Genomic DNA, 72,089 nt, shown 5'->3' on the forward strand with positions numbered 1-72,089 from the left:
CTGAGTACCCGACTGCAACGGACCCGAAGAAATCCTAGCTCAAAACCTTACCCATCTCCCTCACTTATGTGCGGATTACACTCATATGTGTGAACTATACTTCTTGACGTGCACTAGGGAAAGAAGAAGTGGTATCTACATTCCTTTGTGTTGGGAAATATACACTATATGAAAAAGGCGTACAGGTGTTGGCCTATATTAGTGGCGGGCACAATCTAGCGCATGCCACTGTTAAAAAATACCAGTGGCGGGCACGAAACGCCGCCTGCCACTGCTATTGTCTTACTGGTGGCGGTCGCAAAACCTGGCCTACCACTGATATTGTCTTCATATTAATAGTAGGATCTCATCGATCGTTTAATTTTCTAGAAATAGAAACCCTAAGTTCAAGCTTTTCTTCATTGGCTTTAATAGCACTTCTACGATATGTTTAGTAAAATCTTTATTATGATTATAGGCAACGGGTGAATTAATCATGGATTGCAACGAGGAAATACAATTAGTAATAGAACAATTATCATAATTAAAGTCCGTGAAATCCAAAATTGTGGGTGTAATCCTACCTAAAGTCTTGACCTCTCCAAACTCACTTTTATCAATTTTAGCAACAAGATTTTCACCCTCCAAAACAATTGGGACTCCTTATACCTAAAGTTGACTATTTTCTGGTCCCTTTATCATCATTTTTAACATGTTTAATATTTCTAAACAAAGATTCTATGGGTGACACACCTATAGTTTTAATATCCTCATCATTATTAGTAATATATTGTGATTCGGGTTTAGATGCCATGATGTTAACTCGATTAGTTTGCTTATCGGGATTTGCCCCAAAATATTTTTAGGTTGCACAAGTAGCAATTGCAAATTGACAACTTCTTTATTAATTTCATCGAGTTGTTTACTTATTGCCTTAAGAATAGAAGAATGTTCTCTAACCTCCTTCGTAAAGATTTCATTTTCTTCAAATTGAGCATGCATAAAAAAAATGTAGACTTCCCAATTTCTTACAATCTCTTATCACAAGAATTATCATATATTATTGACTTTATCAAGTGTAAAAGTAAATCTCGGAATATATATTAGGCATACATATATGGATCACAAAACAAAATAGCGTGTGCTATGACAAGATAGCACAGCTCTTAAAATCCGCTATAGCGAGCACGCTCTAGCGAACAATTGTACAATGAATTCATTTATTGAGACATTGCTCAAAGCGCTAGTGTGCTATTTCTTCAGTGATAAGGTTAGGAGGTGTACTCTATTTTGACACTGAGTATAGTTATCCTTTCGCCCGAGTACTTGGGCACCAGCGACACTTCAATCGTCTCATCCGCCTCCGCTCCGATTTTGCTCAGCACGTCAGCAATGTCCGTGCGATCCACCCTGCCACGGAATTTGTCATATGACGTGACGCTAGTCGCGTGGTGCTGGATGTGCTTGTTTACGATCTTTGCTAGGTACACCTCGTACTCGACCCGCTCTGTGTGGACGGGGTCGATGTTGGTGACCGCCAGCTTCTCCTTACTAGTAGAACGCCCGTGCGTTGCTACGGGCTATAATGCATACATAAATGAATCAACAAATGATTAAGGTCACCTCTAAGGTCGAAGCTTATTTCTCCCTCATACATTATGGCGTGTTTGAGGCTCCTCGAAATTCAACCATCTAGACAGTCGGAGATCCCCCAATCCAGATCATATGTGGGGAGAAATGTGATTGTCCGGACTATGGGACATGCTATATATCTCCAATACGCAGGCCGAACACAAAAACCTATCGCATGACACACCCTTCTCCTTTTTCTCCCGCACGGCTTCCGGCTGCAGCGGGATATTTCTCGCTAGCTGGAGCCCTTTCTTTTAGAAACGGGTGACGCCCACCTCACCTTTGTTGTGTGTTGCCCGTGCATTGCTAAAGGGGCATATATATTCTAGTATTCAACATTAATTTTGTCTAATATATATTTTTTAGGGACAACTACCTTTGAGCCCTTAGTTGTGTCACACCTGTTTGATTTGCCCCAAAATTCAAAAAACCCTCGTTTCTGTCCAGCTCGTTCCATCCTCTTATACTTTTGCCCTTTTACCATTTGACCGACACTTTGAAAATTTCATAACGAATTCATACTAACTCCAACAAATACAAATAAGATATCAAAATGTTCAGAACAACATCACCTATATGTGCATGTCATTTGCATTCATGAAAAAAGTGTTCAAAAGCCCCCATCTTAGTTTGACCTCATATGATCTCAGCATGAATAGTAAAATTTAGAAAATGATAAAAAATAAAAAAATCTGAATTTTTTTGTGGCAAACATTGACTAATAATTAAATAAACTAAATTCCTGACTTTGCAACAGGCTTCTACTGAAAATCTTACAAAGAATTGAGTGTTTGGGAGTTGTTCTAGGTACCTTGTGCTTGATTGAGGGTAGTGGTTGGTCGGCGGATGCAACAGCCTTTGGCCATCCATGTGTTGTCAGCTGTAGTTCGTAGATCCGTCATGTGTACCCTGTGCCTCATCCGTTAATCGTCAAAGATGAGAAGCTCGATTCCTTTATGAACCCCGTACAACTACTTGTATTACCTGATGCACATGCAGACAATAGCTCTTAGTTAGCACTGAATAAAATTGTTTGCATCAGGGATTCACCAAGTAGTTCGTTTCCCGGTGAGCGACACACAAGTACATCAGGTAGATGGATTATAGAGGTTAAAAGTGCATCGATGTGTTCTTGGGAAAGGGAAAAGAAGAGGGCTGCTATACCTTGGCAAGTGGGAGGCGAGATGATCCATACCGGCGAGGCGCACCATGTTCTTGAGTCCGAATAGGTACGGCGGTTTGGCTCCATCGTGGAGGCGGCTTGGACACGCCAGTGTAGGAGTCCTTGATGGCCTGGAGCTCCATCTCCCACGACGTCTCGGTACGATCGCTAGCGTCACTGCCGCTGGTGGGACGGCGTCGTGGGCGGAGTATGCAAGTGCAGCGGCAACCGGTGTTTGGCTAGGGAGATTTTGATCCCGTTCAATCGCTAGGTAGGACGTGCGCATGGATTGCTGGCAGAACATTGCATCAGGGGCCTTGAATAGGATGGCCGACCGTGGAGGAAAAATTGGATGACAGATCATAAGGTGTTGATTTTTCTGTGTACGTTAATCTGGCCGGCCTTTGGGGTAATTTAAGTTTGTTTAAGAGGAAGAGCTAGGAATCTGATTCCTTGTACGATGGATTTCATGTCCATACGTGTGATGGGCTTGTAAACGTGGCTTGGGCATTAGCATGTTCCTTAATCAGGGGCATAGTTACAAATGTTGACGCATCCAACATTTTAGGAAACTGATCCCTAATTTCTAGTAGGATATAATAAATCCTATAAATCACGTTTTATTTCTAGTAACAAACCGCTCCTCGGTTGTTTCAATGGAAGCATTATCTCTGGTAACAAATCGCTCCTCGGTTGTTTCAATGGAAGCATTATTTCTGGTAACAAATCGCTCCCCGGTTGTTTCAAAGGAAGCATTTTTCATGGATAGAAATCAGGAAGCATCAAATAGGTTCTCAAATACGTATTGAAAATATGCAAATGCCACTAATAATATTACCATAAGCTGTTAACAAATTCCATGTGGCGATCCTTCCATGTGGCATTTAGTTGCTTCATTGCCCTTTCATTGATGCTTTGATATGAAAAACACAAAATGACACATGCTTCCTTACATGTTTAATAAAGCTTCATGGCTCACCATTTGATGCTTCGGAACAAAAATGGTAACCGAAACTCTGTTCAATGGTGTAGAAGCATCTCGATTGGGTGGAAGTTGCATCATACATTACAGAAGCATTTTTCTTATGTGTAGGAAGAAAAATAGAGCAATGTTGGATACACCATTGATAGGTAATTGAATTGCAGGTAGAAAGTATACCAATAATTTTACATATACATTTTGACCGAAGAAAATTATGCTTCCAAAAGAGTGGAAATTTGTTTCCAACAACAATCACTTGTACTTCCAATGTGAACAAAATCTGAATCACGTGTGGCTACTACACATATGGTATCCTTCCACCCGGCCAAATGCAAGACCGCTGGAGCACAGCCGACGTAGCACGCATGAGAGCATCGCTACCACGCAGCCACATTGAAAAGGGACCTCATGAGTCTATAGCATGCAGCCCCAATTACATGCTTCAACGAGCAGAGCACGACCGTACCACTTCAAGCAGCAACTACAAAATGTCTGACGAGGAGTAGCAGAGGAAACGAAGGTCTGCACGCCGGCGAAATTACAGTGCCACACCGGCCAGATTGGGGATGCAACGCGACGAACGGATCACAAGGAGCGTTGTGGGGGCATGAAGCACACATGCACATGCTTAGCCATCAAGGCGACATGGTGTGTGCGTTCTTGCCGGAGGACTTGCTGGTCGAACGTAGATGCGGTGATGCGATAAGAGCGAGGTTGAAGCGAGGAGGATCCAGATGGCAGGTGTGGCAGAGAGGGTGGCGAGGTAGTTGATTAGGGTTTGATGGTGGATGTGAGGATGATTCGGAGGGGTTATATAGTACAGCCAGGCGTTGTTGGATGCATGGCTCCAAAACGATTGGTGAGATGCTAGTCTGACGAAAGCCATGTATCAGACGTCTCACAGGAATAGTTTTCCTTTATATTTATAGCCTTACCATACCTAGATTGATTTATTACCATATAATTACCATATTCGAAATTTCCTGAGTTATGACCTTACCGTACCTGGATTGATTTATTACTATAATAACCATATTTGAGATTTCTGAGTTTATAGCCTTACCATACATGGATTAATTGTGATTGATTACCATAAATACATTGGGTGTTGCCGGTTAGACGAGAAAAGAGGAAAACCGGTGAGAGGGTGGTGGTGGAAGGTGGGACGAAGAAAAACCAGACGAAAAAAAGCCAGACGAAAATAAACCGTGGAGACTATTCACCAACTCAGATTTCCTTCTCTTTCGCTGAACTCGGGAAATCCTTCCTGCATGTGACGCACGGCCTTAACTGCCATGCAATCTCCACGATTATCTTCCCTACATACACGTGATTGTTTCCTTCTGATTTGTTAACAGATTGGCTAGCACCATTATATGCCGGGAGCAAGAAAATCGCCCGAGATATCGCTCCGTTTTATTGAATTGATTGTGTCTGGTTACCTTAAGTTAATTGATTGCGTTTGGAAAGAATTGATTGTCATGCATGATTGCATTTGGAAAGAATTGATTGTCATGCATGAATCGGGGACGTAAGGGGAGAAACGGAACCTGACTGCGTGCGGTGAATGGGGTGGGGTAGAGGTGGGGATGGTGTGATGAAAAAACCGGTTGAAAAAAATCATGGTAGGTGGGACGAAAAAAAACCTGAAAGCGAGACTACCAACTGCTCCATTAGGAGTAGAGATACCCGAGGGGCCGCGGGCCCTTAGGCCTCGTCAAGTTGAACCGCAGGGGTTTGTCCAAGGTGAACGGGAACAAGATGGCCGGCGGGAGGGGTACCGGCAGCCTCCGCAGTCCTTCTTGAGCACGCAGTCGACGAAGCAGGCAGACACGTCATCGTCGTCGCCGGCGCTCAGGATGCACTTGCCAGCGCAAGCACAGTCCTGGGAGCAGATGCAGGGATTCGTGGCGCCGGGAACGTCAGATGTCTGCGCAATGCAGGCGTCCACGTCTTGCTCGGCCGCCACGACGAACGCAGTGGCCAGCATCATCATGCCAGCGATGGCTATTGTCTTCTTCGTGGGAGCACCGGAAGCCATAATGGATGCTATGCTATGCTATGATGTGCCCTCATAGCTCCAAACCCGGCGGGGTATTTATAGCGTGCAGATATGCATACATATGCCCGGTGTTACTCTCTTCTTCACAAGAAAAGGTGGGGCAGAAAAGAAAGAAATGGAAAACAGAAAAACAACATCGATCTTTCGCGACGACACTAAACCTGTTGGACACAAAACGAAAGGATTTGTTCTTAGCAAGCTTGAAAATGAAAGGGAAGGGGAGCCTTGGCGCAGTGGTAAAACTGCTGCCTTGTTACCATGAAGTCATGGGTTCAAGTCCTGGAAACAGCCTCTTATAGAAATGTAGGGAAAGGCTGCGTACTATAGACCCAAAGTGGTCGGACCCTCCCTGGACCCTGCGCAAGCGGGAGCTACATGCACCAGGTTGCCCTTTTAAGCTTGAAAATGAAAGGGTGACTCGTGATACACGACGGCTGGACCACCGATCACGTATTTTCTTGCCGTTTCTAACGCATCTACTTCCGGGATAAGACGTATCTACACCGTAAGATTCTAATAGAGTCGAAGGTCACCGAGCGGTCTGAAGATTGTCTCCTATCAGAATATAGATAGAAAGTGTTTCCCCATTTCTTATCCCTAGCAGATGTAGTATAAATATCGAACGACCAATGCATTCCCCATAATGAGCCGCCAACACGCCACTGTTATCACTCCCCTGCCAGAGCCAACTTGACCTTGCTGGTGATAACCAGGAAGTCTTCGTAAACGTGCACCTGAGGACCAGCGTCCCAGAGCCGCAATCGTCTTCATTGCAACCCTGAATCAATTTGAAACACTTGACACTGAACTTCATCGTCGTGCACGCACGTCGAGAAACGCTAACCTCGATGTCCCGAGGAAACGACAGGAATCTATGCTAGAGCTCAACCGACTCCATCATGAGGAACTTGAGGAGGATCGGATCCCGAAAGACCAACTCGAGGATAGCACCGCCATCCGCTCGAACGTCGGCCTTGCAAGAGAAAAAATACCTAACCTAATCTATTGTCCGGAGGCGAGGCAACGGTATCCCCCTCCCCGCCATCGGCCGCCTGAGCAGCAGAAAGAGCGGAGGTGGATCCATGGGCTCACTGCCAAATTTTCAAGGGGATGAGTGCCCTAGTTAGTCGCCACAATCACGAGAGGGAAAGAAAGACCTAACCAGGGAGGAAAACAGATGCCAACTTTTCAATGCAACTTCTATCATGCTAATTGAAACAAATAATGGGACTGACTATTTAACAGTCGCCTGGTTTTTCATTTAGTCTCATTCCATTTTGCCCAGGCAGCTGGGTTGGAATCCAATGATCGCCATTCATATTCTTCCTCCAGCCAACTCACCCCCCCCCCCCCCCCCCCCTCCTTGCCGCACCTACGGCGGCATTGTCTGCGCTGCCTCTCCGCTTCACCCTGTTGAGGTTGCCTCCTCCACTGAGCCGATACTGCCCAAGTGATGTTGCGGCCAGCTATATTGTCCCTGACTCGACCGCGGTCTTGGCGAGCCCTTGCTCAAGAAGTGGCAGTCGGCCACGGTGTCCACGTCTTAGGCTCGGGGTTACGACCGGAATGGATTGACACGACAAAAAATTGCAGGCAACTGCGTGTTAGCAAATAGACAATATAATAGCTCGACTAATGTATATTCCACTCCCCCACCCCCTCTCGATCTCGCATGGGCAAAATTATCTTCGCCCTCGCCACTTCACCCATGGCACCCATGTTGTTTCTTCGTTCCCCATCTCAGCTTTGTCGTTCCTCATCTGCATCTCAGTGTCACCACCATCGCCTTTCTCAAGATTTTATCATGTCAATATGAATCAACAAGATTTTTATGTTGCATATGTGTTGACGTGAAAACTGATCAAGGTAGGCTCAAAGACTGACATGTCCAAGGCCTAAATAATTAATGGTGGTAGACCTCTAGATGTTTTGCGAAGTTCTCGGTGGTTGCTTCTGAGAGTCATCAAATGTTCATGTATCTGATTTGATAAGTAAAGGAGAATTCTGAATAAAACTGTGGCCATCATAGACGAGAGAGTAATTTCCATTGTGGAGAGGACCTCGGAGCTACTCCCTCCGTCCCATAATATATATATAGGGTCGTGCTATTCGTCACCCTGGGGCCGAACGACACACTTGATCAGGTAATAAGAAACAAACGTCGGATGGTAAATTTACCTCACGCGTGACCCTGCCGAAAAGGAGAACCATAGAAAAAAAAATGCGAGGTAAATTTACCTCGCACGCGAAAGTGCCTTTCTGCTCCCGAGCTCATTTGAGCTCGGTGAACAGTAAAATTCAAAAAAAAATCAAAAAAAATTCAAAAAATTCCAAAAAAATTTCTCAAAGAAACATTGACAAAAGTTCTAAGTGTTTGTAAAAATTCATCATGAAATCACATTCCTGTAAGGCGTGGCAAAAAAAAAACAAATTCAGCCTCCAAAATGCTTTTGAAAGTAGCATTTTCAGAGTACCGATTTTGTTTTTTTTGCCACACCTTCTAGAAATATGATTTCATGACGAATTTTTGCAAGCACTTAAAACTTTTGTCAATGTTTCTACCAAAAAAATTGGAATTTTTTGATTTTTTTTGATTTTTTTTTTCGATTTTACTGTTCACCCGAGCTCATATGAGCTCGGGTGCAGAAACTCCACGTCCCCTCGCACGTCTCTATTGCTAAAACAATAGGGAGAAACCCCACTCTATGGATCCCGCAAAAGGAAAAAGTACTCCATGGATCGTGGGATGGCGGGAGGCTGGGTGGGCTCTGCTATTTTCCAAACTACCGTAGCTAGCCTCGCCCTGCTCTGCACGCACCCATGGCAGTTCCCCTTCTCCGCAGGACAGCGGAGCAGGTCACTGTCCCTGCGGCAGCGAACTGGCTCCGGTGGCTTTGCAGAAGGAGAATAGGTCCCTCTCGCCGGCTGGATCCAATTCAGCAGAAGTGGTGGCGCCAAGTCCGACCTCGACATCAGCGCCAGGGCATCGCTCGGTCGCGTCGACACGCTCCGTGAGCTCAAGGACTGCGTTTCTCTCCTCTCCCATGTTCATCTCCCTGATTGAAAGGATCCAGGAATCTCACCGACCACTGTTGAGTCATCATGGTCTAGGTATCATCGACCTCCTCTTCAAGTTTGTTCACTCCAGTCCTCTAATTCATGCGCCCATGAGCTGAAGCTCCGCCCTTTCCTCTCTCGAACATGGGCGCCTACATCCCTCTGGTAACTTTTCTACCTAATTTTGATACTGAATTTTTTTTGTGTCGTCAAGAGTGCATCAGAATTTTTGTGTTACGAGTTTGGCATTTAAACGGGGGTGGTAAGTTGTGATGGGGCAATTACTTTCAAGAAATCACTTGTGTGTGTTGTGATGAGAGCAGAAAAAAATTACTATGTTATGTGAAATTAAAATGCTTATGCTATGGTCTCATAGTATCAGAATTTGTACTGCCACATCTGCCACAACGATAGCATGGCAGCGACCTCAGCATCTAGACACTTGCAGTTTTTCTTCAGCTTGTAGTTTGGGTATTGGCTATATGTTAATTTGGTTGGCTAAGCTCTTCTACTGTTTACTGATTCTCAGGGAGATACCAATATCCAATTCGAAAGAAAGGTATTTGTCTCCAGTTAGTGTTGTTTCTTGATGTTGTTTCCTTAAGCACGACCCATTCTTTAGTTCAATATTTTTGTTGTAGCGATCCAGGTGATGCCTCACCATATAAGTAACTCTATACCTACTGTCATCAATGATGATGAACTCCATCAAAACATACTATTTTTTCCTCTGGAGAATTCCCTTTTGTGAATCAACTTTAGTTGTATAGCCTGATTGCCTTACTAAACTCATTGAAGTTTCCTTGCTGTTTTTTGCAAAGGTGTGGGATAAAGATTTTGTTGTAGAATATAGCTTTGTACCACAATACATGATGACCAAACCTCACTATAAATATGCTTGAATTGTTCAGAAAAGTTCTTGTTCTGTTACTCAGAGTCTTACCTGCAGCTAGAAGCTCTTCCAAACGTTATTATAATGTTAGTACTGAATGTAGATAGATTCTGGAGGTGCTACTAAAATTTCCTATTGGAGATGAAAGAAATTTTTCGAGATTTCTGTCTGTTCAGAATGCGTATTGTGACTTTCATATCATCTAGGTATGGATTTAAAATGCATATTGTGACTTTCCTATAATCTTTGTATTCCTTCCCCTGTTTTCAAAACTTTGGTTCCTTTTGTTCTGTAATATGAACTTAGTCTGGCACATTTAGCTGCTGGCACTGTGCTTGTACTTTGGTATATACATTTCTTGAATTGTTGCATCTAGTTTGTCGCGGCTGTTTGCACAGGACCCCTACGTGGTTACCTGGTTCCCCCAGTTTGTTGGCTCCACATTCGCTTGTTGAAGGTGTTGGCCTTTTTAATGTTTTGGGTTTGTCTTGTAAAACACGGGCAGTTTCTTTAATGGAAATCGACAAGGCATGCTTGTTGTTGTTTTCAAAAGGTGTGGATTTAAAGTAGGTATACCTCATGTTGGAGTTTAATTAAATACTTCATATAGTACTTGTATAGTTTCCTATCAATATCTTGAGCTGCTTTTGTGCCACCATTGATTTTCACAGAAAAATCAGGAAATTAGTTCATTAACTTTCAGGTACAAATTCTATCACCAAAGGCACCCCCAGGATGATAAGCTTCTCGTCTTCAACAAATGTATTGATGAATTGCCACAATTAATAATGCAAATTAGCGTCTGCTTCGGTTTTCTTGTTTCCTTTTGCAATCTGTAAAACACTCAAAAGAAAATTGTACATTTGACCACCTGCATCTAGTCCATAGATTGCTTGCACAATACAGAACGAAAGATCTTGCAGTTTCTGTACAGGTTAGGATAGAAAAGCATCAATACATTTGTTGACGACTAAAAGCATATCAATATATTGGATGGATGCTGAATTTTGTAGTTCAGAAACAGCCAACTCTCTCCCTGCAAAAGAAAATGAAGCAGCTCTCATATGAACATGTATTTAGATATTCCAGCTCTGTTATGCATGGATCTAACTACAAGCTTCATTTAGTTGGCAGGCCATTGTCTTCAGTTTGAGATTCATGATGATACTTTGTTCTATAAAAATAAAAAGAAATCTATGTGTATGGCTATTTGCCGTTTTTACAAATATTTCTTTTCCTGTCAACCTGAAATTTTGGTACTTAGTGTACTCCTTATTTCCGTGTTTTCTGGCTGCATTGTTCTGCTTGCTCAGAATACCATTTTATGTTCAGAATGTTGTCACTAAAAGAAATTTTAATGGAAGCACCACAGTTTCATTTCTTACTCTAGTTATCTATGTGTTGATTTCTTGTTTGATATTGTTGGGCGTTCATAGTATCAAAGCTTTAGATGTTTGACCCATCAGCTATGTGCTATAGGGCTTTCATCCAAGTTATCTAACTTAAGACGAGATATGCACCCTTTCATTGTAGCTTCTAACTGAATCAAGTAATTCTATACGAACTAACAGAGTGCAGGGAGTTCTACTGATGGAGCAGCAGCAAGGAGTGTGCTGGAGGAAGCATGTGGTGCGGTGTTGTCGCAATGCTGGGACGCTCATGGCACCTACGAGGACGAGCACAACCACAACCACGTGTAGCCGCTCGACCTGTCGATGCTTGCCACAAGTTCAGAAGCCTGGCTAAAGCTGTCAGTGCCAATAGAAGACCTCTGCTTTTCTATGCCATGGATCGAACATGTCATTTAGCAGGTCTTTGCTTTTTTAGTCTGACAAAATATATAAATGCAAGTGAATTTTGTAACAAGAAGGCAATGATTTCACTGTGTGATGTATAGTGGATACCTGATTGGGGTGCGGTGCATTAACCTTTTGAGTTATTCCATCGAAAAAATCTCTCCTCTGAGTGCTTGTCAAATTTCCTTGTAGAAGTATCACTGGAAGGTTGTTCTTCTAATTTGTGTACATTTTCAACAGATTGTGATAGGCATGCCAATCACAGTCAACTTGAGTGTATCTTACAAAAATCATGTTGATTTCCTTGTTTTGGATTCCTACTCTCCATTCTCTTGTGGTGTTTTGTACAACAGTTGTTTACCAGATCATGAAGTCATGTGTTCAACTCATTAGCTCTATACCACACAAAGATTCCTAAGCATTCCGGTCAAGACATAAAAGTTTCTGGAATTGTGCATTCCACCACATAAGAACTACTCGAAAAGCACTTGGATTTTGTGACATAACTAGACCACAGTGAACAAAGACGATGTGAGTTCATCACACATAAATCATAAATCAATAAATTCAATAGGCTGCTAGACAAAGTAGCATCTAAACAAATCTATATCTATAGACAAAACTATCTTTCTGTAGTAGAACAGCCTCACGTCAATCTTGAGTACGGCACTGGTCTGGCCAAAACGCAGACATTTGGATTTCCGATTAGAGGTTGCAAAATCCCCATCTGCATGACCCTACAATTTCCGCCAAGATGCACTTCCAGTTAGCCTTCTGAACATCCTCATCTGGATGACAATGTAGTTTCAACAACGATTCGATTACTGAAAAAGTTTTCCAGAGCTTGGAAACTTGTTACATGTACACACACCTCTGCAGCTCGATCTGTCATGTTTCTGTCCTGATGCATTAGAAAATGTAAGAAAGGAAAACTGTACGCTGAAAAGAGGAACATTAGTTTGAAATGTACACTCCATAATCCATCAACAACATATTACAAGGAACTAAATAAATATGACAAGGAACTAAATGATCGCTTGTCCATGGCAGTGGTAGAGAAACCCCAAGGAAGAAGAAATTAATCTTATTTTAATACATAGCTCTACAAGAATGGTTTTTTTTGTGGGGGGAGAAAGAACGGGTTAAGGATGAGCAAAATCAACACTTCACAGAAAATAAAATCTGAAGCAAAACCCAAGAAAAAAATTACTTGCTGGAAAAAGTAAATATTAAATATGCAATCCCTAATCAAAAGTAAAAATTGGACAAATAGGAGTCTTGTTTAAGTAATAGATGGTTGACGTATGTCTTACTGCACCACCCACATCTTCGGTTGCTGGTTCAGCAGGCAGCTCATTAATTTTGTACTCCTTTAGGAGTAGATTGCAATTCGTGCTCTACAAACTTATTTTAGGAGCTAATATGCATTTTTAGGATGATGTTGAACAAATAATAGGTAATGTCGGGCTTTTATATTGCTCAACAACATCGCAGGCCATAGTTAGGTCGCGCTTAATTGCAGTAGCAACTTTTACTTTCAGTGCAGTTGTACAATGCTCACACAGCTGCCCGCGATCAGACCTGTAACATTGATGGCACAATGCACAAAGTCAGGTGTAAATACAGACGTGGTAAACAAATATAGAAAAACAAAGGATTATACCAGGACTGCAGTGAACAACAAAACCAAGAAACTAAGGCCTGCATGAGAACGCCACATTAACATTTTTAAATCAGAAACAACTCAAACCCATTGCAGTATGAAAAAAACTAGGATATCTCTTCACCAGAATAAAATTAGCCTTTCATGTACTGTACTAAAAACCTGTTCGCCATTTGGACGTGTTTAGCAACATTGAGTATGGATTTTAAAATTGGAAAATAGATCATAATTTTAAATTGTAAAGCAAGTATATGAATAATACCGAAGCGGGGGGGGGGGGGGGGGCACAGTTTATCATTTTGTGAATCAAATGAGAGTTGATGCATCCGTTCTTCACTAGATGGTGAAGCGTTAGTAATTTTGATTTCGAGGAGTTTCAAACAAGAAATGAAAACACAGATAATTGGAGTAATAAATAAAATTTCCGGGGTGTGCACTAAAAATTCCATTAGTCACAGCATTCGATAAAGAAAATGATATTCTGAGCCCAGCCAGAAAACAAGACAGTAAGGAGTATACTAATTAAGTACCAAAATTCCATCTTGAAAAGAAAAGTATTCCCCAAGGTAAGATTTCATTGTATTGAACAAGTAGTATAATCACGAGATCACACTGGAGACAAAATCTTTCAGTTGTCATTAAAAAATCTGAGAGGTATAGGCACATGCAAAAGAAGTACAATTTCTTGAAGCTCAACCTCCAAAAAATGTTCTAAATACACGTTCATATGGGAGCTAAACTACTTCATTTTGTTTTGCAGGCAGAGAGTTATCTACATCAAAACTACAAAGTTCAGCATTAAATTAATTGACAAGCTTCTAGTCAGCGATGAATTGATAAGCTTCGACTGCATAATCAACATGAATGGTAAATTTATCTCTGGACCAACTAAACCGAGATGTTAGAACAACATGATAATGAAGGAGGAAGCATGATCTACTTCAAACTATCACTTGTAATAGTATCTTACGATGGTATATGATGATGCTAATACACTCTTTGGTACATTTGCAGGGCGCTTTTTGGAACATGTGGATTCAATGATGATGCAAGGGATGCCACAATGACCATATACGCTAAAACATGAAAAAAAATCTTAACGGTGATTGGCGATCTCTGCTACCTGAGAATGCTGACAGTAAGAGATTCCTGAAATCTAGCAGTGATTTTTACATCATCTAATTGGATCTAGCACCTTTCTTTGAAATTATGACAGAGGAAACCAGCCGAATAAACTGAAGAAACTTGTGTGTACGGTGGTGCAGGCGCCAAGTCAAATGAAACCAATTGCCACAAGATCATCGCCTTCAAATAGAGAGGAGAAAACCTAACAACGATTAGATAGTCAGTACACTATTTTTGCATCGTTCACCTTGTCAAGACTTACAATGAGATTTCAGTTCAAATAGCAACATATAAATTTGGGGTTTGGACAAAATAAGTACAATTTCAGGTCATCAAGCCCGGTCACACACAAGCCATTGAAGCAATTTGTATTGAACTCACCAGCGCATAACGGAGCAAGCAGCAGTGGTGGAGAAGAGCACAAAGTGGTCATGGTCGAACCAGTGCTGCCGTGAACATCACCTGAACAGTCGCCGTGACCAGCCGACCATATCGGAGACAAGATTCTACTATCTGCACGTCTACTACGAACCAGATTAGGAATTGAAGCAACTGAAAATTATTGAAGCAGGCAAAGATGGCTAGATGGCCGCTGATTGTGGTGGCCTCCCGCTTGCCGGTCAAGTCCTTAGCCTGGAGCCCCTTCAACTCCACCACCGGGAGAACCTAGATCCATAGGCTGGTAGTCAAATCGGGACTTCAAGGGGTGCAGGAGCAAGCAGATCGGGAGCACCCAGATGCACGGATATCAACTTGGAAAGAACATCACAAAGGAAACGAAGCTAATCGGAATTTTGGAACGGAAATCACTAAAATTGGACTTGCTCACCTCCTCCCGTGCACTCATGCCAACCAAACTTCAATCCAAACAGCGGCAAGGTTGTCATGTAGTAGCCCAATGCAGCGCTGCCGCGATCACCTGCCACAACTCCGGTAGGATCACCAGCCCCAGCTCCGTGCATGGCGCGGCCCAAGACCTATGCAGATGCCGCACACCACGCCGCCCCAATTGACCAGCGACCACCCAACGCCGAGACCAGACCGCCCCTCTAGCATATGCCAAACATGGCTTCACTCCGGGCCAAATCGCCACCGAGCACCAGGCCGCCGTTCGCCGTCAATACAATCGAAACCGTATGCAGCAGATCGGAAAAAGACGGGGAGGTGGGCAAAAGACGAGGAGGTTTTTTTAGCAAAAAATGAGGGGAAGAGGGCAGGGCATCGAGTCAAGTCATCAAACGTAAAAAAAAAAAAAACGACACCGTCGTAATCTTACGGCGAGGGGACGTGGGCTTTTGCCTCGATCAAACGAATGGTGGCTCGGTCGGGATGAAGAATTACTTATTCTTCACCCTGGGTTACTAATAGACTTTCTATATATATATATATATATATATATATATATATATATATATTATGGGACATAGGGAGTAGTTTACTAGGGGAATGGAAATCAGGTTGTCGCCTGGCGCTTGGAACTGGTCGGAACTAGCTAGGGTTCTATTGCGGTAGCCGCACGAGAGTTCACGTCATGGAAGGTGATAGAACTATCTAGATGTGTGGTTTTTGTCCCTGCACATATTTTGGTTTAACCTTCATGTATCAACGCTTCTTTTCTTTTCTTTTTCTGCGGGATATATATGTATCAACGCTTCGTACCAAGTAAATTCAGATTTGGTTGCGCGTGGCTGGGATTTTATTGCTTTTGGTCTGGATTAAAGATTACAGAGGTACTAGTTAGCATGCACGTGCAGTGCACGTCTCAAACATTTATGAGTTCACAGGGTATATTACTGAAACAAGTCCTGCAAAAACAAATCTCTATATAATTTGCTGAGCCAAACCAACCCCCCTTCATGCAAAAATAGTGCTACCTCGTACAGAATGGAGACTGCAACCAACAACTATAGAGTCCAATTCATCCAACTAATGGAAAAATGCTCCTCAAGAATTAATGAAAAACTTGGCTCAAGGAGATAGGAGCCCCCACTTTCTTTTCTGTTTTTCATCCAATATTTTTTTTTTGCCTCGGCCACATGTTAGCTCCACTTACCTTCCCTGCCCCGTCACCAAGGCAGACAATAAACATAGTATATCATACAAGAATGCAGACATCTCTATAAACAAAAAAAACTATATATTTCTTTACTTTTTCTCCCTTTTTCTGTATTTCTTCATAATTCTTTCACTTTCTTTGTGGAGCGTGGAGGGCTGGACTTCACGCCGTTGGCGCATGGAGGTTGGAGGTGTGGTACGGGCCGCCGATCTGGCGGATCCGTGGCATGGTTGGTTCTTCATCTGCGACTAAAAGATAAGTTGGTATGTTATATTGCCTACAAAGTGTGTGATAAGACATCGGCATATTAACAATCGCCAGAAAAGAAGAGGGTAAAAGCAACAAAAAAATGCACTAAACCCATTATCACACTTCAGCCTACAACTCAATTTGCCTGGAGAAGAAAAATATATATTAATAACAAGTAAATATTTAGTACTCGTGCTACCTTATCTGGTGGGATATAGTGAAGAAGCACAAAGGATAAGCAGTATTTAGCAATGATAAGAGTATATTTGATACCTAAATTTACCTACCAATTCATCACAGAAATATTTAATACCACCATAGAGAAGATGACCGAATTAAAGGGAGACACAATGATTCCAGGCAATTACATTGATCAACCTCATAAGATCTAGCAAAGAATCAACATCAACTACGGCTAGCAAACAATTTATGTTCAAAGAGTAAATGAGCATGCACCCTGTAGCATGAAAATGAGCATTACAAAAGCTCTTGCATTTAATTAGAACCTGGGTTAGCAGGAAGAAACAAATAAAATGTAAATAAAGAATAGCTTACCTTCAGTACATGATTTTTCCTAATAAGGCGGGGGAGATGAACACAATATGTATACTCAGTAGTCGGGCTTGATGAATTAACAACCTAACAACAGCAGCAAGAGAAAACATTAGATTCAGAAATCAACTATTGTAGCAAGCCATGAATACAACAAACTTCAGAATTTAGTATACCTCTTAAATCAGGCCAAAGTCTCATAACATAAAATCGACTTCAGTTAGTAGTGTCGTAGAACAAATTGCAGTCATCTTTCCAATCACACATATGAGTAAATTGCTTGAAAGATACATCCAATTGCTTGCTCTGAAACAAAAGGGAAACCATATAGCAGACAGGCAGTTGCAATCTCCAAAACGAAAGGGAAACCAAAAAGAAATCAATCTCAAAGCCTACTGCCTGAATAATCGTGAGAATAGGAGGAGCCCATACTGTGAAGATCCTTTGCAAACGCCCACCGAAACATACAAAGACCATCAGTCACTAGTAGAAAAAGGGTCAAATGTGAGACACATTAGTCCCGGTTTGTAACAGAACCGGCACTAATGTGTCCATTAGTGCCGGTTCCAACGGCTAGCCGGGAGGAGCTCTTAGTACCGGTTCGTGGCAAACCTTTAGCACCGGTTCGTGCCATGAACCGGTACTAATGAGAGTGGTGGCAGGATGTTGTCAGAGTGGGGCCCTTCCAGCACCTTTAGTACCGGTTTGTGGCACGAACCGGTACTAAAGGTTGTCCTATATAAATCCTTCGTCCACCCACACTCTGTTCTTCCCCCTTTCCCCTCTCCCTCTCTTTTGTTCTTCCCTTCTTCCTCTCGAGTTCATCACAAAATTTGCCCCAAATTTGTCAAGATTTGCAGGCCCTCATCCATTCAAATGATCACCAAGGTTAGCAACTTTGTCCTTTCATCTCTCATTGCTAGATTAGCTCTTGCATTGGTTTATATAGTGATTAATTGTGGGTTTTAGTAATTTGGGAGGAATTATATGTGGTAGTATTTGATTTATATGCAATTTGAGGTCAAAATAACACTTAGTTTGCATATGTAGGTGTGGTTTACTTAGTGCCTTCTAAATCTCCGTCGTAACCACCGTCGATCGCCCGCACCGTCCCGTCGCCGGCACCACCTTGTGGTGAGCCTCTTGTTCATGAAATTTTATATAAAAAAATGATGTTTGTGTGATTTGGATATATAGTTACTCGTATAATAATTATCTTACCCGTACGTTGTTTGTTATACATAGTGCCATGGTTTTGATATCCGTCCCCGTCGGCCCTCGTCCTTGTTATGATTCGGATGTGGTATATTCTCTTTTAAAACTATTTGTTGCATTTCGTGTTTACGACAAATTATGCCCATCAAGTTGACAGATATTTTTATCTAGGAGGTATGTGAACCGGAAATTCCAACCGACCCTATTGTCGAGAGGTTAAATTTAGTTGAAAGAGAAAACGAGTACTTGAAAGAAAAATTGAAAAGAATTGAGGGGGAGAAGATGGAATTGGAGTTGCATGTTGCCAATGTCGTCGATGATCACAAGATCAAGATGGAGAAAATGCACTTGAAGATTAGAAAGATTAGAAAATATGCCATCGATAGTGAGGCTTGGTATCATTATGCTGTTGGATCAATTGTTACCTTAGTTGCGATCTTGATCGCATTTGTTGTTGCATTTAAATGCTTTAGCTAGAGAGTTATTTGTTTGTTGCATTTAAGTGTTGTATGAACTTTATGCATGAACTTGTATTAATTTGGTCTATTCGGTGTTGTGTAATGAAGATGAGCCGGCAATGGATGTACGATGACCGATGCTCTCCCCAGTTCGTTGAGGGCGTGCATACTTTTCTGCTTGCGGCTGAGGCAAACAAGCGGGTGGATAGTTTTATGCCTTGTCCATGTGCTGGCTGTAAGAATGGTCGCAATTACTCTACGTCAAGAACCATTCCACCTGTTTGAGTCCAGTTTCATGCCCCACTATAATGTTTGGACCAAGCACGGAGAAAGAGGGGTTATGATGGAAGACAATGAAGAAGAAGAGGATGACGGCAGCTATCCTGGCCATGGGTTCCCTGAATACGATGATACAACAATGGGGGAAGAAGCTGAGCCGGTAATGCGGGAAGAAGCCGAGCCGGCAATGCGGGAAGAAGCTGAAGAAGAGGCATCAGATGAGCCCGTTGATGATCTAGGTCGGGCCATTGTCGATGCAAAGAGAAACTGCGCAAGTGATTTGGAGAAGAAGAAGTTGCAACGCATGTTAGAGGATTACAAAAAATTGTTGTACCCGAATTGCGTAGGTGACAAGAAAAAGCTGGGCGCCACACTGGAATTGCTGCAACGGAAGGCAGAGAATGGTGTATCTGACAAGGGATTTGGAAAGTTGCTGGTAATGATAAAGGATATGCTTCCAAAGGACAACGAATTGCCCGAGAGTACGTACGAAGCAAAGAAGGCTGTCTGCCCTCTAGGGTTAGAGGTGCAGAAGATACATGCATGCCCTAATGATTGCATCCTCTATCGCGGTGAGTACGAGGATTTGAACGCTTGCCCGGTATATGGTGCATTGCGCTATAAGATCAGCCGCGATGAGCATGGTGATGTCGAGGGCGAGCGCCCTAGGAAGAAGTTTCCTGCCAAGGTGATGTGGTATTCTCCTATAATACCACGGTTGAAACGTTTGTTCCAAAACAAAGAGCATGCCAAGGCGATGCGATGGCACAGAGAAGACCGTAAGAAAGACGGAAAGTTGAGAGTACCCGCTGACGGGTCGCAGTGGAGAAAAATCGAAAGAAAGTACGGGAAGGAGTTTGCAGATGATGCAAGGAGCGTATGGTTTGGTCTAAGTGCAGATGGCATTAATCCTTTTGGGGAGCAGAGCAGCAACCATAGCACCTGGCCTGTGACTCTATGTTTGTATAACCTTCCTCCTTGGTTGTGCATGAAGCGGAAGTTCATTATGATGCCAGTGCTCATCCAAGGCCCTAAGCAACCCGGCAATGACATTGATGTGTACCTAAGGCCATTAGTTGAAGAACTCTTACAACTGTGGAATGGAATAGGTGTACGTGCGTGGGATGAGCACATGGGGGAAGAATTTGACCTAAAGGTGTTGCTGTTCGTGACCATCAATGATTGGCCTGCTCTCAGTAACCTTTCAGGACAGACAAACAATGGATACCGCGGATGCACACACTGTTTGGATGATACCGACAGTATATATTTGAATAGTTGTAAGAAGAATGTGTACCTGGGACATCGTCGATTTCTTCCGATCAGGCATCCCGTAAGAAAGAAAGGCAAGCATTTCAAAGGTGAGGCGGATCACCGGACGAAGCCTCGCCACCGTACTAGTGCTGATGTACATGATATGGTCAAGGATTTGAAGGTGATATTTGGAAAGGGTCCTGGCGGACACCCTGTTCCAAAGGACGCTGACAGACGCGCGCCCATGTGGAAGAAGAAATCTATATTTTGGGACCTGCCATATTGGAAAGACCTAGAGGTCCGCTCCGCAATCGACGTGATGCACGTGACGAAGAATCTTTGCGTGACCCTGCTTGGCTTCTTGGGCGTGTATTGGAAGACAAAAGATACACCTGAGGCACAGGAGGACCAGCAAGGTATGCACGGAGAAGACGGCATACATCAGGGTCATGCAAGCTACGCTCTTACCAAAGAAGAGAAGGAAATCTTCTTTGAATGGCTGCTCAGTATTAAGGTACCGTCTGGCTTCTCGTCGAATATAAAGGGAATAATAAACATGGCAGAGAAAAAGTTCCAGAACCTAAAGTCTCATGACTGCCACGTGATTATGACGCAACTGCTTCCGGTTGCATTGAGGGGGCTTCTACCGGAAAACGGTCGATTAGCCATTGTGAAGCTATGTGCATTTCTCAATGCAATCTCTCAGAAGGTACGATCTAGAAATCATACCAAGGTTACAGAATGATTTGGTGCAATGTCTTGTCAGTTTCGAGTTGGTGTTCCCACCATCCTTCTTCAACATCATGACGCACGTCCTAGTTCACCTATGCGAAGAGATTAACGTTTTGGGTCCTGTATTTCTACACAATATGTTCCCCTTTGAGAGGTTTATGGGAGTCTTAAAGAAATATGTTCATAACCGTGCTAGGCCAGAAGGAAGCATCTCCAAGGGCCATCAAAATGAGGAGGTCATTGAGTTTTGTATTGACTTTATTCCTGACCTTAAGCCGATTGGTGTTCCTGAATCGCGGCATAAGGGCAGACTGGATGGAAAAGGCACACTAGGAGGGGAACAAATAATATGTATGGACGGACATTCTTTCACTGAAGCACACTACACAGTTCTACAGAATTCCGCCTTGGTGGCTCCGTATATGGATGAACACAAGAATTTGCTACGCTCCAAACACCCGGAGCGGTCTGATGACTGGATTACACGTGAACAAACCAGGAGTTTCGCCAGCTGGTTGCAGACACGTACCATGCATGACACCTCTATTGAAGATGACCTGTACTTGCTGTCCTAGTTACCATCTTCGAATATAATGACTTTCAAAGGGTACGAGATAAATGGTAATACATTTTACACGATCGCCCAAGATAAGAAGAGCACCAACCAAAACAGTGGTGTCCGCTTTGATGCAGAAACCAAGACGGGAAAGGAAACATATTATGCTTATATACAGGACATATGGGAACTTGGCTATCGACGTGGTTTAAAGGTCCCTTTGTTTCGGTGCAAATGGGTCAATATGACACGAGGCGGGGTAACGGAAGACCCGCAGTACGGAATGACAACAGTGGATCTCAACAATCTTGCGTATGTAGACGAACCATTCGTCCTAGCCAATGATGTGGCACAGGTTTTCTATGTGAAGGACATGTCTACCAAGCCAAGAAAAAGAAAAGATAAGGAAGCGAATGCATCGTACGATGAGCCAAAGCGGCACATAGTTCTTTCTGGGAAGAGAAACATCGTGGGAGTGGATGACAAGACAGACAAGTCAGAAGATTATGAAAAGTTTGATGAAATTGCTCCATTCACAGTGAATATTGACTCGAGCATCCTGTTAAATGATGAAGATTTTCCATGGTTACGGCGCAAAGGGGCACACGCGAAGAAAAAGTTTCACACCCAAAGATCTGGGATGTGATCGGCTTCACTAGCTATCATCACTTTCTTCTGTGTTTCGCACCGAGAGGGGAATCTCTGTAATAGTTAGGGTAGTTATGTGTTTTGGCATTTGAAACGCGAAGAAATTTTATGTGCAAACAAATTCACACTAATTTCAAATAATTCAAAATTTAAACTATTCAAATTTGAAAACTACGGGCACTAACAGAAAGTTTGTAATTTTTTGTACCTAAAGAGGCTGTGTCAGCCTCCGGTCAGGCTATGGCCCCACCATCACCATTTAGTGCCGGTTCGTACCACGAACCGGTACTAATGAGGTTGTGTCAGGTAAGGCTGGGGCCCCACGAGCACCTTTAGTACCGGTTCATGGATGAACCAGACGTAAGCTATTTTTTAGTTCCACCTCGCGAAGTGAGAGGGACTAGGAGCGGTTTATAAGCCCTGAGTGCAGAGACGACGAAGAAGAGGATCAATGCTCACATTGCTTAGCTTCAAGCCTTCAGGAATACGGTAGACTGCACGGAGCTATGCGCAGTGCAGTTTACACTATTCCGAAAGGCTTGAAGCAAATTAACGAGCATTGCACCTCTTTTTTATTTTTAATAACTTATTACAACTCCGGACTTCTTCTGTTATGGCAAAAACTAATTGCACGTCGACATTTCTTTTTTTTAAGTTATAACTCCAGACTTTGACCATCAAGTTTTGCAGAAAAGAAAAAATAGCAGAAAAGAAAGAAAAACTATAGCTGAAAAGAAAAAACTATATAAAAAACTACTCAAAAATAAATAGAAGAAAATAAATATAGCAAAAAAGAAAAAACCACTCAGAAATAAATAGAAGAAAAAATTGGGGCGCTGCCCTGTGGGCCTGATAGGCCACAGGTGTGTAACTACAGGCCTTAAAGGCCCAGCAGACTCACAGGGCAGCGCGCAGATTTTAGGCCCACAAGCCTGCTATACAGAGGAGTTCGAAGTGGTAACCGCGGCTGGGTTTATAAACCAGTGCGGCTGCCCTTCGCCCGGTGAGGTGGGACTAAACTTTTGGGTGGCAGCGCGAGGCCTTTAGTACCGGTTGGAGCTACCAACCGGTACTAAAGGGGGGGGCCTTTAGTACCAGTTTGTTCCACCACCCGGTACTAAAGGGGGTCGCTTCCCGCCGCTTGGGCTGGCCAAAACTGGCCTTTAGTACCGGTTGGTGGCACAAACCGGTACTAAAGGCCCCTCCTATATAAACAACACTTGCGAAAATTTCATTCTCCCTCTGTTTCTTCCTCTGTTTCCGTCGTCTCCGTCGCCGTCGCTGCCCCCGTCCCCGTCGCCGCCCTCGTCTCTGTCGCCGCCCCCGTCCCCGTCGCCGCCCTCGTCTCCGTCGCCGCCCCGGGCCCGTCCCCGTCGCGCCGTCCCTGAGGTCGCCGCCCCGGCCCGTCATCGCCCCCGGCCGTCACCTCGCCGTCGCCGTCGCCCTGCTGTGAGCTCTCCCCCTCTAACCCCTCTCCCTCGCCCCCGGCGGCCACCATGGACGCCGCCCCTCCCCGAGCCCATACACACACACACAAGCATGATGAACACACACACACACACATATGTATGAATTAATGCATGTATATATTAGTATATACGTATTTTGTATGTTTAATTAGTTTAGATTATTTAGATTATTATTTTTTCACTATTATATATGTATGAATGCATGTTAGATGGATATAATTAGTGTTTAATTAGTATGGAAATTTTTTATATAATGTTAGATGCTTAATTAGTATGAAATAGTATATAGATGCTTAATTAGTATGAAATAGTGTTTAATATGTTTTCTGTTTTTAGTGTTAGATGCTTAATTAGTATGAAATAGTATATAGATTTTTGAAATAGTAGAAACGTTAGAAATTTGTTATCAAAATCCAATCATTAAAAAAATGTTACTTTTTGCGGGCATATAGCTAGTATTTGTTCTCGACGATGCCCGGCCCGCATCCTCGCCGTCGACCCGTTCGCGACGACGTCCAGCCGACCCATGTCCGGGACTGGGCTCCGCCGGGCTGGCACTGGGAGGTGCTGCCTGGAGGGGCGCGCCGCTTGATGAGGAACCCGGTCCTGGGTCCCGTCGTCGACCCTGATCTCGTTTGGTGGCGTTCGCGTGGGCCAGTTTCGGTGCGGAGGGACCCGGCCCCGCCGGAGGTGGTACGTCGCCGTGTCAGGGAGGAGGACGAGCATGTCCATCGCTACATGGTTGCGTTAGAGGGCGGCAGGTTCTCCAATACCTGGCAGTATCTTCGGGGATCTCACTTCAGCTATGATCCTGTGAGGGTTCCTTCTCTTTGGGTGTCCACCGCCCGCGCCGCAGGAACCGCGAGTGTCCTAGATTCTTCTGTAGTATTCGATCTTTAATTAGCTAGCCAGTGATGTACTATTCAATATTATATATTATTCGAGACGATGTATTCGAGATTATATCTATTATTCTAGACGAAGTATTTGAGATTATATCTATTATTCGAGACGATGTAATTTGAATACTAAATTGTTTTATATTTCTTTTGAATTAGTTAAATAAAAGCTATGGCAGACAATACCGACAGAGAGGAAGAACAGACCATATTCGATATGATATGCGGGCCAGATGATGATCAGAATGAAGAAGATTATGACGGCTCCGAATTTCTAAACAACACCGGAGAGGGTGATATGATATTCGATCGCGACGGCCGAATTGATGAAGTCATGAACTACGATTATAACGATGATGAAGAACATGTTGATCCTGAAACAACAAAGACCGGCGAGGTATATATATTTATATAAGCAGGTATCTGGTGATCATCACATGTTTTAAATGACTTGAAGATATATTAACGAATCGATCTTTGTTCTTTCAGCCATCCGGATCGAGCAAATCTTCAGGCAAAAGGACGAAACGAGGCCCGAACAAAAAGTTGAAGGAGGGCGTAAAGTACAATATCGAGGCAGTCAGACCTAATGGCGAACCATTAGCGCCTAAGAAGATTGCGGACAAGTTCGTTCGTCAGTGCGGAGTTCTTGTGAAGGACCAACTCCCGATCTCCCTTCAAGAATGGAGAGAGCCAGTAAAAGACAAAAGACAAAAAGGCAAAGAGGACGCTGCTCCACGTCCAGATGTTACTTTTGTCGACAAGAATCAAAAAGATCTGCTTTGGGATACTCTCATGGAACATTTCACCCTACCAGATCATTTCACAGAAGTAGATGTGCAGAAAGTCAAGGACGCTGCTCTTAGAAAGATGGCGGTTGCATTCGAGAACCACAAGAATCATGAATGGGACAAGTACGTCAAGGGAGGAAGGAAGACTCCAGTATTCGAGGGAACACTAGAGAACCAACGTGCTCATTGGGACGATTTAGTTAAATCCAAGGATTCGGAATTAGCTAAGGAACGGTCGAGAATAAACAAGAAGAATGCCGAAAAAAAGGATAAGTTCCATAAGCTGGGGCCAGGTGGCTATGCGGTGGCAATGCCTAAGTGGGATAAGTCTGAGAAAGAGATGGAGGATGCAGGTGCCACTCCGGTTACTAAGAGCTGGCCCCCCCAGGGTCAGGACTTGGTTCTATGCGCATGGGTAGGAGTTGGACCCGAAGACAGTCAATGTTTCGACGAGGGCAAGTCTGAAGGGAGTCGACGATGCGATACTTGTTGCAATAGAAGAGGCACGATCGGGGGTGTTCCAGCCCAACAGAGAGAACGACGAGCTTACGCGTGCCCTGGGAAATCCTGAACACCCGGGAAGAACACGAGGCAATGGTGCTATTCCGTGGTATGAGGGGTTTTCAGACTGGAACACCGACTATAGAACCCGTGCGAGAAAGAAGATTGCGGAGGATAAGAAGAGGAAGATGGAGGAGGAGCAGAGGAAGCGGGACTATGAACGCTTTCAAGGCCTAGAAGCAAGTCAAGCGGAATTGGTAGTCAAATTCAAGTGGCAGCAGGAGCAGATCGACTCACTTACCCAGCAAAGGGGGTCTCAGCAGCTGCAGCAGCTAGCGAATGATCCAGCATTGGATAGCACCGCCCCATCCATGCCGAGAAGCAGCGTGGGTTCCGCCCCGGACGACGCAATGCTGGGTAGATACCCTGTGGATGACATCACGGAGAACACTAGCTGCGATCTACACGTCAAAATGAAGAACATATCCATAAAGGTGGTGGACGCCGTTGCTTTTACAAATCCCCCCGAGGCAACCTTCCATTGCAACCCGATTCCAGCGGGCTATGCTCGTGTCTTGGTTGATGAGGTGGTGGACCCATATTCGGAGCTAGAGCTTGACATTCCTGGAGGTGACGACGAGCGCTTTCTCGGAGAGGCCAACCATCGTATCATCCTATGGAAAAAGGATTGCATCATCTTTCGAAGGCCACCGACACCGCGTCAGCCGACTCCTCATCGAAGTCCGCCACCGAGTCATCAGTCTCCCGCTCCTGCAAGTCCACCAAGTCCGGCAAAGTGTCAGGCCACTCCTCCTCCAAGTCCGGCAAAGTGTCAGGCCACTCCTCCTCCTCCAAGTCCGCCACAGCGTCAGCCGTCCACTCCTCCTCCAAGTCCGGCACAACCTCAGGCCACTCCTCCTCCAAGTCCGGCACAGCTTCAGGCGGCTACTCCTCCTCGTCCAACTCAGCCCCGTCAGCCGTCTCCGCCGCCTCAGCAATCACAGAAGAGACACCCCGCAGCTATGGTGCGTAGCGGTACGAGTCGAGGTAGTACAGGAAGTACAGGCGGAGGCAAGCGATATAAATATGGTCCAAGCCTCAGGCCTCTTCCGTAGAGGGCTTATGACAAGTCCGAGGAGGAAATCGCAGCCATATCGAAGGCCGAGGTGGAAGCCCATTTTGCACCGAAACCGCCACCGCCGCCAAGGGAGAAAGTGCCTGAGGAAACGATTGACCACTTCATTCGTATGGCTCAACCACCAGCTCCCATGCCTGTTAAAACAGACTATGAGCGCCACATCAGGAAGTTAAATCGAGCACGTCTACGTAAGGAGGCGAGCTCAGGATCGAGCAAACAAGAAGCAGCTGTCAAAAATGCGGGAAAACCATTCCCCAGCTGCGAGAACAGGCGGTGCAATCGATCCCCTCGCTTGTTGTGCCAACAACACGTGACAGTACGCGCGCCCAATATTATTGTGGGCAAACAGTTTATGTTCCTGAGGTGGGCAATGTGGTAATAACGGAGGAGCATATAATGCAGGCTGAAGTTCTCAAAGTCACTGTTGGACAACTCCTCGAGATCGAGCCCATGCCTGTGCTTAGAGAGGATGAAATAAAACGGAAATATGTCCGGGGCCAACCTTTGGTCGAGCCAGACAAGGTCAAGAACCTCCCAACGAGAATGTATGAATTGCATCAATGGTACATGAATATTACCAAGATTTCAGATCGATTGTCCCTCATGGTGAATGTCAAGGAGGATCATTACTTCCATGAGAAAGCTCTGTCCGTTGAGTATTCTGAACTGTTTCAGTTATACAATCAAGACGCACTCGACAAATCTATCGTCAGTTGCTATTGTCTGTAAGTGATTTCTTTCTGTAATTTAAGTCTCAAGCTAGCTGTAGTGATCCTTTTGATCAATCATTACCTGTAATTATCCTCACTATATTCTTTTATGTGGTATTATGCAGGATGAAGATGTATGAAATGAGAAAAGCTGGACGCTATGGCATTGGGTTCATTGACCCAAACATCGTTAATGAATACACATGGCGGATAAATCGACATCATCAAAAGGACGTAGAGGACAACATGCTAGAGTACTTGAAGCGCCTCAAATACAATGAAGATATACTACTTCCTTACAACTTCCAGTGAGTCACACTGTCTTGTACTACAAATTCTCTTTTTTTGCCTACTAGCTAGCTACATGTTTTTGCTTACATATGCCCGCTTAATTAAGATATGCAAACGTGTGTGCATGCAGATTTCACTGGGTCTTGTGTATCATTAGAGTTGACGACGGAACAGTTGAAATACTGGACTCACTACTCAAAGTTAAAACTGACTATAACATCTTGTTTGGGATAGTCAACAAGTAATTTCAATCATTATTAACTATATATCTCGGTCTATTTAGTTCGTCATTTCATGATATGAACTATTTAATAACCCTTTTATTCATTTTCTTTGTCGGCGGGCAGGGCTTGAGAAAGGTTCATCAGCGTCACGGAAAGCGAATGGAAAAAAAGCTTAAATGAGGAAGACCCAAGGTAAGTAATTAAGTAGTACTAGCTAGCTAGCTAGCTGCCATCTCTTTAATTATCATGCTTGATTAATTATTATCTGATCAAATTCCATTCTCGTAAAGACCCTGAAGCAGGCGCAAGGGACTGATCTGTGTGCATTCTGCGTTTGCGAGAACATTCGCATGATGGCGTCCGAAAGGAGCAGATCTCAAAGACAGGAATGGGTACGCTTGTCAGAACACTATTCACAATTTTTACACCATTATCGATATCTAGTCACACAACTAATACACATGCATATTGATCTCCTTCTTAACAGTTCAGAGAGGTGCGGGAGAAGCTCCTAGAAACGGAGCGCGTAGAAGCACTTCAAGAGGAAATAGCGGGATTTTTGCTCGACCAGGTCATAAATCCGAAGGGAGAATACTATTACCCGCTACCGCCCCCATGAAAACCACTTCCAATTGTCATCGTGCTCCGAAGGCACCAATTAGGCTAATGCCACTGGCTCCGAAGGCAACATGCATATGTAGGAGAAATTGTATATAGCTAGCTATACATTTGTGTATGTGTGAATTAATTAATATGGTGGTTTGTGAGACATTGATGATATATATATATGCATGATTGGTTCTACTAGAAATTCTATATATATATATATATATATATATATATATATATATATACATAACGTGTACAATGTGTAGTATCGTAAAATACCAGCAAACGAAAAAGAATTAAAATGGAAACACAAAATTAAATGAAAAAGAAATCATAAAACTAAAAAAAAACCAAACCTTATAGTACCGGTTGGTATTACCAACCGGTACTAAAGGGCTCCAGCCCCTCGGAGCTGGCTCGTGCCACGTGGTTGCCCTTTACCACCGGTTCATGCTGAACCAGTACTAAAGGGGGGGGGGCTTTAATGCCCACACTTTAGTGCCGGTTATGGAACCGGCACTAAAGGGCCTTACGAACCGGTGCTATTGCCCGGTTCTGCACTAGTGAGTGCCTAGCAGCGCAAAGCATTCTCTTATGAAAGTATTCTAAATCTTACATGCTGCATTTCTTCGATACAGTAATTGGTCCACTTGTACGAACATCAATTCTAAGGTACTTTCGTACTTGCTACTGCTTGAACAGGCAATGAAGCAACAATACAAGGAACCAAATGAGAGTACACCACAAATAATTTCGGTTCCTGAAAAATTAGCGCATGTTAGTCTTATCTTGTGGTTGTCCCAAACATTGCAAATTTAAAAACAAGCAGATCTAGCTCTAAGAAAACCTTAATAGCTAGTGATGAATAAGTCTGGGCAGTATCAAGGTTCGTCAATGTGGCTGCAGTGGGCGGCGGCGGCGGCCTGCGCTGGCATCTGTGGGTCGGCAGAGGTGAGCAGCAGCCGGCCACGACGGCCCGCGCCGGCGTCCGTGGGGAAGCAGAGGTGGAGAGGACGGTGGCGACGGAGACCGTCGCTCGCATCTATGGGGCAGCAGCGGAGGACGGCAGGCGGAGATAGCGGCACGTGCTCGCCGTCCGGGTGGCAGTAGAGGAGGAGCGGGCGACGACGACTGAGTCCCTCGCTCGTGTCCGTGGGGTAGCAGAAGAGGAGCGGGCGGCGGCGAAGGCGATCTGCGGTCGTGCCCATGGGACAGCAGAGGAGGAGCGGAGGGCGGCGGCGGGGATCTGTGCTCGCGTGGAGGAGTAGAGGAGGAGCAGCAAGCGGTTGTGAGGGAAGAGAGAAAATTATGGGATACTAATCCCACTAATTGAGATAGAGATTAGTTAGTTTCCCGGATCTAAATAAATTGTGTTTTTTTTACTGAACAGATGCGGGTGCGGGGATGGGCAGAGTTTTCGTCCGCCCTGATAATGTTCTCTTGTTTAATAGTAGTGTAGATACAAGAGTATATGTAGAAGCTAGAGCTATCCCCGGGCCCAAACCGGCCGACAACATCCCCGGGCCAATGCCAACGCGTGACGAGCTGATCGTATACCATCCCCTTGGTTGTGGTTAATACTACTACCAACATGCTCCTTAGGCTCGTACACAATGTAGAAAGCACGGACAAATAACGTCTGCCGCTCGAACCAATAAGGCCCTTTCTTCCCAGCGGAAACATAAGGAGCGATCGACACCATGACCGTCTTGTCGCCGTCGGCTCCGGTGGCTTCCAGGTTGCCGCCGATGGGGAACTTGCGCGCCGCCTTGTCTTGCCCGGGGACGATGGCCACGTAATGGCCCGCGTACCGGGGCTCAACCACTGCGTTTCGGAATAGCATTTTTTCTTCGCCCTCGCGCATGTTCAACCACGCGTCGAGGAAGGATATCTGGTGGACGTCGGGTCCGAAGCCCATCTCCACGACCATCACCTCCTCCGTCTCCTACTTCTCCTTTCGGCTCCTCCACACCTTGGGCCTCGTCACCGGTACCCTCACGTGCTTGCTCACGACTACATCCAGCTTCGGGGGCTGGAAAGCGACGGTGGCGGCCGCCTCGCCTCCCCCGTTGGCGCAGAAGACCCAGCCGCCGTCCCTGAGCACGCAGTCCATGAAGCAGCTCTGGGACTGCGCGTCAGTCAGCCCGGCCTCGGCCTGGTCTGCTCCCTTGCGGGCGCACTTGTCGTGGCAGAGGCAGGAGCTCGGCACCGGGGCCTCCATCTCGCCGACCCGCCGCCGCCGGATGCACCCGCCGTCGCCTTTGCCATCAACAGCCATGGTCAGCAGGACGACGGTAGCCGTCAGCAGCACGGAAACCTTCATCGTCCTTGAATCGGGAACCATTGTTGGTAGTTGGCTTGGACTTTGAGACCTAGCAATTCAATTCAGTGGGCGTTTAATTAGGGCCGTGAGCCCACGTATATGTACACAAAGTATGTGATGACTTGTCTCGGTTGTGAGGCAAACTGGCAAAGGATAGCAATGGAATGGACCCCTACCCAACGTCGTCTTGCTTCGCTGCAACATATATGTGTGGCTAACTACCGATAGCGAATTATCCCATTTTGCTGCCGCCCATCGCGAGTGGTCCCTGGTCGCCGGGATTTCGTGTTGCTAATTACTACTCTCTTCGTTCCGAAATGTAAAATCATTTTTGACACTAGATGAAGGGAGTAATACTTAGACTCGAATATATATTCAATAAGCAGATATTGTCGGATATTTGTTGGGTCATATTCATTCCTAAGTACTCCCTCCGTCCTAAAATAAGTGACTCAACTTTGTACTAGCTTTAGTACAAAATTGAGTTACTTATTTTGAGATGGAGGAAGTAGTTTCCAGCAAAGCAAGCTCCAGAAATGACGATGCAGAATGGATCAGTAGGGAACAACTAACGACAAATGACGCTGCAGATGGGCATCAAATGGACCAGTCCCATTAAATGTGGGAATCAGCAGAGACCACATTTTTCTGGGCTGAGAAGATAGTTAAGCCCAAGTAACAGTCCATGTCAAGCTCCTGAAAAAGCATGGACGTTTCCCTAAAAAAACAAAAGCATGGAACTACTCCCTCCTTCTCATAATATAAAATCTTACTACGTCTAACCGTCCCATAATATAAGATTTTATTACATTAAAATCTTGTATTATGGGACGGAGGGAGTAGTACGCATTGCTCTTAGCTCCAACGCTCCCATGCCTCAAAATGTTGACAAGAAGTAAGAGCGTCGCAACCTCAGCCAACCCAATTATAGTTGTGTTTAGATATGTTCTTCTCCTTCAATGAGCCAATGTGGCGACCCAACCGTTGTAGCGATTCAAACACTGTAGCAACCGGTTATTCAAAAAAATATAGTCGTTTTAATTCCAAAAAAATTGGAAACACGCACAATTTTTTAAAACGCGAACTATTTTTGAATTTCTAAATATTTTTCCTAAAAATATAGTCATTTTTCTTAGTGCGGAAAATTTACTAACATTCTGCTTCTTTATGAAATTACAAGCATTATTTTAAAGCATCGGTTTTTTTTAATATGTGATGAATATTTTAATTTTCGGACATTTTTTAAAAATGCAAGAATTTAAAAAATCAAACATGTTACTGTGAACATTTTCTAGAATTATAAAAAGATGTTAATAAACAGAAACAATAAAAATAATAAAGAAAAAGAAAAAGAAAAAACCAGTCAAGAACCTTCTAGAAGATTTCTAAAAACCCTGAAACCTTCCAGAAGGTTACCTATTCAAAATATATTCATTAAATTCAAAAAAATGTTTACAAATTAAGGAACTGTTCATGAAAATTTGAAAACAAAGTTGACAAAATTTATAAAATGTTCCTGTATTTCAGAAAATTAGAAATAATTTCATCATTTCGAGAAATGATCGTTGATTCAAAAAATGTTTGTCAAAACAAAAACAGTCAGTGAATTACAAATATTGTTGCCAAATTTGGAAAAATGTTCATCGATTCAAAAAAGTTTATGAGTTCCAAAACAATGTTCAAGATTTCAAAAAATGTCATGATTTTTAAAAATATTACGAAAATGTAAAAAAGTATTCAACATTCTGAAAAAAAATCATGATTTTAAAAACAAAATCATAAATTCGAAACATGTCGATGATATCAAGAAACACTTACGATTCTATCAACAATTCATGAATTTGAAAGATGGGTATGAAATAAAAAATAAATAAAGTAAAATTAAAAATAATAGGAAACGAATAATATAAAATAGAAAAAAAAATAAAAAGTGAAAATCAAAAAAGAAAAGAAATAGTAAAGAAAGGAAAGAACAAAAATTAAAAAAGTAGAAAAAACCCGAAAGAAAAGCACACACTGTGAGGAGGTATAGGACCTTCCTAAAACCTGAAAGGATCTTGGTGGGTCGGATCTAGCATATGTAACGTAGATAGGGTGGTACATATTAGGTTGCTGTTTCATTCCCTCCAGGCTTTAGCAAAGCCTCCACTATTGCCGCCTGCCTGCGGCAAATAATGGGAGAATATCTGGTGCACCGGTGGTTATGGTGCTACCGGTGCACAGAACTCATGTTACCAATTTTAAAATATTCAAAGGTTTCTGAAAAAATTAGCACATTCACACAACACAATGTAGGTTGTCACAGAATTTCAATCAAAATTGGAAACACAAACCAAAAAATAAAAATGAAAAATTCAACATTGAATAGTACATAACATAAGTTGGGCCTTAGATTTGGCACATTATCACGTAGATGTTAAAATATTCATTTTTGTATCTCTTTTTTTTTGAATTTTGATATGAATTTTTGCGACAACACACATTGATGTTGTGTCAATGTGCTAGATTTGTTTTCAGGATTTTTTTAAATGTCCTCCGGCATCCGGTATAACTGTAACACCATAAGTGTGGGTGCACCGGATACATTCCCGGCAAATTAGAGCTGTCCGTAATCCCGCATATACAGAAGTGGAGAGAGCATCATGCTAAACGGGCTGGCCCAGGTGAGCGGCCGGGGCTATGGCCTGCTACAACAGGAAAATGTTTTTCTTTAGAACACAATGAGAGTGTCTTACACACGAGCAGTGGCGAAGCTTAGTGCAACTCAGCCCCCCCCCCCCCCCCCCCCCCCGCCCAGGTAGCTTTGTGAAGCTCCGCCACTGCACACAAGGAAAATGTTGAATAGACAATCACCTCGACACATTGTGTCTACAAATTGTGTCAATTGCAGAAATTAAACATGGATGAGTAAGAACAAACTTTTTGAATGTATTATTCACAATAAATAAAGTGGATTTAGGAACATGTAGAGTAGAAACTTTAGCAAGGTTCTCAATCCACACACAAAAAATCCCAGGAACAATAAATTAAGGACACACAAAAAGAAATATTTGAGGCACACTGCGTCAATTTAACAGGCCCTTGTGGCCTCGTATTGATGGGAGAATGTCATGCAGAAACCAATATTCGAAGAAAACTTCGTGAAAACCATGTTTAAAAGTTTCAAAAAAAATCTGAAAAAAGTGCAATGTTAAGAGGATGATGTTCTATTTCCATGTGAGATTTTAAGTTAGAACACCTTACGGGATGCGAGCTATGAAAAAGACAAATTCCGCTATAAATAGTGACATTACTGTTCAGCACTATTCAATATTGATTTATTTTTTTCATAGCTCATATCTAGTAATGTGTTTGCACTTGAAATTTTGCGATTCAATAGAACATCACTCTCTTACCATCCCGTATTTTTTTGAGATTTTTCCAGAACTTTGAAACATCATTTTCGCGTGGTTTTCACCCGTTTCCACCAAATGTTAGTTTCATATGATACTTTTCCGGTATTGATAAGATATGGTCATGTAATAGTAATACTTGTTCTTAACGAACCTGAATTGCTGACCGGTCGCTCACAGATTTTATTCACTCAGAGGCTGGATTACACTGAACTACATATACATCAAGGAGTTCTGCAATTTATTCAGACAGATGGTGTCCTTGTTTCAGAGCTCCACGGGGCTGAGCAGTGGCTTCCCTGCGAAGAAGGCATCGAGGTTGCCGGCGACGAGCTCGATCGTGCCGCGGATGGACTCCGGCGTGGCCACGGCCCTGTGCGCCGACAGCACGACGTTGTCCATGGAGAAGAGCTCCGGCGGCACGTCCGGCTCGCTCTCGAACACGTCCAGGCCGGCCCCGCCGATGACGCCCTCCTGCAGGCACCTGACCAGCTCCGGCTCGTCCACGAGGCCGCCGCGGCCGACGTTCACCAGCACGCCGTCCTTCCCCAGCGCCTCCATCACCTCCCGGTTCACCACGTGCCTCGTCTCCTCCGTCAGCGCGCAGGAGAGCACCAGCACGTCGCTGGCTGCGGCGAGGTCGCGCACGGTGGGGACGAACTCGTACGCCGCCGACGGCTTGGGCGACCTCGAGTTGTAGGACACGGCGCAGCCGAAGGCGGCGAGCCGCCGCGCGATGCGGGAGCCGATGTTGCCCAGCCCCACGACCCCCACCCGCTTGCCACTCACCTGCCATCGATTGCATCATAAGACTCTGCTGATCAAAATTCTCTGCTTGTTGGAATAATTTGGGCGCGTTGCAAAGTTGCAATTGCATAAATTTTGCGGGGATGGCCAAGAGCAACTAATTCTAGCTACCGCGATTGATGGGGATCCCCGGTAAAATTAACCTTGGAGGCGAGGGGATAGTCCCCGCCGTCCGGCCAGCTGCCGCGCCGGACGTACGCGTCTGCAGCGGCGACTCGGCAGAGAGCGGCTATGACAAGCCCGACGGCGTAGTCGGCCGCGTCGTCAGAGAACGCGCCCCCAGCGTTGGTGACGGCAATCCCGCGGCGGCGGCAGGCGGCAAGATCGACGTGGTCAACGCCGACGGACGAGGCGAGTACGAGCTCCAGCTTTGAGAGCGCGCCCATGAGCTCCGCGGTCACCGCCGGGAGCTCGACTGTAAGGAGCGCCCGCGCCGAGAGGAAGGAGACAGTAGCGAGCTGAGAGGTCCAGCTCAAACTCCGGGATGATGGGGTCGGCCAGGAGCACGACAGGCCGGGAGGCATCGGCTTGGGTTCGCGCCGGCGGCCGCATCTCCTCAATCGGTGGTGGGTTCGGTAGGTAGGTAGTGAGCCAAGCGAAGGGGAAGAAGAACAGAGCACTACTACTAAAAAACAGAGTCGTCCAGAGCAGTGGTATCCAAGAACTAGACAACTAACGGAGTAGCTACCTTGGTGGTGAGAGGATAGTCGCCGTCGGCCGCCCACCTGCCGGCCCGGACGTGGGCGTCGGCGGCGGCCAACCGGCGGAGCACGGCGACGACGAGCCCGACGCCGTAGTCGGCCGTGTCGACCGCGAAGGCCGCGCCTGCGTTGGTGACGGCGATCCCGCGGCGCCGGCAGGCGGCGAGGTCGACGTGGTTGATGCCCACGGAGATGCCCGCCACGAGCCCGAGCGCCGGGAGCGCGGCCAGGTGGTCGTCCGTGACCGGGTTGAGCCCGATGAGCAGCGCCCTCCCCTGGGCCAGGGTCGCGGCGTCGGCGTCGGCGACCAGGACGAACCGGAAGCGCGCGGCCAGCGCGGCCGCGAACTCCGGGAACAGCGGCTGCCCCAGGAGCACCAGCGGCCTCTCGTCGGCGGGCGGCGTCGTGTCTTCCATCGCTCCGTGGAGGAAGGAATGGTATCGCTATCGCTCCTTTGGAGGGACGGAGACAAAGCCACCAGCAGACATCGGTTGCTGGACCAAATATGGCTTATTACCAGCAATGCTACATCTACAGGGGTTTTACAGGAGCTTTACAGGCTAGGCTTAGGTGGGATTTGTTGATTGGTTGTTAAGATGAAGTGGGCCCCACCCTGAAAATCAGGGGGGAGATTAGTGAGGGGAGAGGGTTAGTCCGTTAACTCTTGTAAAAGCTTCCCGTACGTCTAGCATTTTGGGGCTTATTACTAAGAGCAACTCCAACCGAAACACACCAAAGTGCCCGCCTAACCGCGGACCCAAGCCTAAGAGCATCTACAGCCAAACTTTGCAAATCCGGCCATCAAAACACGCGGACGCGTCCGTCATGCTTTAAATTAGGCATTTTGCATCCGTTTTTCTGATATTTCATACTCTAAATCCATACAAACCATGCGAAAGAGATCCTACGTACTATATTCTTCATTGTCGGGGATGTCTACGACGAAGGTGCCGAGCACCGACTGGATGGGCGGTAGGAGGGCTCCGGCTCATCCTCCTCCTGCTCGACCTCATCCATGCAGGCGAACATCTCCGCTTCCTCTGCCGCCTCTTGCGCCTTCATCTCCCGCCGGCGACGGCGTCTTGCCTCTGCAGCCGACTCCAACCGAAGGGAATCGAGGATGGCCTGCTGCTTCGCCTGCAGATGCACATCGCCAGCGCGCCCCACATCCTCCTCCTCCGGCTTATCCTCCTCCTCCTCAAAGTCCTCATCCTCATCCCCGTCCTCCTTCACCTCCTCCTCCGGATCCACTGCATCCGGAGGTAGCCCCGTGGCGATCCGGGCTTCGCGCCTAGCTCGGATCTGCTGAAGGAGCTCGAGCCGGTGCTCTGGCGTCAGAAAAGGCTCGCTCCTCACCCGACGACGTGGGGGCATGTCTACTAGGCGGACGGGTGGAGTGAAAAGTGGCGGCGGCAGCGAACATGAGGAGGAAAATATGGATGGATGATAGGGTTTCGGTACCGCTGGTCGACTTAAATAGCCAGGCAATACACTACGTGGCCTGCCGGAGCTGCGCCACGCGGCGCCACCGGCCCGACAGAGGAGACGAGCTTCAAACCTCCGGGTTTGAGGGCGTTTCCGGCTGGGACCCCTTCATCAGTCCAACGTGGCGGGTGTGCCGGGACACACTCGGGCACCCCCCATATCCGCCCCATATTTGGGCTGGATATGGGGGGTGTTGTTGGAAATATGCCCTAGAGGCAATAATAAACTAGTTATTATTATTATATTTCCTTGTTCATGATAATCGTTTATTATCCATGCTATAATTGTATTGATAGGAAACTGAGATACATGTGTGGGTACATAGACAACACCATGTCCCTAGTAAGCCTCTAGTTAACTAGCTCGTTGATCAATAGATGGTTACGGTTTCCTGACCATGGACATTGGATGTCGTTGATAACGGGATCACATCATTAGGAGAATGATGTGATGGACAAGACCCAATCCTAAGCCTAGCACAAAGATCATAGTTCGTATGCTAAAGCTTTTCTAATGTCAAGTATCATTTCCTTAGACCATGAGATTGTGCAACTCCCGGATACCGTAGGAATGCTTTGGGTGTACCAAACGTCACAACGTAACTGGGTGGCTATAAAGGTGCACTACAGGTATCTCCGAAAGTGTCTGTTGGGTTGGCACGAATCGAGACTGGGATTTGTCACTCCGTGTAACGGAGAGGTATCTCTGGGCCCACTCGGTAGGACATCATCATAATGTGCACAATGTGACCAAGGGGTTGATCAAGGGATGATGTGTTACGGAACGAGTAAAGAGACTTGCCGGTAACGAGATTGAACAAGGTATAGGCATACCGACGATCGAATCTCGGGCAAGTACAATACCGCTAGACAAAGGGAATTGTATACGGGATTGATTGAGTCCTTGACATCGTGGTTCATTCGATAAGATCATCGTGGAACATGTGGGAGCCAACATGGGTATCCAGATCCCGCTGTTGGTTATTGACCAGAGAACGTCTCGGTCATGTCTGCATGGTTCCCGAACCCGTAGGGTCTACACACTTAAGGTTCGATGACGCTAGGGTTAGAAAGGAAGTTTGTATGTGGTTACCGAATGTTGTTCGGAGTCCCGGATGAGATCCCGGACATCACGAGGAGTTCCGGAATGGTCCGGAGGTAAAGATTTATATATGGGAAGTCCTGTTTTGGTCACCGGAAAAGTTTCGGGTTTTATCGGTAACGTACCGGGACCACCAGGAGGGTCCCGGGGCTCCACCAAGTGGGGTCACCGGCCCCGGAGGGCTGCATGGGCCAAGTGTGGGAGGGGATCAGCCCCAGGTGGGCTGGTGCGCCCCCCGAGAAGGGCCCAAGGCGCCTAGGGTTGGGGGAGGGGGCGCACCCACCTAACTTGGGGGGCAAGTTTCCCCTCTTTCCCCCCTTGGCCGCCCCCAGATGGGATCTTGGGCTGGCCGCCGCCCCTAGGGTGGAACCCTAGGTGGGGGCGCAGCCCCCCTCTCCCTATATATACTTGAGGGGTTTTGGGGCTGCCAACACATGAGTTTGACCTCTCCCTGGCGCAGCCCTACCTCTCTCCCTTCTCCTCTCCCGCGGTGCTTGGCGAAGCCCTGCAGGATTGCCACGCTCCTCCACCACCACCACACCATTGTGCTGCTGCTGGACGGAGTCTTCCTCAACCTCTCCCTCTCTCCTTGCTGGATCAAGGCGTGGGAGACGTCACCGGGCTGTACGTGTGTTGAACGCGGAGGTGTCGTCCGTTCGGCACTATGATCTCCGGTGATTTGGATCACTATGAGTACGACTCCTTCAACCCCGTTCTCTTGAACGCTTCCGCTTAGCGATCTACAAGGGTATGTAGATGCACTCTCCTTCCCCTCGTTGCTGGTTTCTCCATAGATAGATCTTGGTGACACGTAGGAATATTTTTGAATTTCTGCTAGGTTCCCCAATAGTGGCATCATGAGCTAGGTCTATTGCGTAGATTCTTTGCACGAGTAGAACACAAAGTAGTTGTGGGCGTTGATTTTGTTCAATATGCTTACCGTTACTAGTCCAATCTTGTTTCGACGGTATTGTGGGATGAAGCGGCCCGGACCGACCTTACACGTACACTTACGTGAGACAGGTTCCACCGACTGACATGCACTTGGTGCATAAGGTGGCTAGCGGGTGCCAGTCTCTCCCACTTTAGTCGGAACGGATTCGATGAAAAGGGTCCTTATGAAGGGTAAATAGCAATTGGCATATCACGTTGTGGTTTTGCGTAGGTAAGAAACGTTCTTGCTAGAAACCCATAGCAGCCACGTAAAACATGCAAACAACAATTAGAGGACGTCTAACTTGTTTTTGCAGGGTATGCTATGTGATGTGATATGGCCAAGAAGAATGTGATGAATGATATGTGATGTATGAGATTGATCATGTTCTTGTAATAGGAATCACGACTTGCATGTCGATGAGTATGACAACCGGCAGGAGCCATAGGAGTTGTCTTTGTTTATTGTATGACCTGCGTGTCATTGAACAACGCCATGTAATTACTTTACTTTATTGCTAACCGGTAGCCATAGTAGTAGAAGTAATAAGTTGGCGAGACAACTTCATGGAGACACGATGATGGAGATCATGATGATGGAGATCATGGTGTCATGCCGGTGACGATGATGATCATGGAGCCCCGAAGATGGAGATCAAAAGGAGCAAAATGATATTGGCCATATCATGTCACTTTTTGATTGCATGTGATGTTTATCATGTTTATGCATCTTATTTGCTTAGAACGACGGTAGTAAATAAGATGATCCCTCATTAAAATTTCAAGAAAGTGTTCCCCCTAACTGTGCACCGTTGCGAAAGTTCATCGTTTCGAAGCACCACATGATGATCGGGTGTGATAGATTCTTACGTTCACATACAACGGGTGTAAGCCAGATTTACACACGCGAAACACTTAGGTTAACTTGACGAGCCTAGCATGTACATACATGGCCTCGGAACACAAGAGACCAAAAGGTCGAGCATGAGTCGTATAGTAGATACGATCAACATGAAGATGTTCACCGATGATGACTAGTCCGTTTCACGTGATGATCGGACACGTCCTAGTTGACTCGGATCATGTAATCACTTAGATGACTAGAGGGATGTCTATCTGAGTGGGAGTTCATGAGATGAACTTAATTATCTTGAACATAGTCAAAAGATCTTTGCAAATTATGTCGTAAGCTCGCGCTTTAGTTCCACTATTTAGATATGTTCCTAGAGAAAATATAGTTGAAAGTTGACAGTAGTGATTATGCGGATAGTAGAAAGCTTATGTCCTTAATGCACCGCTCAGTGTGCTGAACCCCAAACGTCGTCTGTGGATGTTGCGAACATCGGACATACCCGTTTTGATAACTATGTGATAGTTCAGTTAAACGGTTTAGAGTTGAGGCACCAAAGATGATTTCGAAACGTCGCGGAACATATGAGATGTTTCGAGGGCTGAAATTGGGATTTCAGGCTCGTGCCCACGTCAGAGGTACAAGACCTCCGACGATTTTCTTAGCCTGCAAACTAAGGGAGAAAAGCTCAATCGTTGAGCTTGTGCTCAGATTGTCTGAGTACAACAAATCACTTGAATCGAGTGGGAGTTGATCTTCCAGATGAGATAGTGATGTTTCTCCAAAGTCATTGCCACCAAGCTGCTAGAGCTTCATGATGAACTATAACATATCAGGGATATATATGATGATCCTTGAAGTATTCGCGATGTTTGACACCGCGAAAGTAGAAATCAAGAAGGAGCATCAATTGTTGATGGTTGGTGAAACCACTAGTTTCAAGAAGGGCAAGGGCAAGAAGGGATACTTCATGAAACGGCAAAATAGTTGCTGCTCTAGTGAAAACCCAAGGTTGAACCCAAACCCGAGACTAAGTGCTTCTGTACTGAGGGAACGGACACTGGAGCAGAACCACCCTAGATACTTGGTAGATAAGAAGGCTGGCAAAGGTCGATAGAAGTATATTTGATATACACTATGTTAATGTGTACTTTACTAGTTCTCCTAGTAGCACCAGGGTATTAGATACCGGTTCGGTTGCTAAGTGTTAGTAACTTGAAATAAAAGCCACGGAATAAACAAGAGAGTAGCTAAAGGTGAGCTGACGATATGTGTTGGAAGTGTTTCCAAGGTTGATGTGATCAAGCATCGCACGCTCCCTCTACCATCGAGATTGGTATTAAACCTAAATAATTGTTACTTGGTGTTTGCGTTGAGCATAGACATGATTGGATTATGTCTATCGCAATACAGTTATTCATTTAAGGAGAATAATGATTACTCTGTTTATTTGAATAATGCCTTCAATGGTCTTGCACCTAAAAGGAATGGTTTATTGAATCTCGATCGTAGTGATACACATTTTCATGCCAAAAGATATAAAATATTAATGATATTACCACTTACTTGTGGCACTGCCATGTAAGTCATATTGGTGTAAAACGCATGAAGAAGCTCCATGTTGATGGATCTTTGGTCTCACTCGTTTTTGAAATGTTTGAGACATGCGAACCATGTCTATTGGTGTATATGCATGATGAAACTCCATGCAGATGGATCATTTGGACTCACTTGATTTTGAATCACTTGAGATATGCAAATCATACCACATGGGCAAGATGACCGAAAAGCCTCATTTTCAGTAAGATGGAACAAGAAAGCAACTTGTTGGAGGTAATACATTTTGATGTGTGCGTTCCAATGAGTGCTGAGGCATGCAGTGAATATCGTTATGTACTTACTTCACAGATGATTTGAGTAGATGTTGAGTATATTTACTTGATGAAACACAAATCTGAATTATTGAATGGTTCAAGTAATTTCAGAGTGAAGTTGAAGATCATCGTGACAAGAGGATAAAATGTCTATGGTATGATCATAGAGATGAGTATCTGAATTACGAGCTTTGGCATGCAATTAAGACATTGTGGAAATTGTTTCACAATTAATACCGCCTGGAACACCATAGTGTGATGGTGTGTCCGAACATCATAGTTGCACCCTATTGGATATGGTGCGTACCATGATGTCTCTTATCAAATTAACACTGTCGTTCATGGGTTAGGCATTTGAGACAACCACACTAACTTTAATAGGGCACCATGTAATTCCGTTGAGACGACACTGTTTGAACTATGGTTTGGAGAAACCTAAGTTGTCGTTTCTTAAAAGTTTGGGGCTGCGACGCTTATGTGAAAAAGTTTCATCGTGATAAGCTCGAACCCAAAACGGATAAATACATCTTCATAGGATAACCAAAATGGTTGGGTATACCTCCTATCTCAGATCCGGAAGCAAAAGTAATTGTTTCTAGAAACGGGTCCTTTCTCGAGGAAAAGTTTCTCTCGAAATAATTGAGTGGGAGGATGGTGGATACTTGATGAGGTTATTGAACCGTAACTTCAATAGTGTGTAGCAGGGCACAGGAAGTTTTTCCTGTGGCACCTACACCAATTCAAGTAGAAGCTTATGATAGTGATCATGAAACTTCGGATCAAGTCACTACCAAACTTCGTAGGTCGACGAGGATACGTACTACTTCAGAGTAATACGGGATCCTGTCTTGGAGGTCATGTTGCTAGACAACAATGAACCTCCGAACTATGGAGAAGCGATGGTGGGCCCGGATTCCAACGAATGGCTCGAGGCCATAAAATCCGAGAGAGGATCCATGACTTTGGAAGAAATACTTGATGGTCGTAAGGCTGTTGGGTACAGATGGATTTTAAAAGGAAGACAGACAATGATGGTAAGAATCACCATTAAGAAAGCTCGACTTGTCGTTAAGATGTTTTACGACAAGTTCAAGGAGTTGACTACGGTGAGGCTGTCTCACTCGTAGCGATGCTAAGAGTCTGTTGGAAATGGATTAGCAGTTACTGCATTATTTATGAAATCTTGCAAATAGAATGTCAAAACATTGTTTCCTCAACAGTTTTCTTGAGAAAAGGTTGTATGTGATACAACCAGAAGGTTTTGACAATCCTGCAGAACGCTATCAAATATGCAAAACTCCAGCAATCCTTCTAAGGACTGGAGTAAGCATCTCGGAGTTGGAATGTATGCTTTGATGAGATGATCAAAGATTTTGGGTTTATATAAAAGTTTATGAGAAACTTGTATTTCCAAAGAAGTGAGTGGGAGCACTATAAAATTTCTGATGAGTATATGTTGTTGACATATTGTTGATCAGAAATGATGTAGAATTTCTAGAAAGCATATAGGGTTGTTTGAAAAGTGTTTTTCAATGGAAAACCTGGATTAGGCTACTTGAACAATAAGCATCAAGATCTATAAGATAGATCAAAATGTTTAATAATACTTTCAAATGAGCACATACCTTGACATGATCTTGAAGGTGTTCAAGATGGATCAGTCAAAGAAGGAGTTCTTGCCTGAGTTGTAAGGTATGAAGTTAAGAGTTAAAGCTCGACCACGGCAGAAGAAAGAGAAAGGACGAAGGTCGTCCCCTATGCTTCAGACGTAGGCTCTATAGTATGCTATGCTGTGTACCACACCAGAAGTGTGCCTTGCCATGAGTCAGTCAAGAGGTACAAGAATGATCCAGGAACGGATCATTGGACAGCGGTCAAAATTATCCTTAGAGGAATAAGGAAATGTTTCTCGATTATGGAGGTGATAAAGAGTTCGGTGTAAAGGGTTACATCGATGCAAGCTTTAACACCTATCCGAATGACTCTGAGTAGCAAACTGGATACGTATAGTGGAGCAACCATTTGGAATAGCTCCAAGTGGAGCGCGGAAGCAGCATTTACAATATGACATAGAGAATTTGCGAAATACATACGGATCTGAATGTTGCAGACTCGTTGACTAAAACCTCTCTCACAAGCAAAATATGATCAAACCCCAGAACTCATTGAGTCTTATTCACATGGTGATGTGAACTAGTTTAGACACTAGTAAACTCTTTGGATGTTGGTCACATGGCGATGTGACCTATCAGTGTTAATCACATGGCGATGTGAACTAGATTATTGACTCTAGTGCAAGTGAGAGACTGTTGGAAATATGCCCTAGAGGCAATAATAAATTAGTTATTATTATTATATTTCCTTGTTCATGATAATCGTTTATTATCCATTCTATAACTGTATTGATAGGAAACTCAGATACATGTGTGGGTACATAGACAACACCATGTCCCTAGTAAGCCTCTAGTTAACTAGCTCGTTGATCAATAGATGGTTATGTTTTCCTGACCATGGACATTGGATGTCGTTGATAACGGGATCACATCATTAGGAGAATGATGTGATGGACAAGACCCAATCCTAAGCCTAGCACAAAGATCGTAGTTCGTATGCTAAAGCTTTTCTAATGTCAAGTATCATTTCCTTAGACCATGAGATTGTGCAACTCCTGGATACCGTAGGAATGCTTTGGGTGTACCAAACGTCACAACGTAACTGGGTGGCTATAAAGGTGCACTACAGGTATCTCCGAAAGTGTCTGTTGGGTTGGCACGAATCGAGACTGGGATTTGTCGCTCCGTGTAACGGAGAGGTATCTCTGGGCCCACTCGGTAGGACATCATCATAATGTGCAAAATGTGACCAAGGGGTTGATCACGGGATGATGTGTTACAGAACGAGTAAAGAGACTTGCCGGTAACGAGATTGAACAAGGTATAGGCATACCGACGATCGAATCTCGGGCAAGTACAATACCGCTAGACAAAGGGAATTGTATACGGGATTGATTGAGTCCTTGACATCGTGGTTCATCCGATGAGATCATCGTGGAACATGTGGGAGCCAACATGGGTATCCAGATCCTGCTGTTGGTTATTGACCAGAGAACGTCTCGGTCATGTCTGCATGGTTCCCGAACCCGTAGGGTCTACACACTTAAGGTTCGATGACGCTAGGGTTATAAAGGAAGTTTGTATGTGGTTACCGAATGTTGTTCGGAGTCCCGGATGAGATCCCGGACATCATGAGGAGTTCTGGAATGGTTCGGAGGTAAAGATTTATATATGGGAAGTCCTGTTTTGGTCACCGGAAAAGTTTCGGGTTTTATCGGTAATGTACCGGGACCACCGGGAGGGTCCTGGGGGTCCACCAAGTGGGACACCGGCCCCGGAGGGCTGCATGGGCCAAGTGTGGGAGGGGATCAGCCCCAGGTGGGCTGGTGCGCCCCCCACAAGGGCCCAAGGCGCCTAGGGTTGGGGGAGGGGGCGCACCCACCTAACTTGGGGGGCAAGTTTCCCCTCTTTCCCCCCTTGGCCGCCCCCAGATGGGATCTTGGGCTGGCCGCCGCCCCTAGGGTGGAACCCTAGGTGGGGGCGCAGCCCCCCTCTCCCTATATATACTTGAGGGGTTTTGGGGCTGCCAACACATGAGTTTGACCTCTCCCTGGCGCAGCCCTACCTCTCTCCCTTCTCCTCTCCCGCGGTGCTTGGCGAAGCCCTGCAGGATTGCCACGCTCCTCCACCACCACCACACCATTGTGCTGCTGCTGGATGGAGTCTTCCTCAACCTCTCCCTCTCTCCTTGCTGGATCAAGGCGTGGGAGACGTCACCGGGCTGTACGTGTGTCGAACGCGGAGGTGCCGTCCGTTCGGCACTAGGATCTCCGGTGATTTGGATCACTATGAGTACGACTCCTTCAACCCCGTTCTCTTGAACGCTTCCGCTTAGCGATCTACAAGGGTATGTAGATGCACTCTCCTTCCCCTCGTTGCTGGTTTCTCCATAGATAGATCTTGGTGACACGTAGGAATTTTTTTGAATTTCTGCTACGTTCCCCAACAGGTGTCGGTCAGTCCGGGCGTTTAAGGGTCATTTGAGAGGCCCGTCTGGGTAAAAAAATCGTACCGGTCAGTGACCGGGCCGCCCGTTCGAGCGTATGAGGTGGGTTTGAGAGGTCCGGCTCTAAGCTCGGTCTCATCTCAACGCATTCTGGCCCAAATTTGCATCATGTTTGCGTTCACATGGATACAAAAACGGACGTTGTGTGCGCGCCGCGGCCCCACGTATCAGCCGCCCAACCACCACCCGCAGTCGTATTAGAAGCAGCCACCTACCTCGGACCCGCCTGGCAGTGGGTGGAAGTTGCGGGTCGTTGCCCTTTTTAATGCAAGCGTGCGGGGGCTTGCCGTCGACCTATCCAGATGTCAACCTGCCCCATGGGTTGCATCTGGACCCACATCGCATTCCAATGCCAGCGGTCCCTCGGTCTGCACGGGCGCAAGCCGAGGAGGTGCGCACGCGTTGCAAGCTACGAACATCGGAGTAGCGACAACTCTTTGCATACGCGCCTGACTCTCCCAACTAGGAGGTCTGGTTCGCAGTGGAGCACGAGGAGGAGCGCTGCCGCGGCGTCCCACTCAACCCCGCCATCCGGGTTTGAGGGCGTTTCCGGCTGGGACCTCTTCATCAGTCCAACGTGGCGGGTGTGCCGGGACACACTCGGGAGCCCCCCATATCCGCCCCATATTTGGGCTGGATATGGGGGGTGTCGGTCAGCCCGGGTGTTTGAGGGTCATTTGAGAGGCCCGTCTGGGTCAAAAAATCGTACCGGTCAGTGACTGGGCCGCCCGTCCGAGCGTATGAGGCGGGTTTGAGAGGTCCGGCTCTAAGCTCGGTCTCATCTCAACGCATTCTGGCCCAAATTTGCATCATGTTTGCGTTCACATGGACACAAAACGGACGTGGTGTGCGCGCCGCGGCCCCACGTATCAGCCGCCCAACCACCACCCGCAGTCGTATTAGACGCGGCCACCTACCTCGGACCCGCCTGGCAGTGGGTGGAAGTTGCGGGTCGTTGTCCTTTTTAATGCAAGCGTGCGGGGGCTCGCCGTCTGGACCCACACCGCATTCCAGTGCCAGCAGTGCCTCGGTCTGCACGGGCGCAAGCCGAGGAGGTGCGCACGCGTTGCAAGCTACGAACATCGGAGCAGCGACAACTCTTTGCATACGCGCCTGACTCTCCCAACTAGGAGGTCTGGTTCGCAGTGGAGCACGAGGAGGAGCGCTGCCGTGGCGTCCCGCTCCACCCCGCCATCCCCCCCCCCCCCCCCCCGCCGCCAGAGGTCAAGCTGAAGAAGGAGGAGGAGTCGGCCTACCAGGCCGCGCTGGAGGTGTGTCGCGGCGTGCCCTGGTGGAGAGCCGGCAGGACAAGGACCTGGAGGTGGCCCTCGCCCTGTCGGCGGCGGGGGACTCGGTGTACAGCCCACTTCCCCCCTCCGTCTTTCCCGCGCCGCCGCTGCATGTCCTCGAGTCCAATGTCGAGCCCGAGGCCTCGCGTCAGCGCTCGCCGCAGCCGCCCACTTGGCCCGAGGAGATGTACTCGTGGCCCGTCGTCCTCCGCGAGTGAGTGAGCGCGCCCCCGTCCACTTTGACACGACGAGGTGGCCCACCTGGAGTGCTGGAAACAACATTGGCTAGCGGAGGAGCAGGCCGACGGCGAGTGTCAGATGCGGTGGTCGCGCGAGGAGGGGGGAGCGCCGCGAGCAGCAGGAGGAGGAGCGTGCCAGCCGCCGCCGTAGTAGACGCGGGACAAGGCGCTGTTGGCAGCGTGGGAAAGCTCATTCCCCTGGGCTGGGCCGTCGCCACCCATCATCGACCTCGCCGGTGACGACGGTGGCAAGGGCAAAGCTTAGGGCAGCGTGCGGGCACGTTTTTAGTTTGTTTAATGTTTTATTAATGTTTAAGTGAACTTTAGCCGGTGGTTAACATGTCGTTAATGTTTAATTATGTATATTTCGGCCCCATATTTTCAAAATTGTTTTTTTTCTTGTGGCCGTGGAGAAAATGGGTATACCACCTGTTGAACGCACCGACGGACCTAAACAAAAAGCACACACGTCCATCCGTTCGGCCGATCCAAACAAACAAAACGTGCATCGTCGTTTGGATGGCCGCGTTGGAGTTGCTTTGTCGAGGATGGCTACTCCTCCCCTGCCTCTGCCTGGTGCCGCGCCGACTGACACGAACCGAGGTGCTGCCGCGACCATGGGAACGACCCAGGAGGAGGAGCAGCAACTGGTCAGATCCATCGGTGAGCTCCTCCATAACGCGAGCTCGCGGACGGCCTGGATTGGCAGCTGCTTTCCCTTCTTCTTTTGGCCTATGGTCTATGGAGGAGCCGCTGCATCTACATGATTCTAGATTGATTTTAGAGCGGGAAGGTGCTGATGGATTTTTGTGCGGATTTGCTATCGATGGACTGGTTTCTGTAGTTTCGCATTTCAATAGCACTGTATAAGTGTACATAGTTTTTTGTTTCACAGTTTCGCACTATCTCGTTTTGTTTTCTTTGTGTCTAAAATGATCCTCTTTTCTTGGTTCGGGATTTGATATTGAAATCTGCTCCTGTTCTTTGTTGTCCACATCTGCAATCTCTCCGTATCAGTTGGTGTATTTATGTACATGTTACCCCGGTTATTTATTCTGAAGAACCACAACGGCTGATAGTTGGTACTCCCTCCGTAAACTAATATAAGAGTGTTTAGAATACTAAATTAGTGATCTAAACACTCTTATATTAGTTTACAGAGGGAGTACTATTGTTGCCTGTGCTTGTGCGAGCACTAGTACTGAAGATCTTGGCCTGGGGAAAACAGCTCGCTGTGCTGCACTACTAACAATGATAATATGAAAAGTATGGATCTAACAAACGGAAGTCCTATACTGCTCCCGAGCTCAAATACTCCCTCATGAACAGTAAAATACAATAATACAGTAAAAATAAAAAAAATGTGTGGCTAACTTTGACAAATGTTTTGTATGCTTGCAAAATTTCAGTGCAACACTCCAAAATGTTCATTTTTTTTGATCTTACTGTTCATAAAGGAGCATTTGAGCTCGTAAGTAGATACTCCGTGTCCACAAACGAACCCTAAAATAGATAGAAGTGGATGAGGCAAATGGGAGCATGATAATCCAATACAATGCCAATTCGAGGCTCAGTTGTGTTGGGTTTACTAATAACTGGGATGTATATTGACATAAGCATGTCTGTGGAATTTAAAATATATAGATAAATATAATTTTAGAAATCTGACCAATGTATAGATTTATATGATAAATTGATTACCAGAGTGACCTAAATTCGAGTGATATAAAAAAAGAGATGCGAGCTAGGATGAAGTACCATTTTGTTCATGCAAATAGTTACGGATCTGTCAATGCAAACTTTTGCACTGACAATTTATAATGGGATAATTAATTTTTGCAGCAATCAAATCTTGCCGTGTGCTAGTGTGAGTGCTCCTAGCTGACGCTCGCGTGCGTCAACAGGAGGAGCTTTCGCGCAGGACGTGCATCGAATTGGGCCGGCCCATTCGGTGGCTTCACTGCGGGCTGCAACTAAATTAGCAAAAAAGTATGCTCAGTCGAGGAATCGAACACGCGACCAACGATAGACTGCATGTCTTCTTTACCAGTTGAGCTCACCAATACTAGTGATTAATTCGGTGCGAGAATGTTTAAGAACTAAGCGCAGCGACAGATAAAAAAACAAATAAATTCAACCATTGAACATCTTTTTAATATACAATGAACAATTTTAAATATATAATGAAAATTTTCTAAATAGGCACTGAACATTTGTGTGATATAGGCATTGAACATTTGTGTGATATACACTGAACATTTTTTAAGTATACAGTGAACATTTTATTAATATGTCGTGAACATTTTGTTAAATGTACGATGAACATTTTTGTAATACACGATGAACATTTTCGGAATGCATATTGAACATTTTCATAATGTATGGCGAACCATTTATTTAATATACGATGAATATTTTCGTAATAGGAGGTGAACTTTTTATATAACACACAGTAAAGAGAAGAAGAAATAAAACTAAAAGAAAAAGAAAAAGCCGAAAGGAAAAACGAACCAAAAAAATCAGAACAAAACCACTGAAAACCGGACAAACATTGAAAAAAACGAAAGCAAAAAACCACAGAAAAGAAAACGAAAAAAAGAACGCAGGAAACAGCGAAGGAAGCTGTAGCTAACGGAAAAAACGCGAAGCCCGTACATGGGCCCGCCCGACCGGTGGCTCCCCTCAGCGAAAGCGCGACCTTTTGACGCTAACGAGCGTCAAATAGGTTTTGCCCGTGTGCTAGCCCGAAACACTGGTACTCCCACAGGCCACAACCATCTCCTGTGATGACTCGAACTGGACGCGGCCTTCAAAATTTAAATCACCAACGAGGGTGCAGACACAGCAGATGCGGCGCCAGTGCATGCACACAGACTGTACAGTATACAGCCCATAGGCAGGTGGCAGAGCGCACACGGATGACGGACCAGAGATGTTCAACTCTTGGGACCCACACGACGTCCCATCGAAGGTAAGGCCAACTCCAGCGGTTCCCCTATATCTCAAAACAGGGTACTCCCTAAAAAAGATTCTCCCTTAAAAATTGCTCGACTCCAGCAGTTTTTCTAAACATCTCCCTTATTTTATATTTGAATAATATTTCATAACAACCAACGGTTAGTTTTCCAACGGCTAGTAATCAGCTCTATAAATACATCATCGCCCCTCATATCTCCCACAATCCTGATCCTGCCTCCTCTTGTACTTCTCTTTTGCCATCTCTCCACAACGAAATGATTCGCCATTGAAGCTTGGTCCGGCAATTTTGCGAAGATTCCTCCTCCGAAGATGAGTAACTCGTGATGGCTGCAATGATAGTAGAGGAAGAACAAGCCCGGTTGGATGCTCCACGACACGGAGGTTTACAACCGGGACATCAATCTCTTCAGCACTATTTTGTGGGACGCTTTCAGAACCTCCACAAGGACTATTTTGCATAGCACAGTATCTTCAAGGCAAGGATGTTTCGCAATAGGTATGAAACCGATGCATCTGTTTTGGTTTTGCTATAGTAGTCGCTCTTCATGTCTCATTTAAGTTTTTCTTCACGGTATAGAATGCATCGTCCTCTTTTTCTGTGCATAGCAAGTGCTATAGAGGCACATGATAGCTATTTTTCCCTGACAAGAAATAGTGCTAGTGTTCCTGGTTTACATCCTTATCAAAAGTTAACCTCAACATTTCGAATCATAGCTTATGGGATAGCAGTTGATCTTACTGATGAGTATTGTCGGCTAGCCAAGTCCACCGCTTTAGAAAATCTTAGAAGATTTGTGCGTGCTGTGATCGAGGACTTTGGGGGTCAGTACCTAAGATCTCCAAATGCTAAAGATATTGCTAGATTACTTGCAATTGGAGAGCAAAGGGTGTTTCGGGATATGCTCGGAAGCATCGACTGCAGAGAATAATAGCCCAATGATGCTGAAGAGAACCTTTGTGTCCGACCATGGTCTTCAGATTTATTGGCATAGAAATAAGCATCGATTCTTTTCTAATAAAAATCACGAGATTGGTCAACTCCTATGATTGGATCTTGAGTTATCTCAAGGTATGCATCCACCAAAGTTAAGTCTTCAGCCTTGCTGAAATTCTTTTGCCTCTTCAAATCGCTTGATTTCATAGCGCCTACTTTCTACCCTTTGCTTTCGAAGACCTTGCTGTCATAGGAGGGGTAGGTTCTTCAGGCCCTTCGAGATCAATTTGTTCTTCATGCTTTTCGAGATCAATTTGTTCTTCTTTGGTCCAGTGCAAATCATTCAATCCGACATCACTTTGCAAAAGATCAAAATAACTCTGACCGTCCATTATAAAAATCTGAAAGAAAAACGAATAAACCATACATCATATAGATGTGCAACAACCAGTAGCAAATAACTAGCAGCAATCAGTCGCAAAAAGCTATGTAAATGTTATCTCCTAGTAGAAAATAACTTGCAGCAATCAGTAGCAAATACAAACGAAATCAAATAGCAACAACAGTCAGTGGAAAATTACTAGAAATAGTAGCAGCAATCAGTAGCAAGCTATCTCTCTGATCTATATCTAAATGTGCAGCAATCAGTAGTACAACACATCATACATCATGAAAGAAGCACTATACATCTATATTAATGTGTAGCAATCGGAGCATCTCTCAAACTCTCATATCTCTGCTCTCTTTCTCTCTGTTCTCTCTAGCAGACGCGGGCAGCAGCTCCAGCAAGCCACACCATGGATCCATGCCATCTCTCTAGCAGCAGCCCTAGCTTCTCCCTTCCAGCGCCTCCCTCCTCGCCGAACCCATTGCTCGGCGGCGGCCACGCCCCTCCCCCGTCTGGTCTTCAGCCATGGCGGCGGCCGCACCCCTCCTCCCGTCTGGTCTTCAGCCATGGCGGGCGCACGCCTCCCCCAGCCGAGCCACGACACCTCCTCCCCATGGATCCATGCCATCTCTCTAGCAGCAGCCCTAGCTCCTCCCTCCTCGTCGAACCCATTGCCCGGCGGCGGCCATGCCCCTCCCCCCTCTGGTCTTCAGCCATGGCGGCGGCCGCACCCCTCCCCCCGTTTGGTCTTCAGCCATGGTGGGCGCACGCCTCCCCCAGCCAAGCCACGGCACCTGCCCCCCCTCCCCGCCATGACATCCCAGTACCTCCCCATCTGCAGCCAAATCATCTGCACACCCAATATCCATTGCCCGGCGGCGCCCTCTCTCCCTCCCCTCTCTATTCTGCTCGAATCCGTGAGAAAACCATGGAAGGAAGGAACCTGATGCAATGACGACAACGGTGTGGTGGCAGGAGGGAGCTTTCCGGACGCAGCCGTTGCCTCGTCCAGCGAGTCGAGGAGGGGGTCGGGGAGGTCGTCGTTCCCCTAGATACACGGGAGAGAGGGGTTGTTTTCGAGGAGGCAGAAAAAAGGGGAGAGGTTTGGGGGAACTGCTAGAGGCTGTTTTTTTTTTTGCATTTCTCCCCTATAATGACGATGGGGGGTGGTTTCGGGGCGCTGCTGGACTTGCTCTAAGAGCATCTACAATCAAACGCTCCAAATCCTTGACTACCGAGTCGGATGGCCAGTCACCAACCGATCAAATATTTTTGATCCAGACGGAAGACTCAAACGGGCCTCAAACAACTTGGCTGACCGACACCCATCATATTCAGCCTAAAAATGAGGCGGATACGGGGGCGTCCCGAGCGCCCGGGCGTCCCCACATCAAGCTGGGCCCATGCTGGCCCATCCTATCCCACATATATTTCTCTCCATTCGCTCGTCAGACCAAACCCTATCTACTTCACTCCACTCCCCTCCACTCCCTTCCGCCATCCAAGATCACCTTCGGCGGTCTCCGTCCGTCTCCGGTATGGCAGACAACGGATCTGAGTCCATCACATCCAGATCTGTCGTCCCCGAGCTCATCCCACGCGGCCCCAAGGAGGAGATGACCCTCTAGTTTGCACTCCACCGCTCCCGGGAGGAGGCCCATGCATGGCAGCGCTCGGACTCCTTCCGTCGAAAAATCCATTGCATCCGCCCAAATGGCGCATAGACCCGGTGGTAGGTGTGTCGTCGCTGCCTCACCGGAGGCGGTATTGTCTGTGTAGCGTCCAAACGCGGTGGCAGACGCGCAACTCACCCATTGGCGCTCTGAGGCCATGGACGCATCATGGGCGTCGCCCGACGCAAACATGGTGGGTCATGTCCGCAGTGCCAGGCGGCGGTAGCCCTTGCGGCCATGGACGTCGACGAGGCGGATTCGAATTCTTCAGCGCCCCATATAGTGCACAGGTCTGGACGCCGTAACCGCGTCATGATGGATGTCACCGGCTTTTCCCATTTCCCAGGATGGATCAATCATAGATCTGACGTCCACCGTCATCCAACGGGTTTGGGCTCCGAGGAGGAAGCGTAGGGCATGGGAGACGAGGGCGCCTTGAGTCCCAGAAGCCGGCACGTGTCCCATGTCCTACTCTACCTTGCCGGCGACCGGACCAACACTCTAGGGAGCGCAGCCGGCCGCCGGAGATGGCCATGACGGAGCCGGGCGAGAGGTTTATGTTGCATGTAATAATACGGATTTGAGATTTCTAATTTGAGGTATTCGGATGTGGAATGCATTATATAAGGCATGACCAATCAGTGTCCGTCCGGACGCGTCCGAGCGTTTCCGCGGACGTTTGAGGGGTCGGATTTGCTAAGTCCGACCGTAGATGCTCTAATACAGGATGATATACGGTTGTTGAATAATGAAAAGGGAGCATTGTAGAAGTGCATGCTCTAGTCAATACAATGACTTCCTTAGGCCTAAATGTGGATCGAAAATGGGCCACAATTTAATTATGCCGGCCGGATCTTAAATTCAAAATCTCTTGACACTGATACCATATAAAAGTGCATGCTTTAGCTAATACAATAAAAATACGGACAATATGAAAAAGACTAAGCAATACAACGAACCTACTGATGAAACGACAGTGGGTCCGTTGCAGCTTTCCTGCATGTTGATGCGACTACCCAACTTGATGTATGGTACAGATTCGAGTTGTGCGCTAACCAGTTACTCCTACATAGAGAAATCCACGTCCAGCAGACATCGGTCGGTGGTGGACTAATCACTGCTAGATTTATTCTTTGTGAAGAGCTGGCGGTCGGTCACAATCGACATTCTTTGTGCTCAGTCACAGACGACGACGGGCGTAAGCAGCGGTGTGCCCGCGAAGAAGGCATCGAGGTTGCCAACGACGAGGCGGTCGAGGTCGGCTATGGACTCCGGGGTGAACGCGGCCCGATGAGGCGTCAGCACGACGTTGTCCATGGCCATCAGCTCAGCCGGCACGTCCGGCTCGTCCTCGAACACGTCCAGCCCGGCGCCGGCGAGCCTGCCCTCCGCGAGCGCCCTCACCAGCTCCGCCTCGTCCACGTTCGGGCCGCGCGCCACGTTCACCACCACGCCGCCGCTCCCCAGCGCGTCCAGCACGCGCCTGTCCACGACGTGCCGGGTCTCGGCCGTCAGCGCGCACGCGACGACCAGCACGTCGGAGCACGCCGCGAGGTCGTGCACCGTGGGGTGGTAGCAGTAGGAGACGTCGTGTTTCCGGCCGCGGGATTGGTAGGAGACGACGCAGCCGAACGCCTCCAGCCTCCTCGCGACCGCCGATCCGATGCTGCCGAGGCCGACGATGCCAACGCGCTTCCCGCGGAGCCTGGACCCGAGGGGCAGGAAGTCGCCGCGCTCCGGCCAGAGTCCCCGCCGCACGTACCTGTCGGCCGCCGATACGCGCCGGAGCACGTCGATGACCAGGCCGACGGCGTGGTCGGTGACGTCGGAGGAGTAGACCCCGGCCGCGTTGGCCACAGCGACGCCGCGGCGCGCGCACTCGGGGAGGTCGACGTGGTTCAGGCCGGCGCTAACGGTCACCACGCAGCGCAGCGACGGGACGGCGTCCAGGAAAGCCGCGTCGACGCGGACGCCCACGCCCGGGACGAGGGCCAGGCGCGGTGGGTCGTTGGCGGCGGCCGCGGCGGCGAGGAAGGCTTCCATGGAGAGCGGCGAGGCGTGGCGGTCGAGGAGGCTGAAGCGGGCGGCGAGACCGGCGAGGGAGGACGGCGAGAGGCGGCAGAGCACTAGCACCCGGCGCGTCGCTGCCATCGTACGATGTCGCGCAAGAAGAGGGCGTGATGGGCAGGTAGGTAATTGATCTGGAGCTGCAGTTAATTAGGAACCACCATTTCTGTTCCGATAAAGATTGCCGTCGGGGGCGCCACCATGAATCTAGGAAGGGTTTGTCTACGTCTCGACTGAGGTCATCTTACCCTGTTTCCTTTTCGTTTTGTACACGCAAAAAAAAAGAGGGCGCAGACGGGTATCCAATTCCCGATCTCTGCTTCCAGTTTACAGCCAGTAACCACCGCGCCACCTAGCTCTACCTGATAACTAACATCCTTTTAGGTCTTTTCTTATTTCATCTGTCATTTTACCTTTCTCCCTTTTCCTTTTTGTTTTTTCGTTTTTCGTTTTCCGTTTCCCTTTTTTCTTTTTTTTCTCTTTATTCTTCCTGCCTCGATGAATGTTTTATAATTCTTGAACTTTCTTTCAAATTCGATGAACTTTTTTCAATTCCAATGAACTTTATTCAAATTCGATGAACTTTTTTCAATTTCAATGAATTTTTTTCTAGTTTAATGAACTTTTTTTAAAATTTGATGAACTCTTTTCCAATTTCAATGAATTTTTTTAAATTTGATGAACTTTTTTCAAATTTGTAGATTTTTGTTGAAACCCCATGAATATTTTTTTTCATTTTCTATGAACTTTTTTTCAAAATTGATGAACTTATTTTCAAAATCCATGAACCTTTACTCGTCACGATTTTGTTTTCCCGAAAAGTTGATGTGATATACTCCTAGTACATTGTTATGTGCAACAAATAGCGCCGCAACGATGTTATGTCATGCTTCACGCTATTTATAACCACTCAGGGCCGGTAGCTCAACCGGTTAGCGAGCTTTTGACTTGGAGCGAAGTGCCTGAGTTCGATTCCCGTAGTATCTACCTTTTTTGCAGGGCTTGCGGGCCGGCCCAGCTTGCGGGCGCCGACTAGGAGGGTTTAGGTGCGTGGCTGGTTTTTTTATTTGGGCTGGGTCTGCTCCTGTTGGGTTATGTTTATTAGCTTGTCTCCTCATTTTGTTGGGCATGCTCCCTTGGGCTTTTATTTTTTTCTACAACAGCAAAATACACTAGAAAAGAAATATTTGCTAAAACACTAGTAATAAAATATATAAAATAGTTCCAAGCCACAAAAAAAGGTGTACTGTTTTGTGCATGTTTTTCTTACAGCCAGCAAAACAGTTGCACTACATTCGCCATTGGTGTTTGTTCTGCCAGCTCGTGTCCTGTTTCAGCTTTTTTGCATAGATCCAAAAGAAAACTAATTTTAAAAATGAGAAACAATCTATATTGTGTAAAATTAAAATTGTTCGTGTTTTCTTGAATTTAACTGGCCGTCCTATATTTGTATCATCTTCTATTTATATAAATAATCGTGTATTCATAAAAATGATCATTGTATATTATGAAATATTCATCACGCATTTTTTGCAGGGCTTGCGGGCGCCGACTAGGAGGGTTTAGGTGCGTGGCTGGTTTTTTTTATTTGGGCTGGGTCTGCTCCTGTTGGGTTATGTTTATTAGCTTGTCTCCTCATTTTGTTGGGCTTGCTCCCTTGGGCTTTTATTTTTTTCTACAACAGCAAAATACACTAGAAAAGAAATATTTGCTAAAAAAACTAGTAATAAAATATATAAAATAGTTCCAAGCCACAAAAAAAGGTGTACTGTTTTGTGCATGTTTTTCTTACAGCCAGCAAAACAGTTGTATTACATTCGCCATTGGTGTTTGTTCTGCCAGCTCGTGTCCTGTTTCAGCTTTTTTGCATAGATCCAAAAGAAAACTAATTTTAAAAATGAGAAACAATCTATATTGTGTAAAATTAAAATTGTTCGTGTTTTCGTGAATTTAACTGTCCGTCCTATATTTGTATCATCTTCTATTTATATAAATAATCGTGTATTCATAAAAATGATCATTGTATATTATGAAATATTCATCACGCATTTTGTCTAATTTTCACCACATTATATAAAAGAATCCATCGTGTATTTAAATAAAAATGTATCATGTGTTTTACGGAAATGTTCATGGTGTATTTACAAAAATATTAATGTATTGAATGTAAATCATTTAAAAGCAAATAAAAACAAATAAGACAATGCTACGACCCCCTCCTAGTGGCAACACCCCCATAAAACACCACCAAGGTGCAGTACAGACGACACTTGCAGTTGTATGCCTAGTGGCAGACATAGGCATGATGGAAAACATCCGATTCCTAAGGCAAAGAGACTCACACAGAAATACAAATTAATTAATGCATCTCTAGTACTAGTGGCCAGACATGTAGTTGCAGTAGTCAAGGGCTATGATTGCGGTTGCATGCCTAGTGTCAGACATGCAACTATCTCCCATCTCCCACCGTCCTCCTATAAAACAAAGGTCACTTGCAGTCAGATGGGTAGGCATGCAATTGCAGGCGGTGGTGATACTTGCGGTTGCATGCTAGTATCAGATATGAAATTGCCCCCTCCACCATCGCCCCTCGACAAAACAAAGGTGAGTTGCAGTTGGGTGGGTAGACATACAGTTGCAACTAGGCTTCACAATTTCAGTTGCATGTCGAACATACACTTGCAACTACCCCATCTCCCGTCTCCATTTGAGAAAACAAAGTCTAGTTGCATCCGCGTTAGGGGGCATGGAGTTGCAGTCGATGCGCTACACTTGCAATTGTGTGCCTAGTGTCAAACATGCAACTCCCCCCTCTCCTGCCCCCATCAGACAAAACAAGAGTCCAGTAGTGTTTGTGTTAGGGGGGCATGCAGTTGTAGTCGAGGGTTACACTTGCAGTTGCGTGCCTAGTGCCAGACATGCAATTGCCCCCCTCTCCTACCTTCTGTTGGGGAACGCGGTAATTTTAAAAGAATTCCTATGATCACGCAAGATCTATCTAGGTGATGCATAGAAATGAGAGGGGAGAGTGTGTCCATGTACCCTCAAAGACTGAAAGCGGAAGAGTTTAGTTAACGCGGTTGATGTAGTTTAATGTCTTCGTGATCCAACCGATCCAAGCACCGAACGTACGGCACCTCCGCGTTCAGCACACATTCAGCTCGATGACGTCCCTCGTACTCTTGATCCAGCTGAGGCCGAGGGAGAGTTTCGTCAGCACGACGGTCTGGCGATGGTGATGATGAAGTTACCGGCGCAGGGCTTCGCCTAAGCACTACGACGATATGACCGAGGTGTGTAACTGTGGAGGGGGCCACCGCACACGGCTAAAGATCAACTTGTGTGTCTATGGAGTGCCCCTTGGCCACGTATATAAAGGAGGGGAGGGAAGAGGTGGCCGACCCAAGGGGGGCGCGCCAGGTCTGGGGAATCCTACTAGGACTCCCCAGTCCAAGTAGGATTCCCCTCCTCTTTCCTATTCCTAGTAGGAGAAGGAGGGAAGGAGGAAGAGGGGAGAAGGAAGGAGGGGGGTGCCGCCCCATCCTAGTCCAATTCAGACCATCCCATGAAAGGGGCACCCCTTGAGGCCCTTCTCTCCTTTCCCGTATGGCCCATTAAGGCCCATTACTTCCACCGGTGAATTCCCGTGACTCTCCGGTGCTCCGAAAAATACCCGAATCACTCGGAACCTTTCCGATGTCCGAATATAGCCTTTCAATATATCGATCTTTACGTCTCGACCATTTCGAGACTCCTCATCATGTCCGATATCTCATCCGGGACTCCGAACAAACTTCGGTCATGAAATCACATAGCTCATAATACAAATCGTCATCGAATGTTAAGCGTGCGGACCGTACGGGTTCGAGAACTATGTAGACGTGATCGAGACATATCTCCAGGCAATAATCAATAGCGGAACCTGAATGCTCATATTGGCTCCTACATATTCTACGAAGATCTTTATCGGTCAAACCGCATAACAACATACGTTGTTCCCTTTGTCATCGGTATGTTACTTGCCCGAGATTCGATTGTCGGTATCATCATATCTAGTTCAATCTCGTTACCGGCAAGTCTCTTTACTCGTTCGGTAATACTTCATCCCGCAACTAACTCATTATTCACAATGCTTGCAAGGCTTATAGTGATGAGTATTACCGAGAGGGCCCAGAGATACCTCTCCGAAACACGGAGTGACAAATCCTAATCTCGATCTATGCCAACCTAACAAACACCTTCGGAGACACCTGTAGAGCACCTTTATAATCACCCATTTACGTTGTGACGTTTGGTAGCACACAAAGTGTTCCTCCGGTATTCGGGAGTTGCATAATCTCATAGTCTGAGGAACATGTATAAGTCATCAAGAGAGCAGTAGCAATGAAACTATAACGATCATAATGCTAAGCTAACGAATGGGTCATGTCCATCACATCATTCTCCTAATGATGTGACCCCGTTCATCAAATGACAACACATGTCTATGGTTAGGAAACATAACCATCTTTGATTAACGAGCTAGTCAAGTAGAGGCATACTACGGACACTATGTTTTGTCTATGTATTCACACATGTATTAAGTTTCCGGTTAATACAATTCTAGCATGAATAATAAAAATTTATCATGAAATAAGGAAATAAATAATAACTTTATTATTGCCTCTAGGGCATATTTCCTTCAGTCTCCCACTTGCACTAGAGTCAATAATCTAGTTCACATCACCATGTGATTTAACATCAATAGTTCACATATGTATGTGATTAACACCCATAGTTCACATCGCCATGTGACCAACAACCATAGGGTTTACTAGAGTCAATAATCTAGTTCACATTGCTATGTGATTAACACCCAAAGATTACTAAGGTGTGATCATGTTTTTCTTATGAGAGAAGTTTTAGTCAACGGGTCTGTCATATTCAGAGCCGTATGTATTTTGCAAATATTCTATGTATACAATGCTTTGTATCAAGCTACTCTAGCTAATTGCTCCCACTTTCAATATGTATCCAGATTGAGATTATAGTCATCTGGATTGGTGTAAAAGCTTGCATCGAAGTAACTCTTTACGACGAACTCTTTATCACCTCCATAACCGAGAAATATTTCCTTAGTCCTCACTAAGGATAATTTTGACCGCTGTCCAGTGATCTACTCTTAGATCACTATTGTACCCCCATGCCAAACTCATGGCAAGGTGCACAGTAGGTCTGGTACACAGCACATCATACTTTATAGAACCTATGATTGTGGCATAGGGAGTGACTTTCATTCTCTTTCTATCTTCTGCCATGGTCGGGCTTTGAATCTTACTCAACTTTACACCTAATACAGGCAAGAACTTCTTCTTTGACTGATCCATTTTGAACTCTTTCAAAAAACTTGTCAAGGTATATACTCCCTCCATTTTTATATACAAGGCCACAAACTCATATTACAAGTACCATGGTAAAATTTAATGTATTGCTTTGTACATCAACTTTTCTTTTCATTTGCTGCGATCATTAATACATTGTATGCATGCAAGGAAGGAATAGGAAACTGACTGGAGTGTCATTATGACTACATGCTTACAAGTATTAAACAGGTTGCTACTACGAGAAAATAACATTAAATTTTGTCTCGATTAGTGTTGGTGGACTTGTATAGATGCAAAATGTATTTTCCATAGTGGCCTTGTATAAGTAAATGGAGGGAGTATTCATTGAAAAATCTTATCAAGTGTCTTGATCTATCTCTATAGAGCTTGATGCCCAATATATAAGCAACTTCACCGAGGTCTTTCTTTGAAAAACTCCTTTCAAACTCTCCTTTATGCTTTCCAGAAAAATTCTTTTCTGATCAACAATATGTCATTCACATATAATTATCAGAAAGGCTGTAGTGCTCCCACTCACTTTCTTGTAAATACAGGCTTCACCGCAAGTCTGTATAAAACTATATGCTTTGATCAACTCATCAAAGCGTATATTCCAAGTCTGAGATGATTGCACCAGTCCATAGATGGATCGCTGGAGCTTGCACACCTTGTTAGTACTTTTAGGATCGACAAAACCTTCTGGTTGCATCATATACAACTCTTCTTTAAGAAATATCCATTTAAGGAATGCAGTTTTGACATCCATTTGCCAGATTTCATAAAATATGGCAATTGCTAACATGATTCAGATGGATTTAAGCATCGCTACAATTGAGAAAATCTCATTGCAGTCAACACCTTGAATTTGTCGAAAACCTTTTGCGACAAGTCAAGCTTTGTAGATAGTAATACTACTATCAGTGTCTTTCTTCCTCCTGAAGATCCATTTATTTAATATGGCTTGCCGATCATCGGGTAAGTCCACCAAAGTCCACACTTTGTTCTCATACATGGAACCCATCTCAGATTTCATGGCCTCAAGCCATTTCGCGGAATCTGGTCTTATCATCGCTTCCTCATAGTTAGTACGTTCATCATTGTCTAGCAACATGACTTCCAGAATAGGATTACCGTACCACTCTGGTGCAGACCGTACTCTGGAAGACCTACGAGGTTCTGTAGTAAGTTGATCTGAAGTTTCATGATCATCATCATTAGCTTCCTCACTAATTGGTGTAGGAGTCACTGGAACTGATTTCTGTGATGTACTACTTTTCAATTCGGGGGAAGGTACAATTACCTCATCAAGCTCTACTTTCCTCCCACTCACTTCTTTTGAGAGAAACTCCTTCTCTAGAAAGGATTCATTCTTAGCAACGAATATCTTGCCTTCGGATCTATGATAAAAGGTGTACCCAACAGTTTCCTTTGGGTATCCTATGAAGATGCACTTCTCCGATTTGGGTTCGAGCTTATCAGGTTGAAGCTTTATCACATAAGCATCACAGCCCCAAACTTTAAGAAACGACAACTTTGGTTTCTTGCCAAACCTCAGTTCATAAGGCGTTGTCTCAACGGATTTTGATGGTGCCCTGTTTAATGTGAATGCAGCTGTCTATAATGCATAACCCCACAACAATAGTGGTAAATCGGTAAGAGACATCATAGATCGCACATATCCAATAAAGTGCGGTTACGACATTTGGACACACCATTACGCTGTGGTGTTCCAGGTGGCGTGAAACTATTCCACATTGTTTTAAATGAAGGCCAAACTCATAACTCAAATATTCTCCTCCACGATCAGATTGTAGAAACTTTATTTTCTTGTTACGATGATTCTCCACTTCACTCTAATTTTTTTGAACTTTTCAAATGTTTCAGACTTGTGTTTCATTAAGTAGATATACCATATCTGCTCAAATCATCTATGAAGGTTAGAAAATAACGACACCCGCCACGAGCCTTAACATTCATCGGACTGCATACATCGGTATGTATTATTTCCAATAAGTCATTAGCTCGTTCCATTGTTCCGAAGAACGGAGTTTTAGTCATCTTGCCCATAAGGCACGGTTCACAAGTATCATATGATTCATAATCAAGTGATTCCAAAAGTCCATCTTTATGGAGTTTCTTCATGCGCTTTACACCAATATGACCCAAACGGCAGTGCCACAAATAAGTTGCACTATCATTATCAACTTTGCATCTTTTGGCATCAATACTATTTATATGTGTATCATTACGATCGAGATTCAATAAACCATCAGCATTGGGTGTATGACCATAGAAGGTTTTATTCATGTAAACAGAATAACAATTATCCTTTGTCTTAAATGAATAACCGTATTGCAATAAACATGATCTAATCATATTTATGCTCAACGCAAACTCCAAATAACATTTATTTAGGTTCAACACTAATCCTGAAAGTATAAGGAGTGTGCGATGATGATCATATCAATCTTGGAACCACTTCCAATATACATCGTCACTTCACCCTCAACTAGTTTGTGTTTATTCTGTAACTCCTATTTCGAGTTACTAATCTTAGCAACCGAACAAGTATCCAATACCCAGGGGCTACTATGAAAACTAGCAAGGTACACATCAATAACCTATATATCAAATATACATTTGTTCAGTTTGCCATCCCTCTTATCAGCCAAATATTTGGGGTAGTTCTGCATCCAGTGACCATTTCCTTTGCAGTAGAAGCACTCAGTTTCAGGCTTAGGTCTAGCTTTGGGCTTCTTCATGGGAGTGACAACTTGCTTGCCATTCTACTAGAAGTTCCCTTTCTTTCCCTTCGTCCTTTTTCTTGGAACTAGTGGTCTTGTCAATCATCAACACTTGATGCTCTTTCTTGATTTCTACCTTCGTCGATTTCAGCATCACGAAGAGCTCGGGAATCGTTTTCGTCATCCCTTGCATACTATAGTTCATCACGAAGTTCCAGTAACTTGGTGATGGTGACTAGAGAATTCTATCAATCACTATCTTATCTGGAAGATTAACTCCCACTTGATTCAAGCGATTGTAGTACCCAGACATTCTGAGCACATGCTCACAAGCTGAGCAATTCTCCTCCATCTTTTTAGGTGAAGTACTTGTTAGAGGTCTCATACCTCTTGACATGGGCGTGAGTCTGAAATACCAATTTCAGCTCTTGGAACATCTCATATGCTCCGTGGCATTCAAAACGTTGTTGAAGTCCCGGTTCTAAGCCGTAAAGCATGCTGCACTAAACTATCAAGTAGTCATCATATTAAGCTAGCCAAACGTTCATAACGTTTGCATCTGCTCCTGCAATAGGTCTGTCACTTAGCGGTGCATCAAGGACATAATACTTCTATGCAGCAATGAGGATAAACCTCAGATCACGGACCCAATCCGCATCATTGCTACTAACATCTTTCAACTTAATTTTACTCTAGGAACATATGAAAAACATAGGGAAGCTATAACGCGAGCCATTGATCTACAACATAATTCGTCAAATACTATTAGGACTAAGTTCATGATAAATTAATGTTCAATTAATCATATTACTTAAGAACTCCCACTTAGATAGACATCCCTCTAGTCATCTAAATGATCACGTGATCCATATCAACTAATCCATGTCCGATCATCACGTGAGATGGAGTAGTTTTCAATGGTGAACATCACTATGTTGATCATATCTACTATATGATTCACACTTGACCTTTCGGTCTCCAGTGTTCCGAGGCCATATCTGCATATGCTAGGCTCGTCAAGTTTAACCCGAGTATTCTGCGTGTGCAAAACTGGCTTGCACCCGTTGTATGTGAACGTAGAGCTTATCACACCCGATCATCACGTGGTTTCTCGGCACGAAGAACTGTAGCAATGGTGCATACTCAGGGAGAACACTTATACCTTGAAATTTAGTAAGGGATCATCTTATAATGCTACCGTCGTACTAAGCAAAATAAGAGGCATAAAAGATAAACATCACATGCAATCAAAATACGTGACATGATATGGCCATCATTATCTTGTGCTCATGATCTCCATCACCGAAGCATCGTCATGATCTCCATCGTCACCGACGCGACACCTTGATCTCCATCGTAGCATCTTGTCGTCTCGCCAACTATTATTACTACGACTATCGCTACCGCTTAGTGATAAAGTAAAACAATTACATGGCGATTGCATTGCATACAATAAAGTGACAACCATATGGCTCCTGCCAGTTGCCGATAACTATGTTACAAAACATGATCATCTCATACAACAATTTATAGCACATCATGCCTTGACCATATCACATCACAACAAGCCCTGCAAAAACAAGTTAGACGTCCTCTACTTTGTTGTTGCAAGTTTTACGTGGTAGCTACGGGCTTCTAGCAAGAACCGTTCTTACCTACGCATCAAAACCACAATGATTTTTCATCAAGTGTGCTATTTTAACCTTCAACAAGGACCAGGCGTAGTCAAATTCGATTCAACTAAAGTTGGAGAAACAGACACCCACTAGCCACCTGTGTGCGAAGCACGTCAGTAGAACCAGTCTCATGAATGCGGTCATATAATGTCGGTCTGGGCCGCTTCATCCAACAATACCGCTGAATCAAAGTATGACATGCTGGTAAGCAGTATGACTATTATCGCCCACAACTCTTTGTGTTCTACTCGTGCATATAACTTCTACGCATAGACCTGGCTCGGATTCCACTATTGGGGAACGTGGTAATTTCAAAAAAATAACTACGATCACACAAGATCTATCTAGGTGATGCATAACAATGAGAGGGGAGAGTGTGTCCACGTACCCTCATAGACCGAAAGCGGAAGCGTTTAGTTAACGCGGTTGATGTAGTCGAACGTCTTCGCGATCAAACCGATCCAAGCACCGAATGTACGACACCTCCGTGTTCAGCACACATTCAGCTCAATGACGTCCCTCGTACTCTTGATCCAGTTGAGGACGAGGGAGAGTTTCGTCAGCATGACGGCGTGGCGAAAGTGATGATGTAGTTACCGGCGCAGGGCTTCACCTAAGCACTACGACGATATGACCGAGGTGTGTAACTATGGAGGGGGGCACCGCACACGGCTAAAAGATCAACTTGTGTGTCTGTGGGGTGCCCCTTGGTCACGTATATAAAGGAGGGGAGGGAAGAGGTGGCCGGCCCAAGGGGGGCGCGCCAGGTCTGGGGAATCCTACTAGGACTCCCTAGTCCAAGTAGGATTCCCCTCCTCTTTACTATTCCTAGTAGGAGAAGGAGGGAAGGAGGAAGAGGGGAGAAGGAAGGAGGGGGCACCACCCCCTCCTAGTTCAATTCGGACCAGCCCATGGGGGGCGCGTGACCACCCCTTGAGGCCCTTCTCTCCTTTCCCGTATGGCCCATTAAGGCCCATTACTTCCCAAGCGAATTCCCGTAACTCTCCGGTACTCCAAAAAATACCTGAATCACTCGGAACCTTTCCGATGTCCGAATATAGCCTTCCAATATATCGATCTTTATGTCTCGACCATTTCGAGACTCTCTTCGTCATGTCCATGATCTCATCCGGGACTCCAAACAAACTTCGGTCATCAAATAACATAACTCATAATACAAATCATCATCGAACGTTAAGTGTGCGGACCCTACGGGTTCGAGAACTACGTAGACATGACCGAGACATATCTCCGGTCAATAACCAATAGCGGAACCTGGATGCTCATATTGTCTCCTACATATTCTATGAAGATATTTATCGATCAAACCGCATAACAACATACATTGTTCCCTTTGTCATTGGTATGTTACTTGCCCGAGATTCGATCGTCAGTATCATCATACCTAGTTCAATCTCATTACCGGCAAGTCTCTTTACTCGTTCCGTAATACTTCATCCCGCAACTAACTCATTAGTCACAATGCTTGCAAGGCTTATAGTGATGAGTATTACCGAGAGGGCCCAGAGATACCTCTCCGAAACACGGAGTGACAAATCCTAATCTTGATCTATGCCAACCAAACAAACACCTTCGTAGACACCTATAGAGCACATTTATAATCACCCATTTAAATTGTGACGTTTGGTAGCACACAAAGTGTTCCTCCGGTATTCGGGAGTTGCATAATCTCATAGTCTGAGGAACATGTATAAGTCATGAAGAGAGCAGTAGCAATGAAACTGTAACGATCATAATGCTAAGCTAACGGATGGGTCATGTACATCACATCATTCTCCTAATGATGTGATCCCGTTCATCAAATGACAATACATGTCTATGGTTAGGAAACGTAACCATCTTTGATTAACGGGCTAGTCAAGTAGAGGCATACTACGGACACTATGTTTTGTCTATGTATTCACACATGTCAAAGTTTCCCATTAATACAATTCTAGCATGAATAATAAATATTTATCATGAAATAAGGAAATAAATAATAAATTTATTATTGCCTCTAGGGCATATTTCCTTCACCTCCATCTAACAAAATAAAGCTTAGTTGTGGGGGTGATGGAAGACATGCAAGTGCAGAGGTGACACTTGCAGTTGCATCCCTAGTGTACACATGCAACTGCCCCCGCTCTCTCCCACCACCTTGTAACAAAACAATGTCTAGTTGTAGTCGTGATGGAATACATGCAATTGCATTTGGGGCGACACTTGCAACTGCATGCCAAGTGTACACATGCAATTGATCCCGCCCTATCTCACTGCCCTCCAACAAAACAAAGTTGAGTTTGCGATCATGATGGAATACATGTAATTCTAGTTGGGGAAGACACTTCCAGTTGTACTGCGCCCGCCCTTCTCCCACCGCCCTCCGACAAAACAAACTTTAGTCGCGGTCGTGATGAAAAGACATGCAATTGCAGTCGGGGCGACACTTGTAGTTGCATGCCAAGTGTACCATTGGTATGCGTCGGTGCTATACAAACGATTTAAAACCCCTTTCCGCGACAGCATTTGGAACCGTCACCTAGTGAGTGTGGGCGATTAGGGGGAACTTCCCGCACAACCCAGAAATCGTCGGGGATAGGGAGCCTTGATGCATACAGTTGCCCCTCTATAAGCGTTAACGATGTCTCGCATATCCGAAACGATTCATCCTTGCTACTCGTTTGTGCTGGCATTGCCATCGCAGTCGGAGTTTTGTGGTTTTTACCTAAACCAAAGCAGATTCCAGGCACAGGAAGATTCCAGGCATGGGAGTATTCTAGGCACGACTCTACGTTTATGATGCCTGACACATCACAAACAGTTCATGGTTATAAACTGTGTATGATAGGTAGGCATTCACACACATTTAGTTTTCTCGCACCATATGTGATAGTGTCTGACATCACACACGCTTTGTAAACAAAAATTGTGTTCATTGTTACACATGTTTCCACTACGTGAACCGTGTCATATTATGATGTATATCGCACACGATGTGCTTTATTAATCGTGTGCGCCGTAATGACCTACACACCGTAATTTCGTCCTAATTTAACTGCTGCTATTTTAAATTGTACCTAATTTAAACTTGAAAGTAGGCTATAGCTTTATTCATACCCATCAGGTTCAAACAACCAATGCATTATTCAATTCACAGGTACATATGTTTAAGAATTACATAAGCACCAAATAAAGAATGATGAACCAGGGTTCTATACTTGTACTATTATAGATGGTAAAGAAAGAGGCGATAGACATTCTGGTTGCTGAACAAGGTGAAGCAGAATGGCCCTATTGTGCTCTCCTGGATGCAGAAGGCACGCATGACTCTAGTCCAACCGCTTGTGATGGTCGTCCGCCAATCATGTAGTTTGAGAGGTAATCTTGAGTAAACTGCTTCAGGATCCACTGCAAAGGAAAAAAGATTCAGACATTGTCATCTAACACAACTCATTACGGACATTAAAAAGAAGGATACAGGGTTCTTACTTACATCCTGCAGTTCACTGTTGTCTTGCATAAAGTGTAAACATATAGTTCGATTGACATCATTTGACCCATTTTATTAACAATCTTTATCAGTTTCCTCACTTGATGCTGGTTCATGAATATCTCATTGCCACATACACAGAAAGGGTCGAAGTGTGGATCTTTGGCAATGACATGTGTATCTAAAAGCACCAAGTTAATATTAGAAGCTAAACAACAATTGCAAAATGATGTAGTACAACACTCCCTCCATCCCATTATATAAGATTTTATACACGTATATTTTGACATCATCAGAACATTAAGGTAACACGAACATTAAGGAACACTCTTCCTTGTTGCTATGTAGCCCGGGATTGCATATTTAGTCATTCATTACAATGCATGTTGCTATGTAGCCTCAGATATATTAAATATGGCCTAGTTAACCTACTGATAAATGGGTTACAGATATATTCAGTGACTGTCTGATTCGACGATTAATCCCTTATCATCCCCCAGGCTATATGGTACCAACTACCGAGATCCTGAACAGTGAGTACATATAAGCAATGCGATGAAACTAACCTCGATGGGAAAAACAACACTATTCTCAATATTGTCATGTATGAGTACATATAAAGGCATGTTAAGCACAACAGGCTAAACATCAACCAAATATATCCATGGTAGACAACACAATCTACAAATGATAGCTTCAATGTGCAGGCTTAAGCACGCTAGTTAAGCAAAACAAGAAGTGGAAAGGTGTGTTAACTGCATCAGACATAACATTTATAAACAAGCAAATAGTCATTCAAACTGGTATTGTGCAGGTCTAAAGTACACTAGTTATTGTTAAAAAGTGAAAAGGCATGTTAACTACAATATCCTTAACAGCAACCAAATATCATAATTCATAGTGCTATTGTTGAAACTGTTATTGATGAAATTTAATTGCACGGCAAATAGTTGCACATATACAGCATCACATTGTGAAGAACTGAAATAAACAAGGCATAAGGCCATCTCTAGCCGATCCTTTAAAAGTTAAAGGACTAAAACAATTAGTGCATATATATATATACTCCAACAATTTTTGGCCGTTTCTAGTCGATCGCCTAAACTTAATGTTGTAAACTTCAATTTGATCAAGTTCAAAGCAGGTTCAACCGAAAGTAGCATGCATTCAAACATAAACATAGATAGTTTTGCATAACTGAACATAAAACATAAATTTAAACTAAGCTAAACTACTTTCGGTCGAAATAGAGGTCGAGCCAATCCTTCCTCGTGAGGTACGGTGTGCCACGAGCCGGGTCCGGGCCGATGCCATCATCGGGGTCGTTGGGGAAGGCACTCCTCCACTCGTCGACGTCGATATCCTCATCCTCGCCGCCCACCTGGACGCCCTCCGTGCCGCCGTCCTCGCCGCCTTCGACCTCATCATCGGAGGAGAGCGCGATAACCTCGCCGTCCTCCACGCTGCTGTCCTTGCCACCTTCGACCTCATCATCGGAGGAGAGCGCGATAATCTTGCCATCGTCCGCGCCGCGTCCTCGCCGCCTTCAACCTCGTCATCGGAGGAGAGCGTGATAACCTCGCCGCCCTCCGCGCCGGAAAAGATCTCCCGCTCCGCCTCCACGAGCTCCGGGTGGTGCCGGTGGAGCTCTTGCATGTTGGCCTCATCGGCGGCCTTGGCCTCGAGGCGCTCCCACACCTCGCGGTCCTCCCGCGCCATAGGCGAGCTCACCACCCCTGGCTCCGGCGGAACGAGGTGGACCGGACGTGTGCCGAAGGGGAAATTGAGCCCAGCCTCCGCGGCATGGTAGAGGACCTTCCAGCGGTCGTACTGAAGGAAATATGCCCTAGAGGCAATAATAAAGTTATTATTTATTTCCTTATAATCATGATAAATGTTTATTATTCATGCTAGAATTGTATTTTCCGGAAACATAATACATGTGTGAATACATAGACAAACAGAGTGTCACTAGTATGCCTCTACTTGACTAGCTCGTTAATCAAAGATGGTTATGTTTCCTAACCATGAACAATAAGTTGTTATTTGATTAACGAGGTCACATCATTAGTAGAATGATCTGATTGACATGACCCATTCCATTAGCTTAGCACCTGATCGTTTAGTATGTTGCTATTGCTTTCTTCATGACTTATACATGTTCCTACGACTATGAGATTATGCAACTCCCGTTTACCGGAGGAACACTTTGGGTACTACCAAACGTCACAACGTAAATGGGTGATTATAAAGGAGTACTACAGGTGTCTCCAATGGTCGATGTTGGGTTGGCGTATTTCGAGATTAGGATTTGTCACTCCGATTGTCGGAGAGGTATCTCTGGGCCCTCTCGGTAATACACATCACATAAGCCTTGCAAGCATTACAACTAATATGTTAGTTGTGAGATGATGTATTACGAACGAGTAAAGAGACTTGCCGTTAACGAGATTGAACTAGGTATTGGATACCGACGATCGAATCTCGGGCAAGTAACATACCGATGACAAAGGGAACAACGTATGTTGTTATGCGGTCTGACCGATAAAGATCTTCGTAGAATATGTAGGAGCCAATATGGGCATCCAGGTCCCACTATTGGTTATTGACCAGAGACATGTCTCGGTCATGTCTACATTGTTCTCGAACCCGTAGGGTCCGCACGCTTAAGGTTACGATGA

General features: G+C 45.3%; 2 protein-coding genes and 1 pseudogene across 2 annotated transcripts; all 3 read right to left on the reverse strand.

Annotated features, from left to right (window-relative positions):
- Positions 1-34,764: 34,764 nt before the first annotated feature.
- LOC123043229 (glyoxylate/hydroxypyruvate reductase HPR3) lies at positions 34,765-36,725 on the reverse strand. The gene is made up of 2 exons (XM_044465613.1): positions 36,192-36,725; positions 34,765-35,485 (listed from the first exon to the last, which is right to left on the reverse strand). The coding sequence occupies exons 1-2, from the start codon at positions 36,618-36,620 to the stop codon at positions 34,964-34,966; spliced, it is 951 nt and encodes a 316-aa protein (XP_044321548.1). The 5' UTR covers positions 36,621-36,725; the 3' UTR covers positions 34,765-34,963.
- Positions 35,492-36,178, reverse strand: LOC123043230 (glyoxylate/hydroxypyruvate reductase HPR3-like; annotated as a pseudogene).
- Positions 36,726-54,954: 18,229 nt separating the features above from the next.
- LOC123040100 (hydroxyphenylpyruvate reductase) lies at positions 54,955-56,456 on the reverse strand. The gene has a single exon (XM_044463034.1). The coding sequence runs from the start codon at positions 56,217-56,219 to the stop codon at positions 55,245-55,247; it is 975 nt and encodes a 324-aa protein (XP_044318969.1). The 5' UTR covers positions 56,220-56,456; the 3' UTR covers positions 54,955-55,244.
- Positions 56,457-72,089: the final 15,633 nt, after the last annotated feature.

The sequence above is a fragment of the Triticum aestivum genome, chromosome 2B (assembly GCF_018294505.1).
Source record: "Triticum aestivum cultivar Chinese Spring chromosome 2B, IWGSC CS RefSeq v2.1, whole genome shotgun sequence".
In the NCBI taxonomy this organism is placed as follows: domain Eukaryota; kingdom Viridiplantae; phylum Streptophyta; class Magnoliopsida; order Poales; family Poaceae; genus Triticum; species Triticum aestivum.

Excerpts from the sequence above, each read along its gene's own strand:
- LOC123040100 (XM_044463034.1), bottom strand. The coding sequence starts at position 56,219 with ATGGCAGCGACGCGCCGGGTGCTAGTGCTCTGCCGCCTCTCGCCGTCC.
- LOC123043229 (XM_044465613.1), bottom strand. The coding sequence starts at position 36,620 with ATGGAAGACACGACGCCGCCCGCCGACGAGAGGCCGCTGGTGCTCCTG. Across the intron at positions 35,486-36,191 it reads ACTATCCTCTCACCACCAAG|GTGAGTGGCAAGCGGGTGGG; the intron begins GTAGCTACTCCG and ends AATCGATGGCAG.